General features: G+C 41.5%; 1 protein-coding gene and 1 long non-coding RNA gene across 3 annotated transcripts; both read right to left on the bottom strand.

Moving 5' to 3' along the window:
* Positions 1-24,662: 24,662 nt before the first annotated feature.
* Positions 24,663-25,085, bottom strand: LOC147431599 (uncharacterized). The gene is made up of 2 exons (XR_015185712.1): positions 24,953-25,085; positions 24,663-24,828 (listed from the first exon to the last, which is right to left on the bottom strand). It is a non-coding gene; the product is annotated as an uncharacterized LOC147431599 (long non-coding RNA).
* Positions 25,086-25,251: 166 nt separating this feature from the next.
* On the bottom strand, positions 25,252-46,278 carry LOC147431598 (ACT domain-containing protein ACR3-like). 2 transcript variants are annotated; one of them, XM_086494143.1, is made up of 9 exons: positions 46,142-46,252; positions 45,283-45,355; positions 44,384-44,551; positions 28,595-28,640; positions 28,118-28,232; positions 27,926-27,993; positions 27,090-27,692; positions 26,887-26,991; positions 25,252-25,881 (listed from the first exon to the last, which is right to left on the bottom strand). In XM_086494143.1, coding segments are annotated over exons 3-9 (1,287 nt in total). In that variant the 5' UTR covers positions 44,386-44,551; positions 45,283-45,355; positions 46,142-46,252; the 3' UTR covers positions 25,252-25,533. The 2 variants fall into 2 exon arrangements, with proteins under 2 accessions (XP_086350269.1, XP_086350268.1); XM_086494142.1 differs by lacking the exon at positions 44,384-44,551 and having other exon boundaries at positions 46,142-46,278.
* Between the last annotated feature and the right edge of the window lie 19,295 nt (positions 46,279-65,573).

The following is a 65,573-nucleotide window of genomic DNA, read 5'->3' as shown; positions in this document are numbered from 1 at the left end:
TTGCCCGTAGGACCCATATACTTACATTACCCCCCCCCCCCCCCCCCCTTGGAGAATCATTTTTGTCCTTGAAAAAAAACATAGAAGAACGTTTCTTAAGTGTAGAGACATTCTCCCATGTAGAGTCTTCTTCAGGTCTATGTAGCCATGTAACCAACACCTGTCATCTGACATGATGTCTGGTGCAAAGATCATGATCTTTTCGAGTTCATGAAGGATGCTTGGTGGTTCTATAATGTCAACTAACACACGTGTCAATAAAATTATCATTCTGTCTCAGCTGTTTTTGTAAACAACTAGCATGAAAAAGAGGATTAATTGGTGAGTGCTCAAGAAGAGCTAACTTATATGCCACTTGACATATACGTTTGAGAACGGTAAATGGTCCACAATACCATGGTGAAAATTTAGCAACTTTTCCAGTCTTCATACTTTTTGAAAGCTCTGGAACCTTGAGGAAAACCTTGTCTCCCTCTTGGAAAGTAGCAAGACGGTGTGAAGGATTGGGGGGCTGGCCTCTACAACACCTCAAACCAACACCAAGAAAAGAGGATGAAGAGTATAGCTCTCTTGAGATAATATGGGATGATATTCTCTCACTACTTTTCTCAATTTCACACACACTCAACCTTGACTAGCCTCGACTAGCTCCGACTAGCTTCCCTCTACACCGCTACAACTCCCACTACACTCCATTGCACTCAAAGACACCAAGGAAGCAATAAAATCAAGGAAAAAAGTGAGAAAAAAACCATGGAAATCTCTGCACTTTTGACCATAACTCAAAGAGCTTCACTTCTTTTCAAACGCCCTTCCATGTGCTAGTAGGGCTTCCATAGGCGCTCTCATATATACACATAGCTTGACCAAAACCCACTCAAATCAAGCTTAATTTGAAAACCCACAAAGTTCAGCAAAAAAAATCAAAAAAAGTGATGGAAAACTTGGGGGAAACCTTGCCCTTTGATATATGTACAAGCAAGGCATTGCAGCACATAGTTTACCCTCGACTAGCTGCACCACAAGGAGCTGCACACACCATAGCCACCATACCTCAAAACAAGATGAAGAGAGGTCAATATGCAGATCTAAGCACCCAATTTCATCAGCCCATTGAGGAGAGACACACTCTCAACTCACCACATCGGGCCCTCGACTAGCAAGACAGGCTGCTCTACTCCCAAACGCCTCTATTCCTCGCGGCAATCAGGGCTTCTTGCTACTAGATCTTCCTCTGTCAAATCCCCCACTCACTCACGACCTCAAGCTGATAAAAACTCAGTTTTTTTCATATTTTTCAAGTACTAAGTGACTCTTTCAAGTCTCAACACGTCTATGTACAAAAACAGCAAAACTATGCACCCCGCACAACTGGCCCGCATGCGTAGAGACAGCTGGCACACACCGCCTTTGTACACTTTGTACAAGCATGCTTTATTTACATATAAGGGACCCAAAAGCATTAAAAAACCCTTTCCAAAGTCTTTGGGATGGCTTGCATCATTCTGTAAAAACACGTCACATATTGCCCCCCCAACAAGTATGGAACACTTTCAAGTGTTTCATGTACATTTCTTGCTTCATCACATGATTCTGGTCACATAAGGCCTGATTCGGATCCCATTGACTCTTACCTTATGCATCTTTCCATCCAAGTCCTTGAGCTGATAGCTTCCATTATCATACACCTTATGCACCAGAAAAGGACCTTCCCACTTTGCCTTGAACTTTGTTTGAAAGGTATTGTCCAAAGCACTATTATACCTCATAACCAACATGCCTTCACATAGCCCTTTTTCCTTTATCTTTTCATTGAATACATCAGCCCTTCTTCTTCCCAAGTCTTCATAGTATCTAATGGCACTTTCTCTATCCAACAAGAGGCTATGCATAGATGTCAGTCTCTCTTTTACATGCTCTTCCTCAACCAAACTATGCTTCAAAATGAACTCCAATGAAGGAAGCATCACATTAATCGGCAGAACACACTCTTCTCCATATACCAAATGAAATGGAGTGAATCTCGTGGATGATTTTTGAGTCACTCTACATGCCCACAATGCCCTCTCCAAATACCTATCCCAATCTTTTGGATGTTCTTCCACAAGCTTGATCAATATCTTCTGTAAAACTCCATTGAATGCCTCCACCAACCCGTTGCATTGTGGATGATAAGGAGTAGCATACCTATGTTTGATCTCCAATTTCTCCACCAATTCAGTGATAAGATCATTCCTACACTCTTTCCCTTGATCACTTACAAGCTCCAACGGCACTCCAAATCTACAACATATGCAATCAAAAATAAAGCTGCATACATCTTTGCTTGTAGCCCCTCTACTAGCCTTTGCTTCTGGCCATCTTGTCATATAATCCACTGCACTAAGTATGTAGTGCTTCCCATTTCTAGTACCTGGAAGAGGACCAATTACATCCACACCCCACTTCTCAAAAGGTCCATAGCTTACAATGTGTCTCAAAGGCTCAGGCATCATCTTTCTCTTTTGATATATTTGGCACTCGTGACAGCTTCTACACCAATGCACAACATCCCTATTCATACTTGGCCACATAAGTTGAGCATTCAATACTTTCCTTCTTGTAATTTCCACTCCAAAATGGCCTCCACATCCTTCCTCATGACATGCTTTTAAGCAATCAAAAACTTCATCATGGTAGAGAACTCTTCTCATGACACCATCAGCCCCCTTGTGATACATTTGCTCTCCAATCAAGACATACCTCATAGCTCTTCGTGTGATTGCATGCCTTTGTTGAGAAGCCAATCCCTTTCTTGCAAAACCCGTTTGCAACACATGTTCTTCCTCATGGAGGGATTCCCTTCCAAGCCATCTTTTGTCTTTGTTTGAAAAGAACAAGTGATAAAATCACAAGGCCCGCCCTTGAGAAGAGCAGGGGACCATTGCAATCTTTAAAAAAGAAAAAAAAAAGGAACGAATGTTACAAAAATTGCAATAACAATGGCTTTATTGCCAAATTTGGGCATACACTACAGAGACATTATTTGAACTGACCAAATTTACATGTTCAGAATGTGTCATGGAAAGGATGAAGCACGGGTGCCCGTGGAACCCATCGATTGGTTAAAAAGGAAGCCCCATTATCCAAAAACCCAGGCGACATGGAGTTCCACCCACTTTTTCAGCACAAAATATGGAGGAAGGAGATGATCACGAGTCTTGACCCACCAAGCTTAGAGCATATCAGGTAGCTGCAAGAAACAAGCCAATTGGTCGCAAAAATTAACCAGCTTGGGCAGCCTGAACAAGAGAGACGAGTAGAGTCTTCAGTCTCCCATGCACCTCTCGCGCAGTCTGAACGAACTCATACGTACAATCACAGGCAATGAAAAGAACATGCCAGGAAGAAAAATCTACTCCAAGCCCAATAAACCAAAGGATCATATGGCAACATTTCTACAACATAATTGAAGACATCGAGATAAGTAATCAATTTATGACACATTTAAACTATACAATACAATTCTTCTTCAGATATAGCTTTCATCTGCACATACATCTTGTATAGATGTCAGGTTGGACCATATGCACAGACATCTCTTCCTGTATCTCATGTACAGGGCACGATTACACATGTGCCATTGATATTCCGATGCCAGTGATCTGGATTAATTCTGCAGAATATACCCAGTGTAATAAAATCTTGCTTTACCTTTCAAGGTTGGTATTCCTTGCGAGATCAGCCCATACGTATGCCAGATCACATGATAGACAGCTGCAGAGGACGTCCAGAAGGCCACCCGTGGAACGCCCGCCACACACACATGCGCTCACACACACTTTCAACCTGGTGTCATCTCCTTTCCCATCGCTGGGTGCTATTCCTTCTCACTGTTGCCCCATCGCCCTCATAGTTCTCTTCACATCCCTCACAATGCACGGCAGCTCTACCTGGCCCAACCTAGTCCAGCTGTACGTGATGCACCAACAGGGCACTATCACGCAGGGCAGTACGCAGACTGAGATATAGGCAGAGACTCTCTCTCTCTCTCTCTCTCTCTCTCTCTCTCTCTCTCTCTCTCTCTCTCTCTCTCTCTCTCTCTCTCTAAACCATTGCTTAGCAATGCTTTCACTTGGTTGCATCCAGCCTGACGACAGCATTGTGAGGGAGCACTATAAAAAGGCCTCTCCCCCCCCCCCCCCCCCTCTCTCTCTCTCTCTCTCTCTCTCTCTCTCTCTCTCTCTCTCTCTCTCTCTCTCTCTCTCTCTCTCTCTCTCTCTCTCTCTCTCTCTCCCTCTCTCTCTCTCTCTCTCTCTCTGATCAGGTGCAAGGACGACGATGTGGAGGGATCTCGAGCAGAAGAGGGAAGCAAAGACGATGCGGAGGGATCGAGCAGAAGAGGGAAGCTCTGTTTGTTGCAGCTCCTGGATGAGGAGAAGTAGAAGGAGACAGTCCACAATAGGCAGTGAGAAAACGGGGATGGCGAGGTACTCAACATAGGAGGTGTGTTGCAATATTTATTGAGTTAAAAACTCCACGCAGGAAGATGATGAGGCGGGGGAGGGATGCAGAGGTTGGGCATGATGGCAGCATCTCACTTCAATGCTGAATGAAATCAACTTTTTGAATTTGCACTCATTATCCCAAAGGGCTTTATTAAATACTCGATTCTTTTTAGGGTTCTCCCCTCGTGAGTCCAAGGCCCCAACCACTCAAAAACTGTTTATTTTAAAAATAAAACTATGCATTATAAATCAAAGGAGTCCAAAATCCTTTTCACTTCATATTTCAAAACTCAAAACATGTCTATCATCATCATTACATTTACAAACTCTTCATGTTTAAATGAGTGCCCACTATCTTATTTCAACCAATAAGCATTTTTGGCCTACTGAAAAATGTTTGAAAATAGAACTCAATTTTTTTTATATTTTAGTCAACAAAAAGAGAAATGATCTCTATAGCCTTTGCCCTTTGGGCAGGCCAAAAAGTATAGATGATGGTCCTACATGTTTCCTTGTCAATGCAGCCACTACATTTTAAAACAAGTGAAATATTTTCTGAAAAGTATTTGGATATCCTATTTGTACCCTTCCAATTTGTATAGAAAGAAATTGAGAGCTTTCTCAAGGCCTTGGATGGCTGCACTTATATGACTTTCTTTTTTGTGCATCTAGTGAAAAGGTAGTTTTAATGTTCCTTCAAAATGCAAACTAGGGCCACCATTCAAATTTGAGGGTTGGGTGAGAGTCACACCCAAAAAACATTTTAAGCAAATAATAATCAGATACCCACCAAAAAAAAGGGGGGGGGGGGGAGGGGGGATCTCCTAACTTTGAAAGTGAGCATGTGTGTGTGTGTGTGTTTTTTTTTTAATTAATATATTGTGCATCTAGTGAAAAGGTAGTTTTAATGATCCTTCAAAATGCAAACTAGGGCCACCATTCAAATTTGAGGGTTGGGTGAGAGTCACACCCAAAAAACATTTTAAGCAAATAATAATAAGATACCCACCAAAAAAAAGGGAGAGAGGGGAAATCTCCTAACTTTGAGAGTGAACGTGTGTGTGTGTGTGTGTTTTTTTAAAATTAATAAGTATATTGGAGCTTTGTAAAACATCAAAACCTAGTGTGTGTGTGTGTGTGTGTGTGTGTGTGTGTGTGTGTGTGTGTGTGTGTGTGTATACATGTGCAAATCATCCTCTCACTATTTTTTGTGAATCAAATAAATTGATATAAGTTTAAAATTTATTGATACAATTTCATATAATAATAGTTAAAAAAATTGGTGATGGTCTAACTCACTCTCTATAGAACATGGGTATGTGTGCATGTGTGTGATGCATTTTTGTACATGAGGTCTTTTTCAGTTTATTGTGTGTGTGTGTGTGTGTGTGTGTGGCCCTCCCCCATCCCTAGGGAAAGGGAGGTCAACATGGTGGGGGGTGAGTCCACCATGTGGACCTCCCCCCCACTAAGAAATGCTATTAGCATATCTTTATCAATCTTTAAACAAGGAAATTCATTACGTTTCAAAAATTCAAGAATGTTACTTGTAATTCTATTTTGATTAAAACCATTCTTTGTAAACAATGATATAAGATGCATTACATCCATGTATGCTATTGAGGTGTGTGATGCATTATAAATAATTGGCATTACTTGAGATATACACACTTTATCTGCCATTTTCTTAGGTCTATTACTAAAAGCATGTATAAATGAGACACTTGAACAAGGAAGCCTTTCTTTTTTTCAAGCTATCGATGTTTCATAATTACCAATAAAGGGTCGAGTAAGTGAAATATAAGTGTTCAAGTAAGTGGTATCATAGGCGTTTGTGGTATTCTTTATGGTAATGATATCCAATGGGTATATGGTCCCCACATCTGTGTGATCAGTGTGATTTGTAAGTCCTAAACTTTGCAACACAAATTCATTGTTAATAAACAACGAGTCATCCATAAACCTAAATGAGAGAAGGAAAGCTTTTAGTCTATTACTATAATTTAATTGCGATAGGCGTCGAATAAAATCTAATTCAAACCATGCCAAATACAAATTACACCATAATGGGAAACTAGAATATCCCATAGGGATTCCCTTAATTTGTTTGACTATATTGAAACCTAATTTGGTATAGCAATTATCTAAGACAAATGCATTGATGCTAATAAAATCATCAAAATGAAAAGATATCTCTTTTTGTTTCTTAGTGAGAATATAAGTGCTTTTAGATTTTTTTAACCCTTTATAACCTAAGGTATTTATTACTTTCAATATGTTTTTAAGAGACTCAATCAAGCTATTGGGACCATAATGAGGAATAGCTTCATAGCATGATTTTATATCGAAAGTATGTATGCTAAAGATTGTTTTAGGTAAATTAATTAGACAATCATATTGATTTTGAATAATCCAATAAGCATTGGTATGAATGTGTGTGAATGTATATATTTTGTTGTGTAAGGACTCAATGTATTCCATAAGGCCATTATTTATTGTCTTTAATAACTTAGTTATAACTGATGTAACATTGGAAAACATGCATCCATGTGCATTAGTGATCTAACGGAAGTCATTTTTGTGAATTTTAAAATTTCCCATTAGATATGGGAATGTCTAATGCAAAGATGAATCAATATTATTATTCAGAGAGAATTTACAAATTGCTTCAAAAATAGTATTTTCCTCTACCATGGAGTATTCGAATTCACTAGAAGATATCCTTAATTTAGTGGCATTTCTAATGAGGTTTTTACAAATAAAAGTGGGTGTTTGGGCTGACTTATCCAATCCACAAATGAAAAGATGAGTATTAAGATAAGCAATCTCATCTAATAAATCTTTATTTCTATACCAAGATTTTTTATTCTGTCTATGATTGGGAAAAATGGCTGAGAATTCTCTCATAACTATCTTTGTTATAAATATATGATGTGCTACAGACTCATTGATGCACATTAATTTACACACTTTTGGCCAACAATCACATAATTCATTAATAATTGCTTTGGGATTCAATGGTTCATATGGAATATGATTTAAGCCTTTACTAACCACTTCTTTAAGCAATGGATGTCTACATATCTCTTGGTTTGTAGTTACTACATGGCAACCATAGTTATCAAAAGTTTTGAGAAATGGTTTGAATCTTTTTGAAGTGGAACAAATACATTCTACTAGTGGGAAAGAGAAGTTGCAAAAAATTTCTAAGGGTTTGTATAGTAAGGTGGATAAGTTTTTAGTGTATTTCCATGCAAACCCAATGTTTAATTCCTTAAATGTTTTGTTAATATTAAATTCTTTCAAAACCTCTTTAAACACAGTTTCAGGGGATAAGAAATCAAAGAACTTATTAAAAAATAGGACATGAATAAATCTCTTACTATGTTTCTTCTTAGTGGAAAAAGAGAAGAGATGATTAGCTTTTCTAGTTAAGAAGCGAACCTGGTCATCATCATCATTGAAATCCAAAGCTTTCGAAGTTTCTCCCAATTCCTCTTATCCACAAAACTCTCTTGGCTTTTTGGTAGTGGATTGCATCCTAAAAGGGGTATAAGGAAGCCTTTTGAATGAGTCTTTGTTTTTAGAAGGCTTAAGAATAGACTCAATGGTGTTTGCAATAGGAGTATTTACTAGCTTTGGGAGTAATGGAGTATTGGGACTATAGAGGACTAGGCCACGGGCTGCCTCTAGCATATGCTCATGAAACCAAAAGTATACAATAAGAGCAGTTCTTACCTCTATGGGAATAGTTGCTACCCACCCAATGAATGCATAGACTTGTGCTGGTCCATAAGAGAATGAGAAAAATTTGGGTAAATTTTGGAAGACAAACCATAAAAGGTGGTCTAGCCAAAGGATAGAGGCTGTGCAAGATGAGTTAGGGTCTGCCCTCTTACATTGACATTTTAAAAAGGGTCTAAAGGTATTCCAACAATTCTTAAGGAATTTTTGTGGATCCTTGGATTTGTCTTGGTTAATGGGCCCTTTTGTTCGTGCTATAAGTGACAAATTAGAGCATTCAGAAGAATCTATATCAGAAAGCTTGATTTCGCTAAGCTCAAAAAAGAAATCAGAAGATAGTAAGTGCTTTGCTTGGATAGCAGTGGCTTTACAATTCTCTACAAGATCAGGGGAGATGCTACAAATAAGGGCTAAGGATTCTACTGAGAAAGGAGCCCTATGATTGATGAGCTCAAAATCCCATAGCTTGTGATTAAGTCGAATAGAGTCCAATTCGACTTGTCTAGGAGGAAGTAAAGGAACTAAACTAGAGAAGGCTACAGAGATGTTTTTAGAAGGAGATAAGTCAGAAGAATGAAAAGCTAGACTAGACAATGCTTCTTTCTCTTCAGGGTCCAATAAGTCTAAATCCAAGAGAGGGTTGACAACTTCCACTTGAGATTTAAGCTCTATAGGAATAGATGGAATACCATTTATTTGTAAAAGCCTATTTACAATATTAGGTAGGGATGAAAAGTAAAAATTCAAATCACATGAATCTTGGCAATCTATTAATGATAACAAGATTAATAGCTTATTAAATGCCTCAAGACAATCAGTGGGGTTTTTTCGTGATGTTACGAGAAGAGAAATCCAATCATTTATAGATGCAATGTTAAGGGCAGACAGGGTTTTATTTTCACATGATAATTTTTCAAAATCTAGGAGTTTCTTATGAAAATCAGGGCCCTTAAAACAAGATAAAATGCATTGTGTACCAATGGGAGGAATGGGAATAGGAGCTTTAGTAGCAGTATATCCAAGTTTAACCAATGATGGAATCCATTTCTCCTAAATAATACATGTAAACAGTTAGATCTCTAAACAAATTCCAACTAAATTGACACTTAAGCATATGATACTAGCCTGACCAAAGGCTAGTTAGGAAACAAGGGTGTGTGTGTTTTATGTTTTAATCCTAACCACAATTGGAATCATATGCTTAAGTACAATTTAGATTGAATTTTCAATATAAAATAAATTATCTTTATGATCATAAATTACAAAAGAACATAGCATTAATCAGCTTTACAAAGATAAATTCACAAAGAAATTGGATTTTGTAGGAGATGCTTTCTGCCACAAGCATTCCTAGCTGAGGGATGAGAGACTCACCTGCCAACCAACCAGACAACACATAGTTAGAATTAATCATGTATTGAATGGGTGACAGGTGTAAAACGCCCCCCATCCACGTGTTATAGTTGTCACATCTAGCAATGCGTAGCATCTTGCATTCTCCAATAATGAGGTAAATTATCCATTGAGAGAGAGAGAGAGAGAGAGAGAGAGAGAGAGAGAGAAAGAAAAAAATAATCACCATTTAATATAAATGAGTTTTAACTCCCAACAATCTCTTATTTTGTAATCACACAAGTTGAGAACATCTTCTCAAGACATTGAATTCACAATAAAAATATTATTGTGAATATGCATGTATCGATAAATGTAGAGGGTGTGTCCATGAAACTTATAGATTTAAAACCATCATCGTTTGTAGTATATAATCCCCTATTGTATTTATCACAAAACCCTACATTTCATTGTATGGATGTAACAAATAAACCAATATACATATGCACTATGTCAAAATTCCTTACTGTGTGTTTGTTTGTGTGTGTGTGTGTGCACGCGCACTCACATGTGCACGCGCGCGCACATGTGGATTAGAAGTATATTTAGTTATAATCTCTAGCTTTGCTTACTTACATTTGAATGAGTGATCGTGTGTGCACATGTGCACACACGAACGCACATGCGCACAGGATTTTATACATGTGCATGCATTTTTGTAGGTATAGTGTATTTTCAAGTGAGGGTGTGTTTTGTTTTGCTTTTGTGTGTGTGTGTGTGTGTGTGTGTGTGTGTGTGTGTGTGTGCAAGTGTGCATACATGCACACGCATGTATGTACCTATGGGTGTGTGAATACATATGAAAACATTTGTACAAAAATTGCAACAATTTCTTCACCATATTTAAAATTGATGACAAAACGATGAATTAAACAACACCTGTGAAGTTGTGGCAAGAAGTAATGCCATGTTGCAAATCACCTCCAAGACTGTGATGTCCAAGGGTACCTTGATGATTGATATAGTGCTACAATTTATACTTTGATTGGCTTCTCAATATATGCAGCTATCATAAAATTATGCTAAATTGAAAGTAAGAAAATAGTCTTTCAAGCTCTACTGTGTAGTACAACTCAAGCTTGTGTATAGTCAAGGCTCTCTTGGTAGGCATCCATCACTCTTCTTCTCCTTTTATCCTCATATGTCCTCAATTTGTTGAAGAGTAGAGTGACCTATTATTAGATACACCAATTTCTGTTTTGCATAGAGACAATATTATAAGAGTGTGTGTGTGTGTGTGTGTGTGTGTGTACATGTGAGAAGGAGAGAGAATGATAAAAGACAACAAAGCTACAATCCGTTTCCTCCTCTTTTAGCAATACCCTTTTATTTAAAAATCAATGCCTAAGAGAGATTTTTGTGTGTGTGTGTGTGCAAAACTTCTTTTGTTTGGTGTGCATGAGAGCTAGTGGCAGAAGTTTTTAGAGGGTAGGGAAAGTATTTTACCATCTTTTGTCTTTGTTTAAAAATAAAAAGTATAGGTGATGGTCCTACATGTTTCCTTGTCAATGCAGCCACTACATTTTAAAACAAGTGAAAGATTTTCAAAAAGGTATTTGGATATCCTATTTGTACCCTTCCAATTTGTATAGAAAGAAATTGAGAGCTTTCTCAAGGCCTTGTGCCACTACATTTTAAAACAAGTGAAAGATTTTCAAAAAAGTATTTGGATATCCTATTTGTACCCTTCCAATTTGTATAGAAAGAAATTGAGAGCTTTCTCAAGGCCTTGGACGGCTGCACTTATATGACTTTCTTTTTTGTGCATCTAGTGAAAAGGTAGTTTTAATGAGCCTTCAAAATGCAAACTAGGGCCACCATTCAAATTTGAGGGTTGGGTGAGAGTCACACCCAAAAAACATTTTAAGCAAATAATAATAAGATACCCACCAAAAAAAGGGGGGGGAGAGGGGATCTCCTAACTTTGAGAGTGAGCGTGTGTGTGTGTTTTTTTTTTTTAATTTAAATTAATAAATATACTGGAGCTTTGTAAAACATCAAAACCTAGTGTGTGTGTGTATACATGTGCAAATCATACTCTCACCATTTTTTGTGAATCAAATAAATTGACATAAGTTTAAAATTTATTGATACCATTTCGTATAATAATAGTAAAAAAAATTGGTGATGGTCTAACTCACTCTCTATAGAACATGAGTATGTGTACATGTGCGTGATGCATTTTTGTATATGAGGTCTTTTTTAGTTTATTGTGTGTGTGTGTGTGTTTTTTTTTTTTTTTTTTTTTTCTCTGTGTGTCCACGCACATGCGAGGGAAGAAGAAGAGGGCGATGATGCAGGTCTGAAACTGCGAGTGTAGATTATAAGAGATGAGAGAGGTCGGGATCTCCAAGATCCAGCTTGCGAGGGATAACCGGATATACTGACAATTGTGTGTGTGTGTGTGTGTGTGTGTTAACCTACCACGCAAGGCCAAGAATGGTTAGAACTATATTGATACCCACTTGGTGGATAATTAATGTGATGCAAATGGGTTTTGATCCAAAACTAGTAGCCTATGCAATCCAATTGGGATGCATGCTCTGCGAAAAGGTTGAACATTTTATGGCGTTCGATTTTCACACAGCTTTGTGTGTGTCCTCTCACATGCTTGTGGATGTGTGTGTGTGTGTGTGTGTGTGTGCACATCTGAATTCATTCAGAATGGGATTACCTTATTCGAGAGCGAGTCCTTAGGTGAGTGTCTCCTCAAGTAGGGTCGATTGTGCATGAGTGTGCGAGAAAGCACAGGCCAGAGCAGGCATGTGTGTTTCTTTAAAGAATAGAAATCAATGGGAGGGGTGACTTTTTTCAATGCAAGGAGGCCAAGGGTATACATTAAATTCTACTAAGTGGGAAAACAAAGTAATGCCAGAGGGGTTTTGAGCTAGGAATAGACTTGTCGATTGTACCCACTCGCCACAATTTTTACACCAGATAACAATGTATAAATGTGTGTATGTGGGTCACCACAAGGGCAGGTCACCAATTTCCCAACTGAGGGTCCAAGTTTCAAGGCACCACCAACTTCGTTGGCTTACCTGTATATAATGTTTTTCCAATTAGAGAAAGAGAGGGAGAGACAGTGTTTGATGGAGAGCTTAGCAAGTTTTGGATCTTCTTTTGTATTTTCAACTTTGAGAAAATCCAAAATTTTATGTTTAGGTCGATATGTGAACCTAGTCTAAGGTTTAGGTGGATAAGCAAGTGTTGGTACCGAAGGGTTAGCCAAAGAATTGTCAGCTAGATAAGTGTGTGTGTGTGTGTGTGTGTGTGTGTGTGTGTGTGTGAGAGAGAGAGAGAGAGAGAGAGAGAGTATGTGTGGGTAAGTGTATCTACATACGCTTGAGTTATCCACCATAGTATGATGCTCTAGATGCAAAATCACATGCTATTTTACTTGCATGCTGCTATGGTGGTTTGTATGTGTGAGTGAAGTCGCTTGTGAGCACAGATGTTGCTACAAACAGGAGCGCGGTGTCCCCGCAAAATATGCAAATAGCGCACAATCGATGATATAATCCACAAATCCACGTACTTGGATAATTGAATATGCATAGAATCTATAGCAAGTCTGATATGAGATAGGTAGAGCATGGGAGAAAGAGAGAAAGACCGTGCAGACACACCTCCTAAGTCGGAGTGCTACATTGGCACGGCGAGAGAGAAAGGAAGAGAGGAGAGAAGAAAGACACAAGCAATGGGTGCAATCTCCCCCCGTGCAAAACTAAGCATTTTCCTCTAGCACGTATCATAGACTTCTTGAATGCTCAAACTGAGTACAAACTGGCCGGCCGGTCATAAATGGCTAAAGCTCATAAAGACCACTTAAATCATAAAATGTAAATAAATTGTATATCCTTTTGCATAGTCCAATAACTATTGATTCTTTTTCCACCTGTCAGCTATAATAAATAGGTAATTATCAATTCCATTACACATCTCTCCGTTAAAAAGAAAATGTCCTCAGTTGCAAAGATAAGAATCTGCAAACCATACTTGTCAAAAACAGTGATTAGTATGCTATGTCAAAAATATCACATAGTAAAAGAAGAATTTATGAAACTAAACAACATTACTCATGCATGCCATCATCCACATACTACCGATTCTAGTGTTCCATACCACTAGAATAAGTAGTATATGTCATATCCTGACAAATCAAGATATCATCGGCCACACTCATCATTCAATAAATCAATTCACATCAACCTCAAGTTCAATTCCATAATACTGTTGCGACAAAAAATCATCATATACCCATTCCAAATCCAAATATCTGCCAACATATACATATACCGGGGTAACAAAAGCATGCTAGGGACAGTGGTGGCTAGCCACTACAACATGATTTTGTGATCAGTGATGCCTAAATCGGCGAATCGACACCAATGAGTTATATTGCCTAAATTGGCAAATCTGCACTTGTGTTGCCTAAACCGGCAAATTTGCACTAATTTTATTTAAACTTTTGAATCTATTGTTTGTTGGTGTGCTACCTAAATCGAGAAATATGCACTCGTACTACCTAAATCGATGGATCTGCATGCACAAGTGGTGTTGCCTAAATCGTCGAATCTACACTAGGATGAGCATTAACACACTGCCTAATTCGGCGAATATGTGTGCAAGTGATCAATGGACTAGACAAGACATAAAAGTTACAAAACATTTACCTGGTACCAAATTGGAGTATGTTTGAGTAGCGAAATACTTACAAATTGTTATTCACTATCCCAGAGCACCTTGGCTCATTTGAGTAGCTACACAGCTTACTGACAAATGATCTCAATAAAAATTCCTTTCAATGCAATTGGAAGCCATGACCTTAGCATTGTTTGAGTACTCAATTGAGAAGACAATGAAAAAAAATGAAATATGAAAAGAGGAGTGACTTATTTGATGTATATACATGAAGGATACTTTGCATCTAAAAAAGTACGTACATGTGTGTATATGGCAAGCCGTGAGGCTCTTGTAGTACTTCAACTCATGTGGTTAGCAATGTATCCCTCATACTTCTTGAAATTCTGTTCTTGCAAACACCTTTTGCTAGCATCATTTGTTTCTCACTACACACTTGAAATGAGAAGGTCAACATCCCATTTTATCTTCAGAAGTATTAAGAATGAATGGACGAGTGAAATGTACTGCCTCATGAACAAATTATGTACAAACATCATCCCTGCAACTTTCTAGGCAACTAAAGAGAGAAGTACTATTTTGATGCCTTGTTAGAAGTTTCAGAGTTCCACAACATTGCAGTATTGTAGTGTGAGGACAGATTTCGCAATAATCAATCGTGCTATCTACTTAATAAATAAAATAAAATAAAATAAAAAAGATGTAGCATTTTAGATATCTTGCAGCAAAAAATGTTTGCAAAACACTGATTACAACATTTAGATGAATATATTCAAATGGCTATCAAAATTCTAACTTAAAATTGTTGATAAAGTGTCATCATACGTGTGATAACTAAAAAAAAACATGGCGCATCTGTGAAATTGAGATAGGATATGTAGATGTCACAATTGAAGAGATTCATAAGTTGCACTCACTCTAAATGGTAGGGTTCTACCTAGTCTTCACCATAGCATGTGCTAAGCTTTTAAAAAGAATATCAAAATTACAACACCAACATCACTCACTACCTGTCTCGATCGAAATCAACCAATACAAATGGTGTAGTTTTGGGCAATTTGTGCAAGGTTGAGGCTGCCATGGCCTCCTCTCTTCCTCTTGACCCCCGTTTGAAAAAAATTGGCCATTTTCAAAGGCTCGGGATAAGGCGATCACAGTGCAAGAAGTGAGTGGTGAAGACGACCCTTGTTGTGCTATGCAGGGTGTTGCAAGGCAGTGTTTTGCGAGCATTTCCTCTGTGTGTGTGTGTGTGTGTGTGTGTGTGTGTGTGTGTGTGCACAATTGTTTTGTCATCAAAATGTGTGTGTAGCTTGTCAATGTCCAATCCATGCCATCGACCATCGACCAAGAGGGAAGGCGGAGAGAGGGGAAAGAGAGAGAGAGAGAGAGAGAGAGAGAGAGAGAGAGAGAGAGAGAGAGAAATGAAATGAAATGAAATGTTATACTAACAGTCTTCAAAACGCCATAATTTTCCTATGAGACCAATTTGATACCATTCTTGTAGATCTAATCCAATGTCTGGGTACAAAATTAAAATGAAATTTGCACGTTTGTTATGAGGAGCTATACAGATTAGAGCTTTCGAAAGTGTATTCCAAAAATCTAGTACTTAATAAAGAACTTTTAGATCATTTAAAGCTTAGACTGATGGACATGAGGTTGAGGAGTATAAGAGGAAGATGCAAATAAATTACAGCGTTTAGTGGACAGTGTAGTTTGGGCACATCTGCCATGCTTCTTAAGTGTGAAAGTTCAGCTTGAATAAACTGGCAAATCCTATGCAGCCATTAGTTGTTCAAGGGATGCAAAAATGTACATGAGATGCTGGAGGCTATTAACAATGTAAGATGAAACCTAGCGTATCCTTTGTTAAGTGACAACACACTATTGAGCAGGAGCACTAAAATTGAAAATTCGTCAGGAATGCATGATGTAGTTAATTGGAGGGTAGGCAAGAAGGGTTCCAAGAAGAGAATAGAGATATTGTATAACATGTATACCAGACTTAAAATTTTTCCAATTCAGAAGCATACACAGCTGAGCAGGAGAACAAACTCAACCATACTCAACGAAGGAGAAATTGGAATTACAAGGGGGAGAAATGAAATGAAATATTATATTAACATCTTCAAAAGGCCAAAGTTAAATATGAGGACAAATTGATACAATCCTTGTGAATCTAATCCAATGCCTGGATACAAAAATAAAATGAAGTACAATAAAAGATTGAAAAAAAAATCATCATCAGCATCATCGTCAATGCCCGAGGATGCTCTATAGCGGGCGTTGTTGCATCACTCTCACGGAGGAGCTTCGTCAATGCTCCCCACTATAAGCAGTCGTCCTTTGGGGGGGGGGGTTCAGTCGTCGCTGAAGAGCTTCGACAGTGTTTGCCTCTGTAGGTAGTGGTATTGGAAGAGAGAGAGAGAGAGAGAGAGAGAGAGAGAGAGAGAGAGAGAGAGAGAGAGAGAGAGAGAGAGAGAGAGAGAGAGAGAGAGAGAGAGTCTGCTGATGGGGGTTCGTCACAGTACGAGGGGGAGAGAGAAGCTGCACACGTGATTAGCTGAGGTTAAAGTCATTAGTGTAGCATGGTGACATAGTGATATGGCGGTTGATCCGCCATGCAATCGTGTGATAGAATTGTGGCCTGATGGGCGTGAGTGGCCAGCCTCCAATATTTGGAACTGAGAAGGGTCAAGTGGTTGGGATCCACTGCCTACAAGTGTGGGTGATGGATAGTGGCTGATAAGAGAGAGGGTTGGCAGCTGTTATGATTAGCTTGGAACAGCATGGGTGGTTGTGGGTTGCTCATGCGCCGTCAGGCGTAGATCACACACACACACACAGGGTGAGAGTCACATAACCAGTGGTGGTTAGTTGGCTTACAACTCCATGCGAGCATGCAAGTAAGTGGATGGTAAGCGATGTTGCATGGCTGCTGCATGATGGGGTTGGTTGGTAAGGAGGTGTTGCAGACAGCAGCTCGCCACGTGCGTGGTTGGCGAGTGAGGGAGAGAGATTGCTAGATGGCTATGAGAGTCAAGGCGCCCACACCACATTCATCACCTTTAGGTGGGCTAGATGGCGGCCACATAAAGCTAGCGAGTGAGAGTAGATAATGGGTAAGGATTAATGGGGCGTGTAGCAGGAGTTGCATGCAAACACAAAAGTTGATGGTGGGCAAGTGGTTGGCTAAAGAGAGAGAAAGAGATGGCGTTGGATGGTTGTCGTAGAGAGAGAGAGAGAGAGAGAGAGAGGTGTTTCCTAGGGGCCTGAGCAAGTGGTAACCGCCGTCTTCTTCCACAAGTAACGTCAACAGTTCACCCTGCTGGCTGCCGCAAGCTTCGCCGTGCTGCTGATTTGTGATGCAATGCCTCTGCTTGTCAAGATGGATTGCCTTATTGGAGTGAGTCATATTACTCTTTTTTTTTAAATAAGCATAATTCCAGAGCTAACTTGGGGTCGATTCCCCTTATGGTCACGAGGTTAGGCAAAATGAGTTTGGAAAAAAAACCAAATGCTAGTTTCTCTATCTCCATCTTCTCCTTCGTCATTTGTCAATCACCAGCATACACTTGGAATTTTTCCTAGGATATTAAAACTTCTCTAATGCTACTTCTTCTCCTATACGAGTCTACACAGACATACAAAAATCTATATAGATAAAATCTATTGAGTGATTTTCTTAATCGCTCGCATCCTCACTACCATATAACATCAATATGTTGAGTAATTAATTACTATGATAATAGTATTTAGGCTTTTCTAATTATGTAAAGCATCATTATTCTTGTTGTTTCTATGATGCTTTTTTTTCCATCACATATGCGATAACGATTACCATTAATGTATCTTACAATTTGCCAAGGATTTATAGCATACAAAAAGGATTAACAAAAAATTTATAGAAAACAAAATAGAACAATATGATTCCACTTATATGTGATATACAATCGTGAAGACCGATGAATCCCAAACTCCGAGCGAACTTTTTCGAGCGATGATGATAAAATCGAGCGAGTTAATGAGAGGCATTTCATCAAAGCACACATAGCCAGAGTTGATGTAAGTCACTCATTTATTTACTCAAGAGACTAAATAAATTGACCCTATAACTCCTAAAGATATCAGTTAAATTTAAGAATGGGTATGCTAAGCGAGAGGTCTTTGCTACCGACCTTGACATTGGATAACTCTTGAGCTTTTTCTTTGTTGCGTTTTTTGCTAGCAAGTAACAAAACCTCGTAGCTTTTTGTAAGCTTGTGAAGACCATTTTTCCCAAACACTAGTCTAACATTGCTAACATGATGTCTATAGACCTCCCTATATGCATCAACACTTGACCTTGCAGCCCCCCCCCCCCCCCCCCCCCCCCCCCCCCCCCCCCCCACACAAGTTTTGTACTATATTTGAGTATTTTTCAACTCTGCTTAATTATAGCAGACCTTAGTATTTTTTCAACTCTTCCTCATGGGGCACCCTTAGTAGCCGACTATCCTGAATATTTTAGGGTGTTGCAAATTGAGAGCATCACCTATTGTGTTGCTATTTGTTGACCAGTATCAGTATCCTCACTGAGTTTTATTCAGCTTTTATGAGGAATCTGCCAAGATCCTGAAAGAAAAATTGATGGTCGATTGTAGGTAAGAAGTTTGTGTTGCGTCCACTATCGCATGCTTCTCTCTCTCTCTCTCTCTCTCTCTCTCTCTCTCTCTCTCTCTCACACACACACACACACACCACACACACACACATGGTGTTATCTTGAAGTCTTCTCCCAACATTGAGAAATTGACATGCGTAGAAGCTTTAGGCTCTTTTTGGTAGATGCAATTTGGAGGCCTTTTGTAGATGGTGTTGATGCGTAAGAGGAAAGGTGCCTTTGTTTGTGTGTAAGGAGGGAGGAAGAAATAAAGAAAAGAAATTAAACTAGAGTTTGAAGAAAAGAACCCATAGTATCTCTGATTCTCAAACTAGACCAAAAATTGCAAAGCTCTTTGCTCCACTGCCCTCACAAATCTAGTAGATCTTGATCGTGTCTCTTTTTATCGCCCTATCTACATATGCATCTGACCAACAACATGAGTTTATAGTGATAATTCATATACATATAAATCAATGTGATGATAAATTCACTTGTACAAAGCTAAAGAATGTGACTCTATTATCCTTGTGCCAGTGGAAAAAGGGAGCCACTCTCTCTCTCTCTCTCTCTCTCTCTCTCTCTCTCTCTCTCTCTCACACACACACACACACACACACACACACACACACACACACACAAAATATACTTCCTCCCTAAATTTACTAGCCAGTAGTAGTATCATACACATTGCAATGCAAGCACATGAAACTACTAACCAGACTTTGACTTCTAAGCAGATTGTTGAATGTCCACAATCTTGACGAAAGGGGAAACCCAGGTTGCATGTCTGTCACATAAAATCACAACCACTCTCCTCATACATAAGAAACTTGTGAAATAAAAGGGGACCCTTAGGAAGAAAGGTCTACCAATGATGATGGGGTGGACTACACCGGGACTACACCTAAGGCCATTGCATCCATCCACGCACTTTACTTCCTCAATTCAACTCCTACCTATTAAAACAAGTGATAAAATCATAAGGCCTGCCAGGCATGATAAAAATTTCTTTTTGACATCCAATTTTTCAAGCCCCCTTTCATATGCTTTGTGTAATGCAATCAACTTATATAATTGGCCATATATAACGTTAACTTAAAGATATAAATACAAAAAATGACATGCAATTTTGAGATTGTTTTGATAGGCGAAATAGCCTTTGACAAAAAAAAGTAGGCGTCAATTTTAGGCCTTGATTTGAGGGTAGATCCCACTTTAAAATCACTACATCTCTAAGCTTTTTTTAAAAAAAACATAAGCATGCACATAGAATTGAATTAAAAGAGCACCCTTAAGCTCTACACCCTAAGCTTTAGATTCCTATGCTCTACACCCCACTTTAAAAACTCTAAATTTTTAAGCTTTAGAGTCTTTTTACAAATTTAAAACTGTAGATCCTTAAGTTGTAAATCTCACTTTAAAAGCTTTAAAGTTCTAAGTCCTAAGACTCTAGCATCTCGGGGTGACCCTTCCCCTACTTGTGGATCCATGTAACATTCTCACTTTCTTTAATTCAAAGTTTTACCTTCTAATTAAAAAAAAAAACTCTAGGTCTTCATTGGATTATTGGAGACCTTACTTTAAAAGTTCTACACATCTTTAAGTTCTAAACTTAGTTTTAAAATCTTTAAAAATAAAAATAAAAAATCTTTAAAGGTTAAAGCCCCAAATGATAAATTCCTTCCATAAAGTTTTAACTAACAAAAATGACAACTTTAGTCTATTACATCAAGTTTCAAAGGGTGAACCAAATTCTCAAAATGAAAAGGTGGGTAACACAAATTTCAAAATGAAAAGGTGACTCTTGGGATTTGTGGAGCCTCTAAGGCTTTATCATTTAACATGTAAAGCTGTCAACGTTTCATGGTTCGGAAGGCATTGGGCAACCCAAAATCTTTTCCTTGATATATGAGAGTTCATTTCATATTTCAAAACTCAAGACATGCCCATCATTAGATTTACACAATTCATTTCAATGAGTACCCACTATCTTATTTCAACCAATCAACATTTTTGACATGTCAAAAAATGCTTAAAAATACAACTCAACCTTTTTCCTATTTTAGTCTCTATAGCCTTTGCCCTTTGGGCAGGCCAAAAAAGAGTTCAATTGACCTTCGCCTTTTTCCTCTTTCTACCTCTTTCCAACCAAGGAACTAGCCATCTCAAAGAGGATCCCAACTAGTGGATACTAATTCATATGTGATACCCAATCCCCCTCCCTCCTTCTCTTGACCTCCCTAAGCCCCATGCAACAATGCAAGGGACTGAGGCAATTATTTACTTTAAAAAAGGGAGGGTAGGGAGCTACCCACAAATCCACACGATGGCTGGCTCTCTGTGTGTGTGTGTGTGTGTGTGTGTGTGTGTGTGTAGTAAAAAAAGACAGACCCTTTGATGGAGATTAAAAAAAAAAACTACATAGAGAGTATGTAGCCACTATTTTTTTGAGAAAATCCTGAAAGGAAGAATCTTTTAAAAAAACCGTTAAGATTTTGTTCCCCCCTCTCTCTCTCATTGTGCATGCAATAAACAAAGACTCTAGACCCTCACTTTCTATCCAATCTCTCTCTCTCTCTCTCTCTCTCTCTCTCTCTCTCTCTCTCTCTCTCTCTCTCTCTCTACGGCAATTCATGTGAAGTGGCCTACACAAAAAGACCCTGCCTCTCTCTCAGCAAGGGTGCTACCCTGATCAACCGATGTATTTGAAATGTATCGATTCTCATTTGGATGGTCTTGAACTATGAGCTCATTGGGTTATGGATGTGCTCCATGGCAAGATCTCTCCATAGAGTTGTGTTTGTAAATTTTTTGATTATTCTTAATATATTCACTCCCATAATGTGAGTTTTACCAATAAAAAAGGATTGTCACCCCCATACAACAACCCCCTTAAGAAATACCATGTAGAGAAACATACCTATCGAAAGAGCGGAAGGAAAACTTTGGTTGCCACGAACGAGCTCTCGCCTACCACATGCAAGCTCCTCCCCCGAAGAAGAATATAGAAAGGGCAAGACTCGAGGTCCCATCACCAGCTCGTGGGGGACTAAGTCCATCACACCACCATCAAAGCACACCAAGGAACAAGTTTTCCAAGCACCTAGACCAGCCGAGGTACATGGCCCATAGGCTGTCTCACAGGAAGCATGAATGCTCCCACCACTTTGCCCTTCCCCCTTTGGCCCATCTCTCCAAGCAACACTGGGTTCAAAACGGATCTGGGCCACTGTTTGCACACTTCACAGGTCTTGGAGAGGCGGCCTCCACCATTTATATATAAAAAAAGGGCCTAGCAAAGGAAGGACAAAGAAGCAGGGGTCGGAGGTGCCCGATGGCTCACCCCAGAGCCTGTCGCCCTCCAAGCATCCATTCCTCTTGACCTTCAGTTGTCATTGCTTTTGTACCAAATGTAAAAGTTGCAGGGGAGCGTTGCTTTTGTACCAAATGTAAAAGTGTAGTGGACATTGTTGCAGGGGAGCATGGAGGTGCCTCAAACCTCATCTTTGGGGGTGTTGGCAATGGACGTTGGCATGCGCCCTTGCATCAAGGATTTGCTTCGAGTTTGGAGGATTTGGTTGGCGATGCTGTTGTCGGCTCCCTCCCTCTCAAGACAGTTACGGTTTTTTTGGAGTTATGGGTTTTTTGGTGCTTGCTTTGTAAATATGGAGAGAGTGTACGCGCGCGCTCGCGAGAGAGAGAGAGAGAGAGAGAGAGAGAGAGAGAGAGAGAGAGAGAGAGAGAGAGAGAGAGAGAGAGAGAGTCTCTGAGATGTGTTTTGACTGCCATTAAGGAACATTACCCTTTTGTGAATAGATGCCATCCCAAGGAATGTAACCCTTTTGTGAATTTTAAAAGTCAATATTGCTCGACAATTAGGCTTTTGACAATTTTGAGTGTCTCATAAATGAAGAGACACCATCCCAAGGAACGTTATCCTTTTGTGAATTTTAAAATTCAATATTGCACAATAGTTAGGCTTCTGACACATGGCACTTCTCAAGCCCTCATTCTCCCTCTTCTTAGCACCCTTGTTACCTGTCTCTCTCAATTATAAGACCTAAATACTATACATATTATAAAGATTCTCACCCCCTCATTTTTTTTCTTAACAAAAAACCCTCACCCACATGTGCACCTTGCTTAGCCTTTGTGACATTGCACCTTGAGCCTTGCCCTACTCCCCTGGTAGCTTCCACCTTAGCCTACATTCACGAGCACATGTGCAATACACGAGAGAGAGAGAGAGAGAGAGAGAGAGAGAGAGAGAGAGAGAGAGGAGACATAATCTTGTGCACTACAGTCAGAGGGAGAAAGAGAGTGCATTTGCAGTAGGAGAGAAAGAGAGAGGACATGCGAGAGGAGAGATAGAGAGCATGTGGCATGTATGTTCCCTACAACTCTTGATTCATGAGTCATGTATCTAGAATAAGGACATGAAGACAAGAATCAACACACATAGAGCTTTGAAGATGGTTTTTCATATGCTATTGGGGGGGGGGGGAGAGAGAGAGAGAATATAGAAGAAAACTATAGACATGGTCCCTAGGTGTCATGCCCCCGTCTACTTCATCCTTGATATTGAGGATGGGGCCCCAATAATACTGAGTAGCGAAGTTTCTCAACTCAAATTGCTACATATAGGACAACATGGGCCCATGTTGTATAAATATTTTCTCGGATTTTGGTTCGCTTGAAAAATGTCGCTCGGTATATAGTAAGCTATATCTTGAGCTACAGACGTCAGATTTCAACGTTTTAAAGAGCTATCCTATGGTTTTTGGACGTTTCGAATGCATCCGTGGACTTAAAAATGCTATATCTTAACCCTAGAGCCTCATAAGGTCAGAACCAAGCGAATAGAGGTCGTAGAGACCCCTCAAGGGTCTCTATTCGCTTGGTTCTGACTCTTTCATAGTCTTAAATAGTACCTATCAATCACTATCAAGTACAATCTGTTCGAATTTAAATTGCGAGTACTTCATAAAAAGGTGATTGATACTTGTGCGAGATGCACAAGTACAAGCACTTCACTTTATAGAACAGCAACAGCGGGTCATAAAAAGGTGTTCGGCGCTTGTGCAAGATGTCATTATCAAGCGCCTTACTTTTTTGGTGATAGTGACAATTTCACCAAAATGGTTTTCGTGGACATTTTCAAAATGAGAAAAAAAGTTTTTTCAACGTAACGTTAGCCTTCTTCCTATTGACTAAGGAACATTCTCTCACTAGAGCTAAAAGGTCTAAAAATGAGTCCATTTCTTTCCTAACGGGATAATCGATCACTTTGACCCCTAGTATTATTGGAGACCCAAAGTCACAATTTTTGGGCTCCAACTAAGCATGTTACCCACTCTCCCAACACAATCCCTAGGTCTGTTTGATGAAATTTGGACACTAAATATGCCTTGGAATCTCTTCTCAATAAATTATAGACAGTCTCAAGATTTAGCTTTCACAATATCTTTCATGCTTTCAATTGCCCTATTAGATACTGTTGAGGCTTCAAAATTGTTGTTTTTTGTAGAAGATTAGAATGTGGCTTTCTCTTCATTGAATTGTTGAAGAAAAAAACCATGCATTGGTCAACAAGTGCAATACATTTGCTCTCCAACAAATTTTCGTACGTTTTCCTCCACAACCCTTTGGTGATTGGATTGCCCGAAGAGTGCATGTGTGGTATTGTGACTTCTTTCAAAGCATTGTAGTGTGCATTTGGTAGTGACGTCAAAAGTTAAGCAATATAAATATAGAGGAGCTACAATTGCATGTTTTTCCTTCATTTTGTTGGAGCATATTGAGTGTCCAACAAACACATTCTTGGGATTTCACTCCTCTGTCTTAACAAAAGTGCTGTTGCAGTTAAGCAAGTATTGTTGTGATTTAACTCCAAGGTAGGTTCGCTTCATCCAAAACCTGTTCAAACCAAAAAATGGCCGCCTCAATTTTTTGCAAGGAGGATGTGAGGCATGCTCAAATTTGAAGGATTTTGGTTGAAAGTTTCAAATGTGGAATTTTCCTTCTCAAATATGGTTTCCACCTCATAAAGGAGTGAAAAAGATCCAAAGCCAACCCCATAAAATCATTTCCCAAACAAGGCTTTCTTCCCAAGGATAGGTCTACCAAGGTGCTTGGGCCTCATAACTTGTCCCTGTCACTCTTTCACCTCAATATTCTGAGAAAAGGTTAAAGAATGGTTATCTTAGTTTGGCTCCTTAAACAGAAGGCTTCCAAGCACACGTGTAATATGATATCTAGAGAGAGATAGCAAGCACTTACATTTGCAACCATGTTAATTATGCTAGTGATATCGAACTGTTAGTAATCCTGAAGAAAATGTTCGCAACAAAGACTATAATGCCATCTTTTATTGCATCCCAACACATTCTTCCACAACACAATGATTGGGGTTCATGCATTGTGCTATTATTCATGATAAGAAGGTGATGGTTACAGTGTATGAAGCAAACTCCTATTCTGCAGATTTGAGCCATCTACGAAGCTAAGCACTTAAGTCAAGTAGAAGAACTCCATCATCTCTTCCAATGACAGAGAGATCTGTGCATGGCCCCCCAAACATGTCCGCCCACAGTGCAACACAAGCTGAGGTTAGACAAGACTCTACTTTACCAAACTGCAGTTCGAAGAGAGCCGATCCCACTGCAGTCTAAGAAGGGTCGCAAGCGAAAATGCTGACTTCAGAGTGCCCGATGAGTACGAGCCCTCACTCAACTTGGGCACCTCCTTGACGAGTAGGATCTGTTTGCCAATCTCATTTCTTATTGCTTCTATAATCCTCATATTCACTGGCCCTCCTGAAGCATCTGTAACATAGAATGAGTTGAAGGCCTTGTCGCCTTGAGTACTCACTCCTGCACGTGTTACTGACAGGCCATTCTCGCGAAAAATACGGGTGATTTCCGACAGCAATCCAACTCTATCAGACGTGCACAACTCAAGCCTTAGACCCTGCAAAAGATGAAAAAGAGTAAAACAAAACAAGATCTTTTCCAAAGATTGTGAGTTTCAAATCAGTGTTCCATAATGCATATGAGACGTGCGTGTTTAATGACTAATGTTGCAGGATTTGCTAAAGGCCGGCATAGAGACAGCAACTGCGATTGTGTGGACATTGACAGAGCTTAAGGGAGGGTAATGAAAGTTGTTTAAGCTTGGACTGCCTAACCACCGGTTAATTTGGGATGTATTGATATACAGAGCCTCATAAAACAGATACATAACCATAAATCTCCTTCAGAAACAGGCCAAACTCTCAAAGACATACCAAAGCCAAGAGGTCTAAAAGAAGAAAAGCTTTAACAATCTATGAACTCAAAATGTGATCAGCAACAGCAAGATAGAGATTTCTGTGAGGTTCCAACACAAACAGCGATGAGGTCCTATCACAAGCAACTGCAAATTGTCTGATAATTAACGGTGAAGCCTAATCAATTCACACTGATTTTTTTTATTGAGTCCATCAGAGACAATTTACTGTGCCCTGGAAGATCTCACAAGTCACAAATTGGCGAACACCATGAGAAACGACAACAGTCGTGTCTTCTGCACCTTGCATCGTTCATGGTTTGCGAGCTGCAGACACAAGGGTATAAAGGAAAACCTCTAATGCATAACGGGTAGAGACAATTATCTTGTCAAGGGATTGGGCGCGACACAACTCTGTCCTTACAGATGCTAACCTGCCAGCAGGCTATTGGTTAACAGTGGGTGAAAATGGGACAACAATAGAGCGACAAGGACTTTGAGAAGAACCCAGTGACTATTTCGTTAAGTCGAAAAGCCTTGCAAAATTGCAGAATAAAGATGCATACATTCATTCGCTAGTTCCAGAAGACACGACGCTATCACATTAGCACTATCACTGCCTGTCTATTTTGTCTATTTCAGGCATGCAAACAGAGTATGAGGCAGCAACAAAACTGCATACAAATGAGCTTACATGTCACCACACACCTGAGGCACTCTTCGTCGAATAGCAGCTTCCAGACACTTCATGACCCTCTGCTTCTCTCCATCTGTATCTAACGTGCATCCATCCATGTGACGAATGTAATATTCCTATAGAAATGAAAGCCGTGCATTCAAGTTAAAAATCTTCATTCCTTGATCCTTATCATTGGAACCCAAATGATTTATGAATTTTAATCTACACGCACCTGAATAGCATAAGGTCCATCCGAATTGATTGTCCCATGAAACACTACATACTGCATATCAGTGAGAGTGCAAACAATGTCAAAAAGTAATTTGGGACGGTCTTGGCACTGAATGTTCAGGACTGAATACCCCTTTTCCATGCAATTGTCAATCGAAATGGTTAATTTTGGATCATTGGAACAAAGGTCTGAGGTCTCATAATCTCGATCAGCAAACATCATCTGATGTAACCGTCTATCTGTGTGTGTTAAGCCAATTGAGAAATCTGTTTTCACTCCTTTCCTGTCTTCAGCTGCTTTAAGAACATTGCGAAGCTGCTCTTTCAAAAATGCCAATCTTTGCAGGTCTTCAATGGGTCCCAAGGTGGTATTATCAGTGACATATACTACACTCGCAACTCTTGTATTGTGTGTCCACACCTCGGCACCCACGATATTGCAGTTATGATCTGTAAGGACTGCAAAAACCTCCGATAGCAGGCCCGGCCGATCTGTGCCTATCAGTTCTATAGCTGTGTGCTCTGCAATCGATTGCACACCAACAAGCCGTCCCAAGCATGTGTGCACTTCTGAAGTTGCTCCCGCACGTTTGGATCCTAAAGTCTGTACAATAAGAAACATCGTATAAATTATATGTGCATATTACCCATGATTTAAAGGAAGCCCAATCAATAGCCACAAAAATATCCAAATGAAAAGTAACTCTAATCCTACAAACTGAAGTTATAAGTTGTCTTAAAAGCAATGTTGCACGCATTTTTGAGTTTATATGCGCTCTTTGTCTTGTTCTCTTCCATCTAAAAAAGCATTTCCAGAAACTGGACAGAAATAAAGACCTGTTGTATGTATTCAATCACACACTCATCCTTAACCTTGTTTCCAAGCTGATCAGTGACATGGAAGACTGCAAAACACAGTGAAATTGTCAACTGGTAAATGAATAATCTTGTTTTGATCGTAGAAAGAAGGTGAGCTGACTTCATAAGTATTTATAAGTGGTTTTGACAGAGAAGGGTTGAGAACATTACCATCCATGAACCACCTGCCATCTGACGATATGTAAGCCTTCGATATCGTGAGGTCCAGGTCAGTTAACACTTGAACCAACTCTAGCAAGATTCCATGCTTATTTGCACTATCAACCTGGGTAACAAGGTCATTCATGAGTCGTTACTTCATGATTATATGTATCAGCTACCACTCAAATTTTATTGACTTTATTGCATAGCTAATGAACACTACATGAATCTATAACTCTGTGAATCATCACTTACTGACATAAAGGCTTTTCTTAATAACCACATGCAAGATGACCCATTTTCACATATGCAAATGGCAAGACCATCTGAGCATACATAGACGAAGGAAGTGAATGCACACAACCACCACGAGAGCTAAGATCCAGCATGATATTACCTCGATAGAGAGCTAAAAGCAAGCAAACAGTTCGCATTCAATCTTTAGGAAATTGGAAAGAGAAGGAATCAATGTTAAAATGCGTGTACCTTGATTACAGTGCAGCTTTTCAATGACTCGTTGTCTATCGCCACCCTGTTGAAATCAGGGGAAACGGCTATTGCAAACACTCTCTCTCTCTCTCTCTCTCTCTCTCTCTCTCTCTCTCTCTCTCTCTCAGATGACAAGAAGTCAGGTGACAAGAAGTCTTCGCTGCATACTGAGAGCAGTCCACTCTCTTCGCTCCACACTAGAGGCAACAGAGAAGGAGAGCCAAACTTCCTCTCTCTCTCTCTCTCTCTCTCTCTCTCTCTCTCTCTCTCTCTCTCTTAGTAGAGATTCAAGAGAGGCTTGGCGTCTATTCCATGAGCAGTCTCCCCCACCAGTGATTACTTCTACAGAGATATGGGGGCAGTATGCAGCATCATTATACACTGTACCTGGACAGCCACCACTACCAGATCCACCACAACCATGTCCGGCTACAAGCACCTTCTTTACCACTGAGATGGTAAAGGAGGCCATTGACAGGATGAAGATCAGACGGGCATAGGATCATGAGAGTTTGGTAGCAGAGCACATTATACATGCTGGGAACTAGTTGGCAGAGATGCTTGCACGGTTGTTCAACCGTGTCATGTGCGAGGGCTTTCCGCAGAAAGTCGGAGTTTTCGGAAATTCAGCAAATCAGCCCTAGCGTGTCCAGTTTTCAGCCCGTCGTCGTCATTGTCGTCAACATCGTCAACAAGTCCATCGCATCTAGACCATTGTACCAGATTTGTGCAATCTATAGCATAGACCTCTCTCGCCAAAGAGAGGGGGGCCCTTGAAGGAGGGTTTGAGAATCGTCTGGTGTCGTATTCTTTTCTCTCTCTCCCATTCTCAACACCTTCATTCACAATAGCATTCACTTTGTTTGTGATCATTGCACTCTCTCTCTAAAAGGAACGGAAGGCTCTCCCTTCCTTAAGTAAAAGGAACCCTTGAGCACAGTTCGGAGCACTCATCTTGAGTAATATCAACATTCACTTCCGCTGCACCTTACACCGACATTCCCAAAGAAGACACCACCATCTTGAGTAGACAGACACCTACCACTTGACCTCGACACGTCAGATCACTTGCTTACATAGGAGCATCTACATGGACTTAGGGAGAGGATCTTGGATCTCTTCTTGGAGAGGTTCATTGCTTGGATCCAAGCATCGTCCCGCGACTAAATCCAGAGTCACCCGGAGCTTGGCTTGGATGGTAGTGTAGTTGCTCTTCTACACTCTTGATCATTTGGATTGCCACCTTTAGAGTTGCTTACACTCACCCTCGGTAACCTTACAGCAGACTTATCCCTCGACCTAGGCAGTAGGCCACTCCCAGTTCATTCACATTGAGAGCCACACCGAGATGCGGTTTCGTGGCGTTGGTGTGGATTTTGATTTGGTTCACACCGGAGGATTGGAGGCAGGAGATACTGGCAAGACGGCACAGACAGTTTGGTATGGCTTTTCCTCTTCTCAGAGATTATTCACAGTGAAGACTGCTCAGTCTGGCTTCCCTTCTTTATACAGGATGATTACAGTGCAGACAGCTTGGTCTGACCACACCTCTTCTCAAAGGCCCTTCACAATGCAGACTGCTGAGTTTGGCTTTCCCCTCATCTTGGATTACCCTACCCACTGAGAGGACACCAACCGGTGGTGGTCCGAGCGGTCTCCCGATGACTGCTGCAGCTTATGGTAGTTTCTACAATGCAGATTGTGTAAGGTGCAGCGGAATGAATGTTGTATTTTCTCAAGATTAGTGATCTTTATTGCTCAAGGTTCCTTTTAGTTCTCAGGGAAAGAGAGAGCTTTCCGTCTTGTAGAGTGATGTGGTCACGAACAAAGTGAGTGGATTGTGCGTGCAAGTGAATGAGACTGAGAGAAGGAGAGAGAAGAGATACGACACCCGAGAGGTTGTAAAACCCTCCTCCGAAGGCCCCACTCTCGTCGGCGAGAGTGGTCTACTTTGATTGCACAAAGGTGTACAATGCGAATGAAATGGACTGATGCAATGGGACTAGGCAAATGACGACAACGGAGATGACGACGACGACTTGATGGCTGAAATCTGGGATCTTCTAATCACTGAATTCAGGGACTGTTTGGTGGCTGAAAATGACTCTTTTGGCTGCGTTTTCTTGGGCTAAACTTGGGAGGACTTCTGCAACTGAATGGGGGCTGATCTGCTACTGTTCTATATGCTGAATTCTGCGTTTTATCCCTGCTGAAACTGCATGAAGGCTAGCGTTAGTGATGGGACTGAAAACGTTGGAGAAGTTGAGTTCCTGCTGGCGTTTTTGGGAAGAAAAACGCTGCTGAAGATGGGGCTTTTCTGCAAATGAAAAATGCTGGCTGAAATGGCACTGTAGGGCATTCATGCAAGGGGGGGACAATGCGCCAGAAGGTGGAAGCTTCAAGGCGATGCTGATGCTGTGGAAAAAACGCCAAGGCTAGGCGAGGATGGCGATGGATCTTGATGGTGGGGGTTACTGCTGAGAAGTTGCCTGTTGAGCGGGAAGCTCCTGCTGCCTCTTCTGCCAGAAAGTGCTAACCTGGGTTTGCTTATATATTAACTTAGCAAAATTGCTCTACCTACTTTTGTTGGAAAGTCACTTAAAAATAATAAGTGAAAATACCAATAAATAGGAAAATAGGCTAAATGCATTGGAAAATTTCCCTAACTGATGCTAATGGATTCTGATGGGAATTCCGATGATCATGCTGTGTGCAACCGAAGGATATGCATCTATGCTAAGTGACTGGGCATGCACGGTCTACGAATAGACTCACAAAAATGCCAGATCACTGCTAATCTAAACTGACTGAACCCTGTTATGCTGAAGCTTGTCCACGGACACATAGGGTTGGATGTGTCACGTGACATCCCCTCCTTTTCAAAGTGAGGTACTGGTACCGAATTGTATGGCGTCGAGGGAGGTCGCCAATAGCATCTGGAATCCTGGAAGGGACTCTTTGCCGGCCCACTCTGATGTGTGGGTCGTGCGGTACTTGAACTTCATAAAGGTCTACAACGCTTGCTTCTTTGGGCCGTGCCGACAGCGACTCAAAGTCTTCTGAATCTCCTTTCTTGCTTCAACTTCGTCTAGAGTCCTGCTTCTTTCGTCTTCAAGAATCTCCATGGCTGAAAATTCATGAAACCAACTCCAACACAAAACCATGAACATACCCATTCCATGTAAAGTGAAGGAAAAAATTCTTGTCTTTGCTAAAGACTGTGTATGCAATGTAGATGAACATAGAGACGGAGTGACAAACCGTTCATCAAACACATGCAAACAATGATCGAATCTTTTCTGTTTGATCCAAATCAATCAACTGTGGCAAATCACAATGGAAATGCCCATGCTTGGTGCTCATACAATCATGTGCTCGTTCAGAAACTGTCATGCCAAGGAAGAGACATGGAATGTGACTTCCTTACATACATACTTTTCAAATTTTCATGAACAATCCGCATACATTCGTGCTCATCCATGAGAGAAACGTGCTCAACATACAATATGTCATGCCTAGGAAAAGGGATCACATAACGATGCCGACTAAAATACAGGAGACCTTCACGAATGAAACACTCGAACAATGCGTGCGTATCAATCATGCGAACACATAATAATTCCTGTGAGGGTTCTTTAGACCAAGGCTCGAGAGCCAAGATCGGTTCGTCCTGAATGATCGAATCGTCCTATGGGGGTTCTTTGAACCTCGACTCGAAAGCCAAGATCGGATCTTCGTGATTCATCAAATCTACAACGAGGTTAGCTTCGCTAGGAACAGCATCAACTAACACATCATCAATCACATCATCTTCGTGCAAGTCATCAAGCTTGTCTTTGTCATCCAAATCATCATGCAAATCATTATCATTCAAATCATCATGCTGTCATGCTGTGGAGAAAAAGAGACTGAGAGAGTCTCCTTATCTCGAATCCTTTCAACCTTGTCCTGCATATTAGCAATGAGAGATGGAGAAGGAGCAGTGTCCACTCCATGAAAGACAGTAGGAGAATCAGTGTCGGCATTGAGAGTTATAGTGTTAGCCGCAAATTTTATGACAGCATCAATCTCACGAAACCACTTAATGCCTAAAATCATATCACATCCTGAGAGAGGAGAAACAACAAATCTTCTAGTGAAGGCAGTCTGTTGGATTGCAAGCAACACATCAAGGCACTCCTTCGTGATGAGAGCGTCCATACCAGGACGAAAGCCAGAGACCTCGATAGGAGATCTCGGACTAACTTCGAGGCGAGCTCTCTCAACAAGAGAGGGACTGATCACATCATGCATACTACCTGGGTCAAACAATATGACAAAACGGTGCCCCGACGTACGACCATAACATTTAATGAGAGAATCATCAATGGGAGGGTCCTGAGAAACTTGGAGCACACTCGTGTTATCATTCATTGCATTGACAGATGTAGTGGGTGTTGTGGGTTCTTTAGATTCATTCGATTCAAGCTTAGGACATGTTCTTTTTATGTGACCCTTAATGTGACAATGAAAACAACGACCTTCCTTAGAATAAGTGCTTTGTTCTTCCGAAGTGATGTACCCTCCTACAATTCCTTGTGCTACCTTTTCATCTGGAGTAAGCTTAGGTTTAGCAGTTGTGTTAGCCTTACCCTTAGATTCATTGGAAGAATTCTTTGATGAGAGACTGTTGGAAGATTGGTTAGAAGAGTTATAATTCTTACCGTTCTGAGGGTTCTGAGAAGTCTACGAGGTACTTGTGGAAGTCTTGTTCTCCTTAGGCTTTCCCTTGTTGTGCTTCATCTCCTGTGCGAGAGCAATCGCTACCGCCTTGTTAAGATCGATTGGATTGAATACCTCGACATCATACTTGATATACTCGTCCAATCCAAAGAGAAAAGCCTCTTTGCGCTCATCATCCGATATGCGTAGTTGGGTACCTAGTTGCAAAACACAATTAGAAAAAGACATAACCAGCATACCGTTTTGCTTGAGAGCTCGCCAATAGTCCTTCAATCGTGCAAGGTACTGAGGTGGCATAAACCGCGCCTTGAGCTTGTCTTGGAAGTCAGCTCAACTAAAAGAGAGTTGCGTGAAATCGTCGGCTGCCTCTAGGTGCGCGGCTAGCTGTACCTCTTGCCATGCGTGGTACCAATTGATGGCATCACCGGCAAGGTACATAGCTGCCGTCAAAACTTTGCTATTTCCTGTCTTCTAAGTTGTCGCAAAATAAGCATTAAATTGATGCAACCAAGAATGAATAACTGTAGCATCCATCTTACCGTCATACTTACTGAAAGTCAACTTTTCTGTGACTGGATGGTTGGAATCCGCATCGTGGCTTGCGCCACTTGACGAACTCCCACGATCTTTGGATGGTTCGGTCTTCGAGCCTAGGACACGGGAAATAAATTCTTGATTACGAATCTCCCTTTGAGCTTCTCGCTCGGTGACCCTTTCTGCTTTGCGTTCTTTTCGTTCAGCGCGCTCGCGCTCGAGAGCAAGTCGATTTTCTTCTTGTTGTGCAGCCAATCTTGCGTTTCTTTCGTCGCGCTCGCGTTCTAAAGCGAGGCGCTTGTCTTCCTGTTTATCCATCATGGCCATCATCTGTTTCATCATTGCCTCCATAGGGTCTCGCGTAGATGGCGAAGGGGGAGGGTTGAAAAAATCTCCTGGTGGGAAAAATCCTTCGTCGCCTCTCTCATGCTCATCACCTGAATGCGAAGTATCCATGCCGCTTCGGGTGACGACCATGCACTATGATCTTGGGGTCTTAAGCTCGCGAGGAACTTGGGTTCTTTGAGGGTCTTGAGGTTCTTGAGTCTTGAGGGTCTTGGGTTCTTCGGGTTCTTTCGCTTGCAAATCGCGTTGGAGAAGGATCTTCTCTTCTCACCCGAGTTCTTCCCTTTTCCGCGGGTGCACCCCTTGGCGGCCTTGCACTCACACCAAGGTTTCTTTTTCCCACCTCACGTCGATTGACCGGCCGCTAAGTGCACGGTCCGCTCTCAATGAGTGAAAAGAGACACAAGGGGAGGATGGACAAGCCCTTCTTTCTGGGGATTCCTGTCACTCTTCAACAAAACACGATTAGGAATCGCCACGCCCAAGTAAACTCGAGTTCGTGCGATCGCAACAAGCAAAAAAATTCTTGTGGTTCTTTCCTTGAGTAATGCAGAACACTTCCAAAGCTCTGATACCAATGTAAGGTGCAGCGGAATGAATGTTGTATTTTCTCAAGATTAGTGATCTTTATTGCTCAAGGTTCCTTTTAGTTCTTAGGGAAAGAGAGAGCTTTCCGTCTTGTAGAGTGCTGTGGTCACGAACAAAGTGAGTGGATTGTGCGTGCAAGTGAATGAGACTGAGAGAAGGAGAGAGAAGAGATACGACACCCGAGAGGTTGTAAAACCCTCCTCCGAAGGCCCCACTCTCGTCGGCGAGAGTGGTCTACTTTGATTGCACAAAGGTGTACAATGCGAATGCAATGGACTGATGCAATGGGACTATGCCGATGACCACAACGGAGATGACGACGACGACTTGATGGCTAAAATCTGGGATCTTCTAATCGCTGAATTCGGGGACAGTTTGGTGGCTGAAAATGACTGTTTTGGCTGCATTTTCTTGGGCTAAACTTGGGGGGACTTCTGCAACTGAATGGGGGCTGATCTGCTACTGTTCTATATGCTGAATTCTGCGTTTTATCCCTGCTGAAACTGCATGAAGGCTAGCGTTAGTGATGGGACTGAAAACGTTGGAGAAGTTGAGTTCCTGCTGGCGTTTTTGGGAAGAAAAACGCTGCTGAAGATGGGGCTTTTCTGCAAATGAAAAACGTTGGCTGAAATGGCATTGTAGGGCAATCATGCAAGGGGGGACAATGCGCCAGAAGGTGGAAGCTTCAAGGCGATGCTGATGCTGTGGAAAAAACGCAAAGGCTAGGCAAGGATGGCGATGGATCTTGATGGTGGGGGTTACTGCTGAGAAGTTGCCTGTTGAGCGGGAAGCTCCTGCTGCCTCTTCTGCCAGAAAGTGCTAACTTGGGTTTGCTTATATATTAACTTAGCAAAATTGCCCTACCTACTTTTGTTGGAAAGTCACTTAAAATAATAAGTGAAAATACCAATAAATAGGAAAATAGGCTAAATGCATTGGAAAATTCCCCTAACTGATGCTAATGGATTCTGATGGGAATTCCGATGATCATGCTATGCAACCGGAGGATATGCATCTATGCTAAGTGACTGGGCATGCACGGTCTACGAATAGACTCACAAAAGTGCCAGATCATTGCTAATCTAAACTGACTGAACCCTGTTATGTTGAAGCTTGTCCATGGACACATAGGGTTGGATGTGTCACGTGACAGATTGTTTAGTCTAGCTTTCCTTGTTTCAGAGGAGTTTACGGCGCAGATTGCTTCGTATGGCTTTCCTGGAGTTTTTAAAAGCTTAGCCACCTGGCCACACTGGGTTGCAGGTTCATGCATTGACAAGCTTCCGATCAATCTCATGACGGTTCCTGGGCTTCCCCATTTTCTCCAGACTGATTTTGACTACAGACACCACAGATCCTATTGGGCAAGACACTTGCAGGTCTATTGGCACTTCTTGTACAACAAGGAGTTGTTTTCACACTCATCGGGACCTTCACGCAGTATCTTCACCTTGTATCGATGGAGTACAGCAGTTTGCTATAGTGTTTCTGACGGCATCACACCATGGAGATTTCTTGACGGTCGGGACACCCCAGACTGTTGCTACACTCGCGGAGTTCATCGGAGTATTGTCCTTCAGTGGACATCGCAGCAGACATCTTCATCCTTTGCCTCACATCTTCGGCTTCATGCAATTTGTTCGGCATCAGGTGCTGAGAGGGGATGTTAAAGTTCACAACTTTGCTACTTCGCACAGGTCTAGGGCACTTCCTTGTACGGCTAGTGTCTCCGGGCTGGCCACCCTTAGTCTAGGTTGTACCTTGTCAAGCCGCCCGAGTGTGGGGCCGGCTGCCCACTTGAGTTGGGCGCCCACCATGGGTATTTTGTTGGATCGTGGGGCATCATCCATGCATGCTCGGCCTCCCTTGGGCACTCATATATATGGGTGCCAAGGGGTACTCACTTCTCATATAGCATCTGGCATTTGTACAGGTCTTATGCTCTGATAGTCCCCTCTTCCCCACACCAACGTTTTGTGTCTATTGTCTCTCTCTCTCTCCTCTCTCACGCTTCCGCACTCGTGCACTCTCACATCATGTGTATTTTCGTTATAGACATCTAGAGAAAGATGAAATGTCTGCAACATTTTGTCTGATGAATGATTTGAGCTTAGTGTGAGAGTGAGCAGCGGAGAGGATGAGAGCCACGCACACCGGAAACGATGGAGAGAGAGAGAGAGAGAGAGAGAGAGAGAGAGAGAGAGAGAGCACTAGAAACACAAGTGCTTTGCAACTGATGCTCTCTATAAAAAAAAAAAAAGACTACAAGACCCTAACCATTCTACTTAAAAAATGTTAGATTGAGGTAGGGCAAAATGTGTAATTGGTGCAAAAAACATAAAAGCCCAAAAAATGGCTAAAAATGTGTGCACCCAGCCAAGCTCAAAAATGACCGGCCGGACACATGCTAAAGTGTTACACCATGCAACCTACAGGATGTGCGATGAGTGGCCAGCCCGGACAATCACTAGCCGTACAAAATGGTGAAGCAACGGTCGTGTAACTCTAACACCCCCTCTCAACACCACATGCTGAGACAACAAAGATGAGTCGAAGGTGAAAAGCCAAGGTCCGCTAAGCTACAGCCTTCGAGAAGATGTCTGCTGCATTCTCCGGGGTAGGCATACTCCAAATGAAGATCTCCAGCCAAAACCTGCTCCCGAACATAGTGGTACTGCACCTCAATGTGCTTTGTTCGGGCATGAAAGATAGGGTTCTTGGCAGTAGCAATGCAACTCTGATTGTCGCACAAAAGACAAGTCGTAGCAGTTTGGAGAAAACACAACTCTTCGAGGAATCTCCGCCATATGGCCTCACAAGCAGCATAGCAAGCTGCTCTCTACTCCACCTCTGTGGAAGATAGCGCAATTGTGGGTTGTTGCTCACTACTCCATGAAATGGGTCCCAAGCTGAGTGTGAAAACTACACTTATAATAGAGCGCCAAGTATCTGGATTTCCTGCCAATCTGAATCGCACCAACCAAGTAAGGTGCAACCCTTGGAGCGACCATAGAAAACACCATGGTTCAAGGTGCCGTTGAAGCCTGATGTACTGCAAAGTACATTGGGCACACTGTTAATGTCACTGACGAGGTCAGGTGTTGAAGGAGCTAAGGATAGAAACTGTGTAACAGATGTCTGGTCAGGAATAAGTCAGCCATGCAAAGCAGCCAACAACATTCTTGTCACGTGCACATCTAACCCTATGTGTACGTGGACAAGCTACTTCATGACATGGGTTCACTCAGTTAGATTAGGAAGTGTTCTAGCACTTTTGTGAGTCTGTTCGCAGACCGTGCATGTCCAGGCACTTAGAGTAGATGCATATCCTCTGGTTGCACACATCATGATCATCGGATATCGGTCAGAACCCATCAGGAGTATTTTTACAGTGCACAAACCAATTTTTCCTATTTTTGACATTTTTCACTTACTATTTTTAAGTGACTTTTGTTGGGAACTAGGTAGGGCAATTTTAGCAAGCAACTATATAAGCAAACTAGTGCTAGCACTTTCTGGCAGAAGAGGCAGCAAGACCTCGTGTTCAATAAGCACCTTCTCAGCAAGACCCCAAGACCAACCTAGCGTTTTCGCCAGCCAGAGACCTAGCGTTTTCATCCACAGCAGAAGCCAGCGTTTTTGCACTGCAGTAGCCTGGCGACAGCAGAAGATAGATCAGGCCTAGCGTTCGCAGATTTCCACAACAAGACTCATTTTCAGCCCTAGCGTTTCTGCATCAGCCTGATACCTCAACATTTTTGCAGATCTTCGCGACGAAACACCAAGAAGCATCAGCGTTTTCAGCTTTCAGCAGTCAGACATCGCAGTAGAAGTCCCAAACCTTGCAGATCTCACCTTCCCGCAGCAGATCCTTGCCACACGGTCAGATCCATCGAAGTTTGCAGTTTCAGCCCGGAAACACAGATTTCAGCATCTGCGGTTTCAGCACGTCGTCGTTGCATCGTTGCCATCGACATCGTGACCGACATAGAGTCAAAATTCAACAGATACAAGAGTTGCAGATTTCAGCCCTTAGCGTTTTCAGATTCCAGCCCATCTCGTCGTCGTCCTCATCGTCGTTGACATCGTCGACAAGTCCAAAGCATTGTAGAGATTTGTGCAATCAATAGTAGACCGCTCTCGCCACAGAGAGTGGGGCCTTCGGAGGAGGGTTTGACAACATTCTCGTGTCGTATTCTTCTCTCTCTATCTCTCAATCTCAGCACCTTCATTCACAGTGTTCACCACTTTGTTTGTGTCCATTGCACTCTCTCATTAAAGGAACCAAAGGCTCTCCCTTCCGTAAGTAAAAAGAAACCTTGAGCACAGTTCGGAGCACTCATCTTGAGCAAAGTTCAACATTCACTTCCGTTGCACCTTACAATTCTTGTACTGTTCCAAGTCAATCCGTGGGGAAGGATCGTGAAGCAATATGTTCTCCCCGAGCTCAAGAGGAGTGTCAAATCGGTCTTGCAATCTGGAATCTCTCCAAGATAGCCTTCGCATACTTCCGTTGAGAAAAGAAGATGTCGTCTCGTGTCTGAAAGATCTCGAATCCAAGAAAATAGTCAAGAAGCCCAAGATCAGTCATCTCAAAACGTGTCTCCATAGCTTTCATGATCGACTTGATCTTGCTGGTCCATGAGCATGCAAAAATGAGATCGTCCACATAGACAATCACTATTGCAACCAAAGAGTCATCAGAGATAACATAACAGTTGGAATCTGATGAGGTACGCCGTAACCCTAGCTTCACGAGAAACTGGTCAAGTGTGAGGTACCACTATCGTCCAGCCTGCTTCAGTCCATAGAATGCTTTCCACAACTGATAGACCCTGTCCTCCTTGCCTGGTATACGAAACCCAAGAGGTTGCTCCACATAAACTTCTTTATCCAAATCTCCGTTCAAAAAAGCACTTTTGACATCCATCTGGAAGATAGGCCAACCATAGTTGACTACGAGAGCAAACACTGTGCGTATGGTAGTCGTGCGAGCGTGGGAGCAAAGGTCTTGTCAAAGTCCACGCCTAGTCACTGTGTGAAACCCCGAGCAACAAGTCTGGCCTTGTGTTTGTCGAGGGAACCATTGGCCTTGTACTTTGTTTTGAAAATCCATTTCGTAGAAACCACCTTCCGCTTGTTGGGCCTGGGAACAAAGTCTAGGTTTTATTCCGCTCGATAGCGTCCATCTCTGTTTGCATGGCACGCTTCCAGCAATCATGCTCGAGTGCTTCCTCCACCGAGGAAGGCTAAACTGGTGAAGCTTGAATCTGGGACATGAGTACAAAGTTCACGAACTCTGCGCCGTCATAAACTTGCCTCTACTTGAGGCGTACAGAATGTCGAGGCTGTCCAAGTTTTGGCGAGTCAAGTAACTTCGTGACTCCAGAGGAAGAAACTGTAGCTGTCGCTTCTCCTTTGGCACATGGAAAAAGGCCCGACACCCAAAAACTCCAAAGTGTGAGACCGAGGGCTTGCGACCGTAGTAATCCTAATAGGGAGTCATGTCCTGCAAAGCATGAGTAGGAGAATAATTCTCGATGTAAACCGCCGTGTTACATGCCTCTGCCCAATAAATCCGAGGTAAAGAAGCCATCTCAATGATAGTCCGGTTCTTCCGCTCAACAACTCCGTTCTGAGAAGGAGTGTAGGGAGTAGTATGCTGGCGCTCGATGCCCTTTGACTTGCACCACTGTACAAAGTCCTTCGAGGTGAACTCACCCCCTCTGTCTGAGGGAATACATTTGACGTGGAAGTCCTCCTTTTCGACCATCGTCTTCCAACTCCGAATGAAACTGAAAGCCTCCAACTTTGGCTTTAAGAACGAAGCCCAAGTGTACCAGCGAGGACCTTTATGGTGGAGGGTCTACCAGCGATATGCTCCTCATGTAGCAAGAGTATGGTCCGTCGTCGCGATAAGAGCGGTCCCTGCCAGCTCATGAGAGGCTACAACTCCATTCGAGGCTGTCTGTTTCTTCTTGTTGGCCTCTTCTCGCTTTTTCTTTCTGCATTCCAATTCTTTGTACTCTTTCTTGTGGCAGTGGTAACATTCGATGTCCTTGTTCTTCTTCTTCTTCTTCTTCTCACCTTTACCTTTCTTGTAGCCTCCTTGAGCTATCAAATCTCCTTCTACATCAACAGCACCTCCCGCTCTGAATGAGGAGTGCCCCTCGATCTGTCTGAGGGAAGGGAGAATCTCATCCCAGGTGGGAAAAGAGGTACGTCCAAATGTGAGCAACCTGCTGTCCGCCCAAAAAATGTTGCATAGGGTGCTGAAAACGCTGCTGTAGCAGAGATCTCAGCGTGACTGCATGCTACCGATCAGTACGGGAGCATCGCAGATGTTCAGATGAGGGGGTTCTCGCACTTCTCAGTCATCGAGGGGCTGAAAACAGAGAAAAAACAGTAAGTAACAAGTGCCAGAGAAGTGCCAGTTGGGTGTAGATAACTGACAATGGCGTAGATTTGCAAAGGCTTGACGATAGAAGAGACCCCACGCAAGTGAAGGCCGCTTCCTCACGAGCACAAGGGCAGCATTTTACTGAAAACGCAGCAAGTCATCAAAAACGAATTGACCAAAAATCGCCAATCTGCTAGCAAAAACGCAAGGCTGATCTGGGGTAGATCTAGTGCAATTTGTGGCCTATGGAGGATGCAGATCAACGCCGCAAGATGCAAAAAACGCTAGGTTTCCAAAAACAATAGGCAAGCTGTGCACTTTTCCGGGATGAAAAGCTGCAAAAAAGCATGCGCTAGGCCTCAAGGGAGAGATCTATGAAGTTCCACCATGTTGGCGACTGATACCATGTGAGAGCGAGCAACGGAGAGGGTGAGAGCCACGCGCGCCAGAAACACGAGAGAGAGAGAGAGAGAGAGAGAGAGAGAGAGAGAGAGAGAGAGAGAGAGAGAGAGAGAGAGAGAGAGAGAGAGAGAGAGAGAGAGAGACTAGAAACACAAGTGCTCTGCAAATGATGCTCTCAATACACAATGAATGACTACAAGACCCTAACCATTCTATTTGTAGAATGTTAGGTTGAGGTAGGGCAAAATGTGTAACTGGTGCAAAACACATAAAAGCCCAAAAAATGGCTAAAAATGTGTGTGCACCTCCACAAGGCTCAAAAATGACCGGCCGGACTCGTCCTAAAGTGTCTGCCTATGCAACCTACATAATGTGTGGTGGGTGGCCAACCCGGGACAATCACTAGCCATACAAAATGGCAAAGCAACGGTGGTGTAACTCTAACACTTAGTGCATCTAGACATCTATTAGAGATCGGTGAGATCTGGATGTAATGGCTAAGTACTTAGTGCATCTCGACATTTATTATAGATTGGTGAGATCTAGATGTGATGCCTAAGTAATTGAAATTCGAATGCATCAAGAGTTCCGGAACGATGAGATGGCTAGATTGAATGATTGAAACACAAAGTGTTCAGTGTGAACTAAGTGTGTGATTTTGTGAATTGCATGCTATTGGAATGTACTGACTTGTGGGGATAGTCATGGGCATGGTTTGTTTGATTGAAATGTGATGATAGTAACAAAATCTAGTCAATCCCGACATCCGCTAAAGATCGGTGAGATCGGGATGTAACTGCGAAATACGTTACAATGATCATGATTCTCATCTAAGATCTCGACGGGGATAGTGATGTGAATGTCATGAGAATGTTCAATCACTGTCGTCGTCGTGCAAGTACCTAGAGTCGGTGTCTACAAAATTGGTTTTTCCTTTGATTGTTTTTGCAAGAGTAATCGAGGGCGACTATAATTCTTTCAAGAGGGGGAAATGTCCCAAAGTGATGACGTGGCATGACCAACTTGAAGAAAAATGGCCGAAAGGACAAGAGAAACTGAACCGACCAACTTGTGAAGCATCGGCCGTGGGACCCGAAACCCTAAAAGACATAAGCTTGGACTCTAGGAGAGATTTTCATCATGTTGACATGCTAACGTGGCAGATTGTACGGATTGCTTGCCCCTCTCTTGAAAGAATTGTAATCGCCCTCGATTACTCCTGCCAAATCAGACATAAGCCATAAACCAGTTCAACAGACATTGACTCAAAGTACCGACACAATAGACGACACAAATCCTGCACTTGCACAAAGACGACAGTCCCTGAACATCAAATCACATTCAAATCAAATCACATAAAATCCATCGAGATCTAGGACCATGATCTCTTGGCAACGTGTTTAGCAATTGCATCTAGATCCACACCGGACCTCACTGATGTCAAATTAACTAAATCTTATTGCGATCATGTCCATAGAATCTCAAGACCGAAATGCAACAATCATTTCGTCTTACTCAAATACAAGCACATGAGTGAGCACACATAAAATCAGATTCATTTCCGAAAATTCCCATTTCAAAGTACTCCTTTCAATAAAGTCATCCAGCAAAATACTACCAGCTCATCAGTATCCCTGAAATCCAAAGGAAAATTATTGGCTTTGTTCCATCTAGGTAATCTATGACAAAGGAGTGGAGTGGAGTGACTCTCCGAAATCCTCTGATCAACTTGCATGTGGTTCCCTTAGTTCGTTGGAACGTTCAAATGTGCTACCATCTGATTCTCCAAATCCTATGATGAGTTGTCACCCGGTTCCCCTAATTCATTCTCTTCACTGGCACTCTTGCCTTGTTGAGGTGGATACTATCCTGTTCGTGAATAAGTCAATGAGCTCGCATGCATTCCAAATCGTTACTTAGCATGTTCAATAAGTCTCTAAATAGAGTTAGACTTTTAGTTTAGACAATAGACTCAAATCTTCTTTAGCAAACCACAGCAAAACCGCTCAATCCCGCTCAATCTGGTCTCTCAAAATAATCTTCCGAAACGAAGACATTGGCAAATAAGTATCCAAAACCTCTGGCAGTAATCATCCCATGTATCTTTCTTAGTCATTCTCAAGTGATGCCAAGCCATGATGACATTTCTTTCCTATTCATCTAATATCCAAGTTGACGTGAAAAATTTCTTGAATTTTAACCACGTTGCAGTGCATAACAACAGAATAGACCCCCATGTCTGTGCACTTCCTTTCAAGTAAGATGCCGCCCTTCGCACCTTGGAGTGTTCAGTGAAGTGATCTCCTGAGAAGGCAACGTCAAACTGTTGTACAATTCCAAGGGCTTGATGGGTGCCCTGGTAGCCTGAAAACGTATCGAACCTGATGGCCTTGCCCCCTTCCTTGAACTCCTTGGTCTTCTTGCTCATCTAGCCTTGAGGGGGTGGGGGTGTCAACTGACGACCAACACATGGCTACTGCTAAGGACAAGGTAACAAGGGGCACGGCTCGATGGGTGCCCTGGTAGCCTGAAAACGTATCGAACCTGATGGCCTTGCCCTCTTCCTTGAACTCCTTGGTCTTCTTGCTCATCTAGCCACTCTCAAAAAAGGACGAGCTCTCCTCCTCTGAAATGCTAGATGGCCTTCCATGCCTTGTAGACTTTCTTAAAAGACACTGCTAACACGGAAATTATGCCAAGCTGCCATCCATGAGTTGGGCCTTGAGGGGGTGGGGGTGTCAACTGACGACCAACACCTGGCTACTGCTGAGGACAAGGTAACAAGGGGCACTCACATGTCATGTGTCCAAATTGCTGGCACCGGAGACACTCATCCGGACAACCAATCAAATGTACAGGTTGCTACAATGTCCCATCTATCTCTGCCTATTCAATATCTCTTCTCCGCTATTGCCTTGTATGGGTATGTGGCACTTTAAGGTGTTCTCATGTGATAGAGAATCCTGCAAGAGTCAAGATAGATCGGAATCAATCTGAGATCAGTTTGTGCATCACCATGTCACTCACTCCCTAGCTTGACATACATATGTGCATGGACGTGTACATGTAAATCACAAGTGTTGATTTCGTTCCCAGAACACAAAATGATAGGAGTACAATTATCAGACAATTCAGTTCTTCCACCTTGTTCAAGATGCTGGGTTGGCCCTTGTCTTGTAATCATCCAGAGCTCTTGGTTGACAGTTGTTTTGTTCTTCATTTGTATCAAAATGAACTACAATTAATGTATTCATGGTATTTACAAATTTAGAAATAATTATGTCACCTCCGTCCAGACCCACATATTTCATTTCAAGAAGTACCCAGATCAAGTTCGCACAACCGTTGAGTATCTTTCATCTCAAAGGCCGACTAGGCCTTTTGCTGATATTGATAGAACTTTCTTTAGTTCTGTGTCTCTTGCCGGAATCTAATGTACTATCCCTCCCATGTGCAGATTGTCACCCACGTAGTACTGTCCCTCCTCTGTGCAGACCTCTAATTGACCCTAAGAAATAGCATATTGTCATCACAATGCCTGTGCACAAGCACGGGGTCATGAAAAACTTTTTTGCCTTATGAACCACAAAGCAATCGTCCTCAAACATTGTGCACGCATACATTCCATCTCTAACATTGCTCTAACAGGAAGACAGGATAATATTTTAGATGGGTTTTGCAACATTATACATACCTTGGAGGGTTTATCCTCTGGCTGAACGTTTCATATTCTGGATCAAAATATGGCCATCGGATGGGCTCCATACCTGCGTTATATATAATCACTTCAAGTGATAACAACAAAAGGAAAGGTAATTTCATACAGCATGTCTTATACTACACAGGACTCAATGCCTATCAAGCCTTCATGTGACTACCTGCCTTCTTAACCATACAAAGCAAAAAACCAGATGAGGACAATATGGATAACTACCACAATCTCACCATCCTTTCAATTCTTGACATTAACAATAGCGAAGCCCGAGCAATGCAAAATCAGTTTCAAAACTTCAAAATAAAGCTGAATGTGTCGAAGTAGTATGTAGTGCTTCTACTGAGCTTTGAGTTGTGGATGGATTGTCCACAAACTCTAAGCTGATGAACAACCACACTTAAATCCACATTGCTACCAGAAAATGAATCTCTCTCTCTCTCTCTCTCTCTCTCTCTCTCTCTCTCTCTCTCTCTCTCTCTCTCTCTCTCTGTGGATTGTTCCTACGACAATTAAAAACCATCATCATCATCTTCTTCTTCTTCTTCTTCTTCTTCTTCTTCTTCTTCTCTCTCTCTCTCTCTCTCTCTCTCTCTCTCTCTCTCTCTCTCTCTCTCTCTCTCTCTCTCTCTCTCTGTGGATTGTTCCTACGACAATTAAAAACCATCATCTTCTTCTTCTTCTCCCCCCCCTCCCTCTCTCTCCCTCTCTCTCTCTCTCTCTCTCCGTCTGTGTGTGTGTAGCGAGGCCATGACTGCGACCATGGAAATATTTATTCCTCTGTATGCATGCATTGAGAGAGTAAGGAAATAGCGAGACAGATATAGTTAAACGAGCGTACCTCAGAAATGTGAAGGGGTCAAACTCGAAGGTTCCGATTGGGGGGGCAATGCAGCAGGCTTGGCAATTGCAACACAGCAGGAGACAGCAGCAACAAGGTGAATGAGGAGAGGGGCGACGAAAAAGAAAGCAGACCACGAGCAACATCAGCAGAAAAAGACAGCGACTTTGGAGAGAGAGAGAGAGAGAGAGAGAGAGGAGACGAGACGAGACTCGTCACTCCCGCCTTCACGGCGTTATCTCAACTTTTATCTCTCTCTTCTGCTCGTTTCCATAGGACGATGATGGCGCTGGCGGCAAATGGCCGATCCACAAAAACGCAATGGGCCAATAGTGATATGGTTACTGAGGTAAGGCCTTTTGGGAGCATCGAAGAGAAACCTCACGTGCTCAAAACAAGGTGAGGACCAAGGCCTGCTCAAGCTAAGGCCCCAGGTTGGTTCAGACGAAGCGGCGAAAGCTGTGTGCTTTCCACGCTGGCATAAATTGATTGGGCTAAAAGTGAGGCTCGCATTTCCAGACCCGCCATTTGATGGGCGATCCCCCTCGATAATGTAGGCGCTTTTCAGCACCGATCATGGGAGAGTAGTTTCGATCTTTGATTACACGGTTGGGACGTCGTAGCTCAACCAGTACACTAGCGACGATTGGGTGACAGTCCAACTCGCATGTTTGCATCACAACCTGCCTTCGTCTCTTGTGAACAAGTAGGCTGGAGGCAGGTAAAACACGCATAATGTTGTCGAGCGGGGAGTAGGTTTAAATGAGTTTATGTAATCACATGTCATTTTTATTGTGTCGGTCTACTTTGTCATTTCATTACCGAGAATTTCACCAGATCCACTTGTGGGATTCCTCTATTGGTAGGCAAATGCGAGCTAAACAATCGAACCCACACAAAGTTTCAAATGCGTGCTCAACAATCGAACCAAGCCAAGAGTTCTGGTTGCTCTAGCACGCTTCACCTAAACCAAGTGCACGGTCACATTCGTTGCTCGGATGTGGTGCCTTGGCAATTTTTTAAAAAAACATATCCCCCCCCTCCCTCCCCCCCGCCTCCCCCCCCCCCCCCCCCCCCCCCCCCCCCCTTCTTTTCTACCCTCCCATGTTTCTGGCTCCGGGTCCCTGCGGTCATCCCACTTGTGCTTGCTCCTTCTTCCACGAACACGACAAGGATGTCGCCACTTGTAAGTACGCTCTCTAAGGTCCCATTGCTCAATGGTGTGCCCATAGCCCAGGTGATTGGACTTTCCCTTTTGATATAAAGGGATTATCTTTTAAGATACATTTTTATGACCCCAAAAACAAAATTGAACAAAAATACTCGCTGATGTCTTATATGTTACAAAGAGCCCACTTAAATAACAAGGTGAAAGGTTGAACAAAAATACTCACTGATGTCTTATATGTTACAAAGAGCCATTTTAAAAATATAAAATGAAAAGGAAGTAAGATGAAAACAATACAAGAAAGAGATCCATTGACAAACTAAAACAAAAGAATATTTTGATGCTTCCTTAAGAATAGGTAGGTCAAATAAGCAAAGGAAATAATTGCTACACACGCAAGTGCATAGAGGGCCTGCAAAATACAGAATATAACATGCTACAAGCGATAAAATCAAACGATCTACATACGTGGAGAATTGCACGAGCACATAATCAAAACTTTATGTGATCTGAGCGAGATAGGAGTACGAAAGCACGTGCAGGTACACCTCCTAGAGCAAAGTGCCCCACAAACACGACGAGAGAGAAAGGGAGAGAAGAGAGAAAGAAGGACACAAACACTGAGTGCAATCTTCTTCCATGCAAGAGTGAACATTTTTCGCTAAAAAATGATTACAAATTTTTCGTCTGAACATAAAGTGACCATCTTTTTCATTGATTGTTAATGCTTTTGCCACTTGTCAGCTGCACTAAATAAATATTTTGTCATTTCCATTACATACCTTTCCATTAGAAAACAATTTTCCTTAGTTGGCTAAGTTAAGAATTTGCAAACCATACTTGTTAAAAACAATGGTTAAAATTACGTGTCAGAAATATGAAGTATCAAAATAAAATTTCATAAACTTAAACAAGCACATTTGCTTACGCCTATCGTCATCCACATAGTGCATATTCTAGTGTCCCATACCACACGAGAATAAGCAATATATCTTATCCTGATGGATCAGGATACCATTGGTCACAATTATCCTTTAATAATTAATTGTCATAAATTTCAAGTCCAATTCCATAAACACTGTCACGACAAAAATCGTCATAGATCAAATCCCAATCCAAGTGCAAATCCAAATCCAAATTACTTTCATTATATATATTTGGATAACAAAATCGTACTAGGGGCAATGGTGGCCAGCCATTGTAGCATGATTTTGTAATCCGTGTTGCCTGAATCAGTGAATCGACACCAATGAGGCGTGCTGCCAAAACCAGCGAATCTACACTGACATTGTTTAAACTCATGAATGTGTTGTTTGTTGGTGTGCTGCCTAAATCGACAAATCCGCAATCTTGTTGCCTAAATGCATGGTTAATTGGTGATGTGTATATCGATAAATCTACACCAGGATGAGCATATACACATTGCATAAATCGACGAATCTATGTACACATGACCAATGGACTAAACAAGCCATAAAAAACCAAAACATCAACTACATGTTTGACACCACATTGGTGTAGGTTGAAATAGTGAAGTACGTACAAAGTGTTGTTGATCATCCCAAATCACCTGAGCTCATGTGCGTAGTTATATAGCTTAATGAAAAATCATCTCAATAGAAATTCTATTTGGTGCAAGTACAAGCCATGACATTAGGAATTTTTATTTCACATCTCATAAGAAAATGTTGGTAAGAAAAATATTTCTTCCCTTTAAAAGTGTCCGATGGAATTTTTCCTTATCACAAATGGAATGAGCTTATCCTTATAACTATATATGGCATTTGGACATATACAAAACTAACTCATCAAAAGAAATCCAAATACTCTTGTTAGATGTATATTATAAAATGCATTAAGAAATTATGTACTTAGAGGTTATGTGAAGATATAGCTTGGTAGTCAAAGTGATGACGAAGCCATATAATGTGAGGTTGTGTAGCTTGATTGTTCTCTTTGAATGGGAGAAATAGGCACTTCTAAGATTGGCTTGGTCTTGTACTAGAGAGCTAGAGGCTTAGAAAGGTAAGTAGATCACATTATATTCTACATAGCTCTTTGTGAATCATCAAATACCAAACAAGTTCTAAAAAATGAAGGTTAGCAACCAAATCATCATTTGATTAATGTCAATTGGATTATCTTTAAAAAATTATAGACTAAACAAAAGTATTGATATTAAACCACTTTTAATGTAATCACAACTAGAAAAATATAAGAATGAGTCATTTTATTATGATTAAATGAAGAAAAGTCGCACAAATTTGTAAGTTCCATAAAATTTAAGCCATGCGGATGCGTTTCATAACATCAACTTTTGAAGGATTCATGCAAAAACTATGTAGTGTAGGTCAGCATCAAGTTGGAAATGCAAGAAAGGGTCACAAAATCAAGCTTATGGTGGGAGTATTTAAAGGTATGATCAATTAGAAGTTTGTACTTGTTCAAGTTAAAAGCATTAACCAACTATAAATATAATACTGACGAGGTTGCGAAAATTAGGATCTTCATCCGATTAAAGCAAAGTACCCTGACATAATCCTCGAGGAAGAATTTTGGTCCATCAAAAAGATAATGCATGGGCATTGTGAATCATCCATTGGCCCCCTTTGAGTGGCTAGATTGCAAACATTGATGTCCTTAAGGGAAAGATGAACTAGCCTTTACAGATTGTTTTTACTTGGTAGCATCAACTCCCTTTGCCCATTGTTATTCTTTGAGCCAAATATGAAGGACCTATGATGGTGGTCTATGTCCTTTGAGTGGCTAGATAGCGATCTATGATGTCCTTAAGGGGAAAATAAACTAGACTTTAGAGATTGTCTTTACTTGGGTAGCCTTAACTCCCTTTGCCCATTGTCATTCTTTGAGCCAAATTTGAAGGAAGGCCTAGGTCCAAAGATTGGCACAACAAGTGGTCTACTCACATATGCCATCTTCTAGCTTTTGGATAGAATGGACAAGAGCAAACGCTAAGGAAATTACATCCATTAGTTTTTGCAAATTCTATACGTAATATAGGCATTGGCTTTGGAGAAAGCTTTTTCAAGCAAGAATCCTCCACCAACTTCTTTTTTGCCTATGCCATCTGGGAGTCCTTGCATGCTCTAAGGCATGGCATGTATCCAAAAAAAGTTATTTTGAGGCTTTGATGCAAGGTTGTTGTTCTCCACTTAGTCATAGTGGGGGTGGTAGGAACGCTTGTTCCATGAAGATAATGAAGATTTGAAACTCTAAGGAGCGGAGGAAATGAGTAAACAAGGTGGAGTCTTGGAAGTCTCACAAGATTGTGGCTTGAGAATGAAAGAGCGTGAGGCATTTATTTGGTGCTAAAGTACAAATGTTGAGAAAGATAGGTTAGAGCTTGAAATGACATGTTCACCAAAGCAAAGGTGAGCCATGGTTGTCGGCGATTTCACCATTATTGAATCGCAATAGAGGATTAACTATTGAAAAGGTTTTGAGCCATGCTCCAAGTTTGAAATTTATTATGATCTTTATCTAGTTCCACTATTTGTATTGCATGATTGCTTGATTGTGGTTTCAAAATAACACACTTGGTCTTGTTCTTGTTCTCATGGATGGTCTCTATTTTTCATAACTTCTCAACCTAGTTCTCCCTCTCAAGGTTGCGGAGATCTAGTACTGAGATTATTCGGTTAGGTTAAGGCTATAAAACAAAAAGATTAACAAGGGCAAGGAGGGTTTTCTATAGCTACCAAAAGGTTGGGTGTTTGTTGCCCCTTAAAAAAAGGGAATTCCACCATCATTGTCAACTAAATGTATGTTACAGTATAAAGTGACTCTACTCTATGTTCAATAGAGCCTCCCTCTTTATGTTGAACATTTGCATGTGTGTGTGTGTGTGTGTGTGCGCGTGCGTGAGAGAGAGAGAGAGAGAGAGAGAGAGAGAGAGAGAGAGAGAGTCTTTTTCTAATGTCAAAATTGAAAGCCTTTGCATGTTTATGACACAAGAAAGATCCAATTACAAGGTCCATCAGAACGACATGTGGCTAGAGCCTTGCAGTGTAAGAGCAGTAGCATCTCAACAACACATAATTAAGGTGCCTAGGTGGGATTTGGGATGTGTGTGTGTGTGTGTGTGTGTGTGTGTGTGTGTGTGTGTGAGAGAGAGAGAGAGAGAGAGAGAGAGAGAGAGAGAGAGAGTTGTGATGTTCAATTCCTACCTCAAGTGTATGGTTTGAACTTTGAGTACTAAAATTTGAGGCCAATGTCAATGGCCGTGACACTGCAAGTCTTGCTTGCTTAGTCACATCGATAAATAGTGGCTCAAACCAATGACAGCCTTGTAGATGCCAGCTGTATCCCCCCATTTTGCTTGATGGAGTGAGCAAGAAGTCTAGGAAAGCAAGGGTGGGTTGTTGCAATTGGATACAATGACTTTTTTCTCCATTTTGTTTTGTAGTGTTGGTTTTTGTGCTTTCGAGGGGAGAGAGAGAGAGAGAGAGAGAGAGAGAGAGAGAGAGAGAGAGAGAGAGAGATGATCAACATTCTGATGATATCTCTCTCCCATCATCTTGTCACTCAAAGTTTTCTCTTTCTACAAATGCTTTTATTCCTTGTAGAAGGCCTTCCATTTTCCGGCCATAGATAAATCCCTTTAAGAAAATTTTGAACAAGAGATTATGCAAAATAACTTGCATCTTTTGGCATTTGTACACTTTCTTGCAAATCTTACCAAATTTTTTCCTTTTTCCTACTATCTCAAGTGGCCATTCTCAATTTCCAACTCGCTCAAGGCTAAGGAACTTTGTTTTTAATTCTTCATTTTATATTGTAATGAATCTATTTTTTCTCTTTTTACTTGGTAAGCCTAATGAGTGTTTTGAGTTTCTTGATCTCAGAGGTGGCCGCTTGGCATGATTTACACCATTGCCCTTGCCTTGAATCCAATGACAAATATCCATTGTTGGGCAACACATACCTAATCGCTTGCTTTTTTTTATCGTTGATCCTGCATAGTTCATGTTCTTTTCCTTCATCGCTCGGCCCAACATAAATCAACCCTCCACAATCATTAAGCTCACCATGCGGCCAACATCCGTGCCAATCTCAAATAAAAGTGGTTGGTTGAGGAGCAGTCATACTCATTAAGGGAGTCATCCCTCATTGCAGACCTACATAAGTGGTAGCGAGAGGTGCATCCAATGTGGCTGGCAACCAATGTAGGGTCTAACTCGTTATTTTGTTGGGTATGTACAAATGCGCAACAGACCCTTGCTACCACCTCTAGTTTTGATAAAAGCAAGACCTTCAACCTTCACGTACAAAGGCCCATAGCATTTTCTCAGGCCACACCCAAGGCTTTCAAGACATCCACCTGTCTCTTCTGATTCAAACGAACTCCTTTTGGTCTCTCAAATACAGGTAGTACCTTCAATGCAGTGCATGGAAAGCTCAATCTGGATGTGCATGCTGCAACACTCAAAAGCATGTGATAGTCTGTAAGCACACAACACGAACAATAGTGCAATTGACGCATCCCACGGTAGTGCATGGTAGACATGATAACAAAAGAGAACTCAAAAGTTGACGCAATGACAAAAGTCGCAAAAGAGATGTTGATGGAGATCACAATAGACATGATCGTTATGAAAGATGAAGAGATCTTGACAGAGAGGATGAACCAACCTACTTAAGAGGGAAAACAAGGTACTCCATTTGTGTGTATGTTGGAGACCTTGTTAGAGAGGATGAATGTAGAAGGGGATGAACAAACCTACTTAAGAGGGCAAACAAGGTACTCCATTTATGTGTATGTGGGAGAAAAATGTTACGCTTGGCAATGCTTTGGTCAATATGTATGCCAAATGTGGTGCCCTTACGAAAACCCATCAAGTTCTTAATGACCTTTATGTTCAAAATGTTGTCTCTTGACGTGCGGTGATTATATGGTATGCTCAACATCGTAGTGGCAAGAAAGCTCTAAGTTGTTTTTACCGATTACAAAGGGAACGGCTTTTTCCAACTACCCAAATTTTATGATTGCACCTTGAAGCATGTGACCTTATGGAAGATGGTCACATGGGTGAGAGAATTCATGATAACATTGTTGGTGGTCAATGTCTACTAGAGAAAAACATGTTGTGCTTGCAATGCTTTGTTTGATATGTATGCCAACCTTGGTAGCTATACAGAAGCACATAAAGAAAAAGTGAACAACACAGCTCTCGCAGAAGAGATGTTAGAGCTCGTGGAAGAGACGATGATGGAGATTGCATTACGCATGATCAACACCATGATGAAGATCAAAGTGAGACAAGGTAAGAAAGATGAACAGACCATGCCAGAGAAGATGAATATAGAAGGGATTGTAGCCGTAGGGATGGTCATTGAAGGATTCATAGAGAGCATGATGAGATCACAAGGATAGATACAAAGGATATGTTGACAGTGATGATGCTGATAAATGCAAAGACCAAAGTAGGAGGGATTGATAGGCACCAATCACACAAACTTTAGCAAGCCCCACTCCTACCCACAACACGCCCGACCATGGGTGCACTGCTCACATACTGACGACTCCAGCTCGACAACACTGCAAGGTCTGTCATCTGCACCCACTTCCCTATGCCTATGCATTTGCTTGGTCCAACACAAGCCTATGAGGCAGGGCAAGGCACATCTCTTTCTTATAAATTTTGGAGAGACCATAGTGCCAACTCTCCACCATACTTTTGTATGGCACTTTTGCATGATGTGACTATATAATTAGCATTTTCATTCTATGAAACTTCAAATACGTAACTATTCACATTGGTTTTATGTAGCTTAACACAAACATTGTCCTCCGGCTTGCACAATTGGACACCTGTACACAAATATCAGGTCGGTACTGTCGTTCAATTTTTAGAGTCTATTGATTCTTTTTGTAATTTTTTAGTTTGTCAATGCTCTGTTGAGTTTAGTTTAGCTACATGTTTCCCTCACTAGTACATGCTTAATCTCCATCATCATATCTACATATCATATCGATACACACTTCTTTTCTCATAGTTGAGCAATTTTAACTTATGTATTGTAGTAATCAATGCACTCTGTACATGTTTACTTTATTCTTAGGTGGTTGATGTCAATTTATGTATGTTCGTGTTTGGCAATGCATTTTATATATTGCAGCCCAATGTTCTCCTCTACATAACCATTTTTAGCATGAGGATAACCCTTTATCCTAGCGTTTTCCTCCTCATATATGTTTTGCTACAGGTTTTTTGATTGACAGCCAAGACAACACATCTCTCTCTCTCTCTCTCTCTCTCTCTCTCTCTCTCTCTCTCTCTCTCTCTCTCTCTCTCTCTCGTGCGTTCTATCGATATTACATGGTTGAATAACAATTTGCAAACAACTACCAAAGCAGGTTAAGGAGTAGGGTCTAAACAGAATGATCAAGTTGCAACCCTTTGCTCGATTCAAATACCCCCTTTAATAGCCTTTTGTTGTATAATCAGCCCTATGGAACACAACTTGCTTCTTCCCGATGCTCATAAAGTCCCAAGCTGAGTTGTTGTTATCGCCAATCAATTGATTCTACTCATCCGTTTGTGTTCCACAACAAAAGCCGATGTGATAGTAATCACAACCAACAAAGAAAGTACCCAACTGCACTCCAAAATCTATCAGAACACGTACGACAAAGAGCAATGCCTTAGTCTCACTGCTCAAAACAATTGTAGAGAAAGCCGTGAGTTTGGACAATTTAGCTCTAGATGTTCTATAGCAACGCCCACCAAGAAAGGCTAGTTTGTTTTGGGTGTTTATAATGTGTGTTCCCGTGATGAGAAGAATAGTGCCAATGAAAAAGAGCGAGAAAGACAGAGGATCAAATGTTTGATTCTCTCTCTCTCTCTCTCTCTCTCTCTCTCTCTCTCTCTCTCTCTCTCGCATCCGTGCACGCGCACGCGCGCGCGCACACACACACACACACACACACACACACACACACACACACACACACACACACACACACACCACATTCTCACTAGTTGTTTTTCAATATTCCTCGTACAAGCTTCAAAGGAGAAAAGGACATATTGAGAAACCTCTCAAATTTTGTGCTAGTTGCCGAGTTTTGCTATAATATTTTGTTAGTTTTTCTCAAGAAAAGGCTTAAAATCTAACAAAAAACTTGGAACATTAGCCGCTAAAAAAAATCCAAGAAAGGTCACCCTTTGGTGAAGGAGCATAGGGGCTTTGATAGTAGGAATTTGAGCATGGGGAGCAGGCAACACTTACAGGTTTGGGGGCTGCCATGTTGTGCTCAGGCCCTTGTAGCTGGTGGGTCCAATGATCTTCAATGCAGGCCATGCAAGACTCGGAATAAGGGCTTCTTGTTTCTTTGGGCAGTATCAGTTGAGACTTTTTGAGCTTGGTTGTTGGTATGAAAGATATTGTGGATCTGGTCTTGCTCTATGGAAAGGATCCTGGTGGCTTGGGTTTCCTTGCGGCGGTGGGTCCTCTCTCAACTTTGATACGGTCTTGCTCTATGGAAAGGATCGGTGGTGACTTTGGTTTCCTTGCGGCGGTGGGTCCTCTCTCAACTTTTGGTGGCATGAGATGTCTTCTAGTTTGGGTTCGAGCAACTCGGTGGACATGCATGGGTGGGGAGGCAGCCCCTCATACATGGTGGCATCCTCCGTGTTTGCTCGCATCATCTCCTTCTGACATGGTGGCTCACTTTGTAGCCTTTTTTTAGAATCCAATGGTTTTCTGATGCATTTGTATTGTTGCTCTTGGGGCATGTCGAGGTCGGTGACAGAGACCTCGACATGGTGGCACCTCTTGGGACCAGTGTTGGTGATGGGGACTTTGGACCCCGTCCCCCTTTGACTTTATTGCTCTCCGTTGGTTGTCTTGATTGGGACCTAGTCAGGATTACAGTCTTCTTCTTTGTGAGGGTGGCTTTCTTGTTAGCCAATGTATGCGGTCTAGTTTGTATCTTGGTGGTTGGGTCGGGATGGCTCCCCATTTAGCCGAATGCTGTGTGTTAGCTTGATGGATCTCTGATGCCATGGCGCGTTCTGAGCATGGCTTTGGTTGTAAATGTTTTGGATTTTTAATTTATCTACTACTCACAATTGTGAGTTCTGCCAAAAGGAAAAAAAGAACCTGAACCAATTTAGTTATAAAAAGTACTTCTCAAGTTTAGAGAAACGAAGACCAAAAAGGAGACTCCTTCAGTTGCATGACATCACCTTAGAAAAGGCCTAAAGTGAAGAGTAACATCAACCTACTTTAGAGAAAGTTGCATTATTGAGCGTTGCATTATTGAGCTTTCCCATGGTTGCATTATTGACCTTAAACACAAGCTTTTTAATTAAATATATTTAGATGCTCCATTCGTCATTATTATTTGATCCTACTTCAAACAATTTGTTAATGCTTTGAGTTCTTTTTTCACAAGGCACCAAATTTTTATTAGGCTTGCTTGTTTTGTTTAGCCGTTCTTAGTCACTAGCTTTACAAGATTCTCAACCAACGAAACTATAAAAATTTTCATGAAAAATATGGAAATTTATGCTTTTTTATTTAATTGTATTATCCATCCACGTTTCTAATCTATACGTCTTGTAGGCTGGAGTAATAGAGCAAGAGTGTTTCCAAGTGGCGTTGAAGATAATCTCATGAGAGAGATGGTGTGAAGACCAAAATTAAATTTTTCTAAAACAATTTTGTTATGAAAGATCTGTTTGTGTACAGTTTCTCCCTACTACCTTCCCCGTGCTGATGGTTTAAAATAAAAGATCTGGTTGTGATAGATGGCAATGTGTGTGTGTGTGTGTGTGTGTGTGTGTGTGTGAGTGAGAGAGAGAGAGAGAGAGAGAGAGAGAGAGAGAGAGAATTATTGTCCTTGAAGGTCAAATAGGACCTATGGGACCAAATGAAACATGTCTCGCGCTGTATGTTGAGCTCATCAATGACTCCTAATGGTTGCAAGATGCACAACAAGGTTCTTCACTGCACCTTGAAACATACATTGGACTCTAGAGTATGGTTTTTAAGGTAGCCTTGGTACACATTCTTCTTGACAAGATTATTTTCTCTCTCAAAAGGGAATCGAAATTATTGATACTGTGATGGGTGGTAATGGACATAGTCTTTCGTCTTTGCTGGCTTCTACAAGTTTTGACCTTGTAACTTTGGCAACCAATTTCTAAAATACTTGCTCCATTTTTCTCAACTTTCACGTGAGAATAAATTGAGGATCAAATTCAAGGTCATGCAGACATACTCGAGATTTGATCTCTCGATTTTGTGTATGTGTTTGCACTTTATTTTTTTTGGGTGGATTTTACTAGAATGATTTTAGGTTGTTTTGGTGAAGTCAAGTTATCTTTATCACAATACATGCCTTTCTTCACTTGAGTCTTGTTTTGGATAATTTTGAGTTCTGGTAATCTCCACATGTTTCACTGTGGTTGGAAAGTATTTTGGATTATTCAAGAGTTCTTTACGCTAATCGCTTCATTTCAGTTTTGACTTGGATGACCTCCCCCTTCTATGTACTATGTACACTATACATGACGCAAAGAAAGATTCCAATTGACACGTGGCTGCAAATGTAGCCTTTGGCCCTTTTGCTCCCGCTCTCTCTCTACCATGTGAATAAGTTCTGGTCGTCTCTCTCTCTCTCTCTCTCTCTCTCTCTCTCTCTCTCTCTCGTCCCTTGGAAGTTGGAACATTCCCAACCTTTAGACTCTAGGTCGCTCCCACTTTCCTAACTCCCAAGAATCTGCTTTGCATTGTAGATCCGGTCTCTCACAATCAACAAGACATGGTGAATGTGCGGTCGCTTCCACTTCCTTAACTCCCAAGAATTTAGTATGCACTACATGTTTCATCTCTCAAGGGCAGCATCACCTATGGGTGAATGTGTATACTGCTACCAGATCAGTTACAATCGAGGGTTGAGACACGACAACAAATTTACTTTGAGTAGCGGAGAGGGCAAGTGTCGTAACACTAGGATGAGAAGGACATATTAGCATAGAAGGAAAGCATTCTAGATATTTTTGATGCGTAGATGAGCTGAGAATGGTAGCATCAATGACACTAATAGCTACGCCATCGTGCACAATAGGGAAAGTGAGGGTGGGGGTTGCAACATCCCCTAAAGCCAAAAATGCCATTGACTGGATTTTTGTTATACACTTGGCCTTAGGGGGGGGGGGGGGGGAGGAGAGAGAGAGAGAGAGAGAGAGAGAGAGAGAGAGAGAGAGAGAGAGAGAACCTTCAGCGGATTTTATTTGGAAAGCTAAGATTTATTTATTTTATTACAAGCGCAAAATGCCACTCCTACTCAATCACGCTCAAAATGGACATTTTTTTAGAAACTAGAAAAACCAAAAGTTTAAGGTAGCTTGACCATACTCTACATTTTGTAGGTTTTCTCAAATAGGTGGGATTGCAATAGACTTAGGTTTTTTTCAAGCATTCTCTCTTGCTCATGCAAATGTTTGCCTTCTATAATAAAGGAGTCGGCCATCAATGTGATGAGTAACCATTGTGGAGGAGGCAAATGAAGATATCGAGGAGACCAATGAGTAAATGCAAGCATTCATGGCACTTGTACTCTTACAAGATCCCAACTCCGTCGAGGAGGAAGATCAAATGATAGAGGGAGATGAAGTGTTAGAGGAAGTCCCCGACTTCCAATTACTCACTTTGTATGTAGTGATGATGGAAGGTCGTTATTTCCTTTTTCTTCATGACATTGCAAAGACACTTAGAACAAAGTCTCTCGGCCTACCTCTCCTACCTATCCAATGAAAATGAGCAAAATTTGGTGCAAAAGGTTAAAAGCGCCCAAGTGGAAATAAAATCCCGTGCTTCCTTTTGTGAGAGTGTACCAGAACCACCAGACAAATCACTGATTGCAATGAGTGGAGATGATTGTTTGAGCATCGACCATACAAGGAAATTTCTCAAAGAAACGGATGAAGATATCGAGGTGAATTTTTTTAAGACCTAAACGATTGTCTACAGTTTTCTTACAATTAGAGGTTATGTTCTTTAAAATGTTTTGTCACTGCATACCACGTTGACAAGTTTTCTATGTGAACTAGAGGCTCTTGCAACATGTCTATTGGCAAGGATAGATCTTGTGGCACTACATGAGCCACTTAGGACCATCCATTCTTCAAGTTGTACCACATAGAGTTCTTGAAGCATGGTTGTGCAGAGCAACTCAAGTCTGGGGCATTGAGTGCCATCCTTAGCAAAGTTTCCCTCACTCTTAATGTCCACACATGTATACTAATCTTGAGGCTGCTCTGAATGACCCTTTGCAAGCAAGCACCCTCAATAAATCCTATCCTATTGTGCCCTAAGCTTAGGTCAAGGGGTGACAATCCCTGAAGAAATTGTAAAAACCCTTGGCATGAAACTTGCCGTTCGTACCATACCAGCTGATATAATACATAGAAAGACTAACACTCCATGATGTAAAATGAGATATTATAGAATTAAAGTTGGTCTTTAAATTGTATTTTTAATATAACTTTGTATTGTATATTTTGTAGTTTGTTCGTTTTGTTTGTAAAACATCAATTTTGACCACGCGTGATTGCAAAGGCTTCCATAAAAACTTTCAATCATAGGGTTGCAGTGTGGGTGGTAGGGGCGACCGTCGAGCAATTTTTCATCAAAACAGGTTGATCAAAGGGGGGGGGGGGGGGGGGGGGGGGGGGGGACATATGGGGGCCTGAGAATGCACCACAGCATTTGGTGGGTCCGAGAGGGGTAAAAAAACTTCTGATTGACCATTCATCTTACCCCTCATCCATCAACATGTTTTTTTTTTCATGTGTGTATATTGATGTGTGTATATACATCCTTGTATAAACCTTGTACTCCCTGAGTTTGTGATTTTTTTATTTTTATTTTGTTCTATAAGGCTTTTCATCAAATTTGCTGCCATGGCAAGTATCTCCTTCCCCACATTCAATGGCAAGAGGGGAGAAGACACCACCACCGACTTTCTTGATAATCTTGAAATTGCCTGTGTGGTCTCTAACAAGGATGATGACACCTCACGACTACGAATTTTCCCTCTATCATTCATCATTTTTGGTGAAGGTGAGAGGTGGCAATAATTGGGGTTCCTCACCTACCCGACTGTGACTTTTGCACGTTTTGTTGTTGGAAACCTATTGCCTATAGCTTAGAGACCCCCAATCTCAAGTTTCATGTTATTTGAGAGTTGGTTAGACCGCATGGGAGACTTATGCATTTTCCGTTTTAGTTTCTTCTTGGCTTGAGAGTGACACCTTTCTCCTCAGTGCATTGTCGTTGGGGCATTACATTCGATGTTTACATGCACTAGTCGGGTTGGCTACCTCCTCGGATTGACATATTTGTTGGTTTGAGTTCTCGCTAGGCAACTCCGTCCGATCACGAACATTGGCGCCATTGCCGCGGATGAGGACTTACACTAGTAGAGGAGGTCGCCATGAGGTTCTTCTTTACCTAGTGCCCAAGTGTTACAGTTCATTACATTTATCTTTAGGTAGGAGAGTTAGTGAGGCTTGCCAATTTCTCAGGTAGATTGAAGACCCGTGCGTTCTCTTTTGGTTGCCTTGTAGGTTAGGATGACCTTAGTTGTTGGTTTTAATGCACTGAGCATTGAGTCTACACTTTGAGTCTTGTTGTAAATTGTGTTCGGTAGGCGGTTGTGGTGAGTTGGACTAGATTCAGAAATTCCGCTATCATCTACCTCGCTATCATTTTTTTTTAATTTCGTTTTGTTTTTTATTTTGTTACTTTTTTATTTAGGTTAGATGTAGGAGTAGTAGTTAGGTTAACAATGCATTTTGGTGTTGTTTAGACTAGCCAAAGTTGCTTTTGGATGCCATATTATAACTTTTGACGGTAAAAGTGACTGAATGTGCATAACTTGAGAATGGAGTGTGTGAATTGAGTAATTCTTGCTTGAACACTTGCATATACTCTTGGGGAACATATCTGAAAATTTTGGTTATTGTTTAAGTCATCAAGCTGTGAGTTAGAGCAGGGTCTGCAAAAATTGACTAAGTTGAACTTAAAACTTTGGACAGAGGTCAAAAGGTGGTCATTTTGAGTGATACAGGGTGTCATTGAGAAGCCCCAAAGGTAAGTAAACCAAAGAAGGTGACTAGACAGGAATTTGATACTCGTGGCAGCTACCATGATTACTGTCACTTGCCACATTTTCACATCCAAAGCATACTAGCAGAGTCCCCAAGCCCCATACTTGCCAAATCCACTTTCCACAGGTCAAAAAGGTTCAAAAATTGGGTAAACCAACCAAAATTTCTTAAGTGACCAGACCCAGGGAGTTAACTTGACTTTTGATGGGTCAAAGTTCAAAATTACAAGTGACACATAGGTGCAAAGGACTATGCAGGTGATTGGGAAACCACTGAAAGTGCCAAAATTCAAAACTCCCTCCAAATCCAAATACCGTGGTAGTTGCCATATGTGCCAGATTCGGACCAGGTAGGTTCCATTTGATTCCTAGCAGTACAAGGATCCCAAATATACCTTCCTTGACTTATTTTGACCAGTAAAAGCCCCTATAATCATCTAGAGACTGAATGTCAAAGGCCAGTTTTTGATAATTGACCAAACAAGCATCAAAAAGTGTCAAAATACTTCATACAAAGTGTCAAAAGACTCATCAGGTAAAGATCAACCAACCAAAACTGACTAGGCTTAAAAATCCACCAGTGGCCAACAACCGCGGTTGTTGCCATTTGGTCCAGCTTGGAAGTTTTACCATATCAGTATGTAGGCCATCTTGCCAGGTTTCCATAAATACCTTGGTTGAACCAAACAGACTCCAGAACCACTCCCAAAGACCTTATTAAAGATTAGGCTTTGATCTGTCAGATTCTTGACCTAAGTTTCAGAGTTTTTGCAAATTTTTGTGTACACAGTTCTCCAATTACCAAGACCAAAGGTTGCACAAGGAGCTAGCTAACCTCACAGGTAAGAGGTTGGGGTTTTGCAAGAGTGTGTATGTGTTTTTTTTTCATGTATTTGAGATCAAGCAGGTATCTTCTAAGAGACGATAGAGTAACAACAGACCAAGGGAGTCTAGTATCAATAGAGGAGAGTGTAAACCAAGACAAGATAGATTCCTTAGCTCCAATCATAGAAGAGGGTAGTGATACTGACACCTCTTATGACAAATCATATCATTGGATGGCTAACCAAAAACTAGGAGGCTCCCAACAACAAGGAGCTATAGGGGGTAGCACCTCCCAAACCCCTTTGAACACACCAAAATACACAAAAATGTTCCTAAAGGGAACAAACGCCCATGGAGCCCTAGTTTACGTGGATGCTCGAGGTCGGCAATGCATCTGTATTGAAGAACGATAATGTGGATAGATTCTGCGAGGAAGAGGGGAACCACTCTCTCATTGTCAAAGACCCAAAACACTACAATTGGTATGGAGACAACGTGGCAAAAGGGAAGATGGTTACGGAGACCTAAGAACTACCTCTCAAACTTAACCTTCTTGGAGCCTTTTACATTCATGAGAAGAGAGTGGCAAGAGTGGCTACACTTCATGAAAATATTGGGATTTACAAGCACGAGGATGGGAGAGTCATCTCTTACTACCGTTGCATGGAACTCCATGTGAATGAAAGTAAGCAAAGACAAAGTCATGTACTTGTTTTCTTATGGCATGGTAACAAGAACCAATATCATTTTTGTCGATAAGTACAGACGAGAATATGAGCCAATCCATCCAGGGGATGTAGGAAGAGTGATAACGCCATTGACACGGGATTTTGAAGACAAGTAAAAACCCACATATACCCCTAGAAAATCCACAAATCCCTTCTTAGAAGACTATGACACCACGTCACATACCACCATTGCCCAATCTGTAAAACCCACAAGGTATATGACTATCATTTCAAGCATGGCTTGAACAGTATGCAACACTAGAGCAAAACACAAATAGAGGTGGCTATCAAGCCATGTTAGGGGTAGGAAAACTACCAATACCACCACTCCATCAGAAATACTAGAATGAGAGTAGAACAAGAACGTCAAATCTGACTAGGATAGAAGCACCACAATGAGAACAAGTACGAGAAGAAAGGGTCCAAGGAGAGGAACGACCACCTGTAAGACCAACGAGGAATTATGGATTAGGAGCACCCCTAAGGGAGGAACACTTACCATACCCTAGGCTGGAAAGAGTTCATAAAGGAGGGCCGGGAGACCCTATGCTTAGATTTGTAGATCACTATAGGATCCCAAATCCAAAAATGGGTAAACAAGAAATATTCTAAAAACAAAGATCCTAGGGATCATGTGGCAGCACGTGTGCGCGCCATTAGAGTTGAGGAAGCCCTAGACTTTCGAACGCAATTCGCAGGATTTGGACTAACCCTTGAAGAAGATGCCGCCACCTGGTTTGATTCCGTAGAACGTAGGGATTTCGAGTCGATAGATGAAAGGGCATAGGGAGATAGACATGCCAATAACCACCCAACCATACCTATATATAGGCCTTGGCCCTCTGGCTCTTAGCTATATATAGCCCAAGTACCGCATGTGTATCCATCGGCCCTTGGCCAGGGCCGTGCCCTCCTATAGTCCTACCCTTGGCATGACATTACTCCCCCCTTGAAGAAGCGTTTTCGTCCGCAAAAACAAAAGTGGTAGGATCTTCATAAGAACACTAATGTTTTTCAGAGTGGTATCCTTCATGGATCGCTGTTTGTTTGACCAAAACACGATGCAGTAGGAGGTTCAATGAAATCTAGATAACATCTTGATTTTGCACATTGTTGTCCATTTGCAACCATCTAGTGTGTAGACTCCATTTAGAACGCACATCAGCATGCTAAACGAGTTATCACAACCAAGATGTATCTGAAAGAGTACCGCTTTTCACTTTCCGTGAAAGTAACTTGTTGACCTAACTCATCAGCCAAGTGTAAGTCCTTGATTTGTTCTCAAATTTCATCAGTAAACAACCCCACCGTAACTAGTATTCAAGGTTGAGAATTTGACTTATACATGAAGAGACTAAACCTAGTAGCAAACATGCTTTAGCTGATGGTAAGCAAACTCCAAGTAGAGTAGTAAAATGCTTATTAATTGGATTTCTTGGTGCTAATATACGCACTTTGCATATCCTTTAGCACAAGATTACACTTTGTAATCTGCATATCCCCTTGGATAACTGACAATACTGAGGTGTGTTTTCCCCACGGTTTACAGACAGTCTTTCCAGATGGTTGGTAAACGGGGATCACAATATCGTACATCATTGCTGAGAAATCAACAATTGGCTGAATAACCATCGTGGTGAACTGGAAAGATCCACAAGCACCCAAACCGAGCCATGACCTCTATTGGTGATTGGTAGACCGAAAAGTAAACTCAGGGAGATACTGCATGGAGTGCAAAATGCTTCATAAGCAACTAATGTTATGAATATGCATGCCGCTCGAAGTGAGCCTTTGCTAAACACTAGGACCCATAACACATAGTGTGCATGCATTTAGCAAAAAACAGATCTGAACCTGTATATCCATGATCATCCTTGCCAATACTTATGGCGAATGTGATGTCGTAGCACACAGTAAAGAGGAATGTAAATAGTTCGAAAAGAAACTAAATACTTTCAGTGGCAATCATTTTCAAGCCTTGCTGAAATGTTTGAACCATAATAGAAGATGAAACATTAATCACTTCTAGGGACAAACAATGAAACTTTTTCATTAACAACTCAGAGCCTTGCTATATGTATAAACAACCATCTGTAATGTTGTTTAGTAGTACTTGTACCTGAACAAGTCATTCTAAGTATCTGACAATTTATGGCCACCGAAATTGCTCCTGATACGTCGTGCTGAAAATGGTCTAGAAAACAGATGTGACCAGCACCTAGGGACTTTGTCGTGACACATTTTTGAAATAGTGGGCACCAGTGTCACTCCCAAAGATTCATATTTTCCACATGTGAAATATGTCTCAACTAAGGATGTCTAAAGAAAAAGAACGTCCTACAAGTACAAGATGTACTTGTGTGTGAAGGTAACTGCAAACACTCTACGACGGGAGTGAGAGGGACCCTCATTAGCCTTGCTCCACACTGTCTAAACCGAACTCCTTGAGTCCCTAGACCATGTTGTATCCCATGTGACAACATGTGCCAAATCGAATCCGACAAGTGGGTTCATAACAACATAATATACATTGGACACTACGGCCCAAAATACTTGTTTTAACATGCC

This window comes from Adiantum capillus-veneris, chromosome 21, assembly GCF_014529385.1.
Source record: "Adiantum capillus-veneris isolate H3 chromosome 21, ASM1452938v2, whole genome shotgun sequence".
NCBI lineage: Eukaryota > Viridiplantae > Streptophyta > Polypodiopsida > Polypodiales > Pteridaceae > Adiantum > Adiantum capillus-veneris.
The sequence above is the reverse complement of the archived record's forward strand: the minus strand, read 5'-3'. Positions and strand labels throughout refer to the sequence as shown.

Coding starts and splice junctions, on each gene's coding strand:
- LOC147431598 (XM_086494142.1), bottom strand. CDS start 45,353: ATGGAGCCCATCCGATGGCCATATTTTGATCCAGAATATGAAACGTTC. Junction 28,233..28,594: donor AAAGCTGCACTGTAATCAAG/GTACACGCATTT, acceptor CTTGTTACCCAG/GTTGATAGTGCAAATAAGCA. Junction 27,693..27,925: donor TGATTGAATACATACAACAG/GTCTTTATTTCT, acceptor CTTATTGTACAG/ACTTTAGGATCCAAACGTGC.